This window comes from Sceloporus occidentalis, unplaced genomic scaffold, assembly GCF_023333645.1.
Source record: "Sceloporus occidentalis isolate IW3139 unplaced genomic scaffold, rSceOcc1.0.p SCAF_10, whole genome shotgun sequence".
Classification (NCBI taxonomy): domain Eukaryota; kingdom Metazoa; phylum Chordata; class Lepidosauria; order Squamata; family Phrynosomatidae; genus Sceloporus; species Sceloporus occidentalis.
In genome coordinates this window covers 1,990,420-2,062,508 of record NW_028316990.1, presented here as the reverse complement: position 1 = coordinate 2,062,508, position 72,089 = coordinate 1,990,420, and the positions used below count along the sequence as shown (strand labels likewise).

General features: G+C 40.9%; 1 protein-coding gene across 3 annotated transcripts; it reads right to left on the bottom strand.

The window, feature by feature from the left end:
- Positions 1 to 40,167: 40,167 nt before the first annotated feature.
- On the bottom strand, positions 40,168 to 68,177 carry CYLD (CYLD lysine 63 deubiquitinase). Of its 3 annotated transcripts, XM_089539509.1 has the most exons (18): positions 68,053 to 68,177; positions 66,490 to 66,583; positions 63,055 to 63,721; positions 62,436 to 62,738; positions 61,077 to 61,182; positions 57,321 to 57,416; positions 56,325 to 56,441; positions 53,533 to 53,912; positions 52,233 to 52,398; positions 51,456 to 51,597; positions 49,820 to 49,942; positions 48,648 to 48,739; positions 48,144 to 48,210; positions 46,724 to 46,856; positions 46,478 to 46,586; positions 45,727 to 45,845; positions 45,344 to 45,560; positions 40,168 to 44,931 (listed from the first exon to the last, which is right to left on the bottom strand). In XM_089539509.1, the coding sequence occupies exons 3-18, from the start codon at positions 63,556 to 63,558 to the stop codon at positions 44,747 to 44,749; spliced, it is 2,859 nt and encodes a 952-aa protein (XP_089395635.1). In that variant the 5' UTR covers positions 63,559 to 63,721; positions 66,490 to 66,583; positions 68,053 to 68,177; the 3' UTR covers positions 40,168 to 44,746. The 3 variants fall into 3 exon arrangements, with proteins under 3 accessions (XP_089395635.1, XP_089395634.1, XP_089395636.1); XM_089539508.1 differs by lacking the exon at positions 66,490 to 66,583; XM_089539510.1 differs by lacking the exon at positions 66,490 to 66,583 and having other exon boundaries at positions 62,571 to 62,738.
- Positions 68,178 to 72,089: the final 3,912 nt, after the last annotated feature.

Sequence of the window (72,089 nt, the reverse complement as noted above, 5' to 3'; positions counted from 1 at the left end):
AACTGAGCTTACTCCAAGTTTTTAACTAGAATTGATGAGCTCAGCTCTGAAACATTCTGCAAAAAACAAACTCTTCAAAATGTTTGTTTCATTTTGAGCTGCCACGCATAGCATTGTTGTCTTTTCTAGTGAGTCATGTCTTCTCATAATGTGTCTAAAATACGACAATCTACATTTAGTCATCTTGGCTTCCAGGGAGAGTTCAGGCTTGATCTGTTCTAGGACCTGTTTGTCTTTTTCACCACCCATAGTAACCTTAGCACACTTCTCCAAAACCACATTTCAAATGAACTGGTTTTCTGAAGTATGATGGCTTTGACAATCCTAAGTTTGGTGTTCAGTTTTCAATCTTTGCACTTTAAGATTTGTTATAGTTCTTGCATAGCTGCCTTTCCCAATGCTAGTTTTCTTCTGATTTCTTGACTGCAATCCTCATTCTGATCAATGATTGATCCAAGCTATGGGAAATCTTTAACTATTTCAATTTTCTTATCTTCTGGGATGAATTTCTGTAACTCCTCTGTGCTCATTATTTTTGTTTTGTTAATATTCAACAGTAACCCTTCTCTTACTTTATTTAGTATTTGTTTCAACATTTGATGTTTCTGCTAGTAGTATGGTGTTGCCTACACATCTTAGATTATTGATAGTCCAGAATTTCAGTAACTTAAAACTTCAGCTGAGCATTTAGTAATATAAGACAAAGAAGAGGCAATGTTACCAAGGGACTGTAAAAACAGCAAGAATTCTAGGTGTGAATGATTTTCAGTGTCCCAACCTCTGCAATGATAGAAAATTTGGGGACTGCAGGAAAAATTTCATGGGGGGGGATCTTTATTTGAGGGCAATGCCTTCATTTTGCTTCCCTCCCAGTAGCTACATCCCTGATGCTTGATGGTGGAACTGGTCCCGTCCAAGGGTGATTTTCTTTTCCATACAATCGGGGAGTTTCCAAATCCCATCTTAGGCAAATGGGCATTGATCTCACCATGCATCAAAGCAGCGGCTGTTGAAGCCACGACATTAGAACAGAATTCTATCGATTCCTGGCTTTGAGGTTCTCGATATTGATAGAAATAACATTCTGACTCAGACACGGTTGGCCTCACCAGAGAGAGAGAGAAAGAGCGAGGGAGGAGAAAAAAGGGGGCTGCTAATGCCCTCGTCTTCTGGGTATCAATTACAGCCTTTTTCACCAAATACTTTATTACAGAGACTAGCAAACAAGGAAAGAACATCCAGTGTCATATGCTGTGTCTCAAACCTCTCTGTGGCAGAGATAACAATGGGACCATTCTGTAAGCTGACATATTTTTTGTTTTCTAATGTATTCCATCCTTTTGTGTCTGCTTATTCTTAAATAACAGGCACAGATGTAGCACTCTCCAAAGGTCTTTGACTTGTCATGAGGCTACTGTCCCTACCAGTGAAATAAATTGATTACTAGCGACAATGTTAACTATTATACAAAGAGAGCACAGCTCGGGGGGCCTTTGTTGAATTTTAAAGGGGGGTGAGGAAAGGTGATTATTTGTTCCTTATGACAGCTTGCAAGATTTGCTGGTTGGGAAATAAAAGAGATTTGTTTTTTAAAAAGGAAGATTGAGGATGAATAATGGAAAGGGATGGTGCTGGATCTCACCGACAAATATTCAAACTGGCCATCCATTATGATTTATTCAAGAGACAAACTCCAGAGATATTGAAACCACATGGAATATGATGACTAAAATGAAGACACCAATAATGAAAGCACAAGCCCAGCTGGTAAGTAGAAGATCCATTTGGGGCTGGCACAGAAACAGAGAGGTCACATTATAAACTTGTTCCTGCACCTGACCTCCCCAGATTGCATGGCAAAGAGGGAAGAAAGCATTTCACATTTTGATGGGTTTCCTACCCCCCCCCCCAGCTCCCAAAATGTACACGGAAAATGACAAGAAATAACAGTTTAGAAAGTTTTAGAATGCTACATTTCTACATGTGGGGCTTGCAGTGTAATGCTGTGAGATAACAGTGAAAGTTGGCAGTACTGTCCAGACTTGTTGGGTTGAAAAGAAGTTTCAGAATGGGAGACAAGATGAAGCCATGGGTAAAAGGTGTCTTTTTTGTTTTCTTTCTTATAACCCAAGAGCCCATTCACATTCACAAGCTTGTTTTCTGCTGCTCCAGAGAACAGGACCTGGAATAATGGATGCAAGCTACAAGAAAAGAAATTCCACCTCAACATTAGGAGGAACTTCCTGACAGTAAGGGCTGTTCGACAGTGGAACAAACTCCCTCGGAGTGTAGTGGCGTCTCCTTCCTTGGAGGTCTTTAAGCAGAGGCTGGATGGCCATCTGTCAGGGGTGCTTTGACTGAGATTTCCTGCATGGCAGAAGGGGTTGGACTGGATGTCCTTTGTGGTCTCTTCCAACTCTATGATTCTATGATTACACAATTACAGCACAATTATTCCATGTTAACTGCCACAGTTCCTTCCAGGAAATGGCAGTTTGGAGAGGGTTTACTTAAAATCGTCGGCCAGTGTGATTCAGTGCTTCACCAAACTACAGCGTCCGTGATTCCATAGGATGGAACCATGGCAGTTAAAGTGGAATAATAGCATACAGTTCTGTAGTGAACCTTCCTGATTTTGCACTACTGTAGAGAAAGTCAGAAGGAAACTGACTTTCTGTCCCAATCACTAAGGATTTTAAAGTCTTGAGAAATCCAGCATACTGTAGTGATTTGGTCTCTGGAAGGCCAAGCATCAAATACCTTCTCAGGTTTGGAAACTCAGTGTGTGGCCTTCAGCAAGTCACTGTAAGTCAACACTGATCTGAAGAGCACCTAACAAAGCAAATGTAGCAATAGCAATATCATTTACATTTCTATACTACTTAACAGTGATCTCAGCACTCTCTAAGTGGTTTACAATCTGTAAGCCAGTTGCCCCCAACAATCTGGGTACTCATTTTATCAACCTACAAAAGAATGGAAGGCTGAGTCAACCTTGGACCCCCTGGGATCAAACTCACAACCTTGTGACAGCAGTACCTGCATTTAACCACTGTGTCAACAGGGCTCTGGTAGGAGGGTGTTGTTAATTCATTGTTGTTCTTGTTGCTGTTGTGTGCTGTCAAATTATTTCCACTTATGGTGACCCTAGGACAGGCATATCACAGCATTTTCTCAGCAAGATTTGTTCAGAGGAGGTTTGCCATTACCTTCCTCTGAGGCTGAGAGAATGTGACTTGCCCAAGGTCAGCCAGTGTCTTTCCATGACGAAGTGGAGATTTAAACCCTGGTCTCCAGATTCATAATCCAATGCTCAAACCACTATACCAAAGGATAGGCATCTACACCAGGCCTAGGAGCCAATTTTCTGTTCTTGGGGAAAATCTAGTGGGGACAGCTTTTATGCCATTTTTCTAAAGCCCCCCCATTGGATAAAATGGATTATGGGATATTTTCTTTTAGAATAATGAATAAATATTTAAAATGAGGTGTTCACATATTTATTGCACCAAGAAGACACTGCCTCATGGCTTCAAAATTTCCCCCCACAATTACACCTTCACTCAAAGATCACAAAAACAGCCTTAGGGCTCTTGTGTTGCTCCAAGGTCAGACTGTGCCCACCCCAAGGTCTAGTTTGCCACTTTACCTAGCCTATTGAAGCCTATAAAGTAGCCTGCTGCCCTCAAATGAAGTGAATAGTGCCATTCTGTTACCCTTGTTGAAGTAATCTCCAACTGCCAGCCCAGTTCATTTCTGTGTGCAAAACTCAGAAGATCAGGATTATCAGGATCTTTGCACCAGGCAGCAAAATGAGTATTATAACAGCTGACTAATTCGAGAATCTGTAGCCACTGATCTACAGAAGTAGTTATTATTTCCTTTGTTCCATGAGTGAGCTTGGCTTTGACAACTAGTATGGGCCATACGTTAAATGAGGCATGGTACAGTTGTCTGAGGTTGGTGTTAAAATCCAAAAGTGAAGATGTTGAGCACAGGAAATATGGCAAGCTGTCCAAAAGAGCAGGAGAGAGGATGGGGAGACTTCATAAGTAGAAATGTCACATAGTCACTTTTTCTTCCTTCTCTTATTCTTCGGTCCTTACCTGAAATGAACCAGCTGCAAAATAAATGTCACTTGAAAGTTTGACATCCCTACTGGAAAGTGGACCCAACATTAGGAGGAACTTCCTGACAGTAAGGGCTGTTCGGCAGTGGAATGCACTCCCTCGGAGGGTGATAGAGTCCCCTTCCTTGGAGGTCTTTAAACAGAGGCTGGATGGCCATCTGTCAGGGATGCTTTGATTTGGATTTCCTGCATGGCAGGGGGTTGGACTGGATGGCCCTAGTGGTCTCTTCCAACTCTACGATTCTATGATTCTATGATTCTATCCTATTACTGCTCAGCAACAGATGATTTTTGCCTGTCATTAGACTCATTATTCTTAACATTAGCTTTCTACATTTGTGAGAGAGTAAGGAAGCCAGACAGCTGAAATATATCCTGGGACATGATGTAATTTTGCCAGGAGTTACTGAAAGGTCTGTAGCTCTTTCAAGGGGGGCAATTTCTTCCAACCGTTATTTTAGTCACCCTCCCTACCTACCCAGAAATGCCGCCCTCTGGAACCGAACTGGGATGCGATGGGAACGTGCGGCAGCGGTGGCGTTCCCCCGTGCGGTAAAGTCGCGTTCTGGGCCCCATCCGGTGCCCATTGCGTTCCGTGCGTGCCCTCGCGCGCCCCTGTTAGAACGCGCTGGGGAAAGGTTTAAGCCCCATGCGATAAAGTTCATAGTTTATTTACAGCTACGTTACATATACTGTATTTTATTATGTAGTCAGCTCTACTTTTCTGATGAACTTATCTTCATCAAAATGCCTTGTTGGTTTACAATATCCTTCTAGAAGGATAAAGACTGGGGTGCAGCTTTGACACAGCTTCCGAACTCTTAGGACACATGCATCATGTAAAGAGCATACCTCCAAAGTGACCTGAAGCAGCTTTAATTTGGCCTGTCTGTATGGGGCCAAAGCCAGTCTGGACTTCAGCACCATACTTTGAATGCCATGTTTAGATCCTGGGATTTTGGAATTGCCACTGGATCCTCCACATTCTAAGAGACATCGCCAAGGCAGATGGAGTTGAAGATTCTGATACTTTCTTAATATAAAAACCTGCTTGTTATTGTTGTTGTTCGTCTTCAAGTCATTACCAATTTATGGCAACCCTAAGGTGAACTTATCACTGGGTTTTCAGGGGCTGAAAGTGTGTGATTCACCCATGATCATACAGTGGGTTTCCATAGCAAATTGAACCATGGTCTCCAGAGCTGTAGTCCAACATCCAAACCGCTACACCATGCTGACTCTCAAAGATCTGCTAACAATCATTCTATTAAATCTATTACAATTATATGGTATCCTTGTAGGAACCAGGTCCTATCTGTTCACTTGCTTTATTCAAGTATCTATCTATCTATCTATCTATCTCTATAGTTGAAGCTAAAACTCAGGATTAATTTGACCTGGACTGCAGTGATGACAAGAAGGGCAACCATGAAAATGAAATACCTATAACATCAAGGATTGATACAAACAATAACCTTCCCCATTTCGAGCTAGTAGGGCTAACAGCTTCCAGGAGAAAGTAAATGAAAATTCATGATACTGTATTGTGCCCAAGAGCCAGCTTAACCACTGGCGCTATACAATTATTTATAGCTGGAAACTATCAAAGGCAATTGCTCACCAACCTCCTTGCTCTGTGCAGTAATTGATGTGAAGTGAGGCATTGCATCCCCTGCTGACCCCAGTGTAGCGAAAGTCAGATGGATTACATCTGACTCAATTATGATTGATATGATCAAAATCCATGATGCACGACATGCCATAACAGGCTTTCTAAGTGTATCTATTGATTGATTTAGCAGAGACAGGAAAGGGACTGGGAGCTCATGGTTACTCTCCAGTGTATTGCAATGAAGCAATCTCCAAGACAGAAGAACAACCCTCCACTTCCCAGTGTAAATATTGTGTGTGTGTGTGTGTGTGTGTGTGTGTGTGTGTGCGTGCATGCGCACTTCTGTGTCTATGTGCACATTTCACAAAGCACTGTTTCCTCAATTCCCCTGGTCCCAATTCAGTGCACAAGATGCTCATAAATAAGGTGCCACCATAATACTATTCAGTTGCCAACATGGAAGGAAATATTGGTCCAAGTGCACAGCAGAACACAAATCCGATCCAAAGCAAAATGATGGCACAATAATTACATTACTCATATACTTCATTCCCGCACCAGAAAATGCTATGAGAGGGTTGCATAAGCACGTGCCTGTTGATCCTTACTTAGCTCAGGAAAGTTGTTGTTGTATGTCTTCAAGTCCTTTCTGACTTATGGCAACCCTAAGGCAAGCTTATCACAGGCAAATTTCTTCAGAAGGGTTTTGCCATGGCCATCCACTGAGGGTGAGAGAGTGTGACTTTCCCAAGGTCACCCAGTGGGTTTCCATGGCTGAGCCAGGATTTGAACCCTAGTCTCCAGAGTCATAGCCCCAATGCTCAAACCGCCACACCGTGCTGGCTCCCATATCAGGAAATGCAGGACTACAATGAATGACTTGTTGATGTTCGTTATATATTCCGCTTTTTCTCAAGGAATCAAAGCGGATTACAACAGTAAAATAACAACATACAATTAAAATTACAATTTTTTTAAAAAAAATTCCCAAATCCAGGCCTCCCCCGATCATAAAAACATAACTCCAAACCATAAAATAAAAACAGACAGACAGAGTTTCTGGAGGAGTGATCCCCGGAGGTTTATCATACCAGGGTTAAAACGTTTCCCAGTGCATTCTAACGTGCCCGCACAGGGGTGCGCATGGAACGTGACAGGAACACGATGGGGCCAAGAACCCCATTTTACCGCACACTGGAATGCCGCCTTTGCTGCCCGGCATTCCAACTGCATTCCCATTGAGTTCCAGAAGGCGCCATTTCTGGGAACCCAGCGGCAAAGGCGGCGTTCCAGTGTGTGGTAAAATGGGCTTCTTGGCCCCATTGCATTCCTGTCACATTCCGTGCACGCCCCTGCGTGGGCACGTTAGAATGCACCTAGTCAGAAGTCTCCTTGCCATGATGTAGGAGCAGCCTATCAAGGGAATTCCTGAGTAAAACCAAAAACAAAATGGTGGCTGCTGACATTGACCAAGGGACATGCCGGTAAGAACATAACAAGAGCTATGCTGGATCACTGGGACATCCTGAACTTCTTCACTCTGTCCCCAATATGACCTTCCCCAGCTTTGCCACCTGTAAAGCATACCCTCCAACTGTCCCAATTTGGCAAGCACAGTCTCAATTGATCCCCTTTTCCAACTGCCTAGTTATTCTCTCCCTCTCCGGCTTTTGTCCTCAACTTACTTCATTTGCAGCAAACTGAGTTCAAGATGCAAAAATTAGTTTGTGCTCCATTGACTCAGCCAGTTGGCAGAGGAGAGGATAGAATCATAGAATCATAGAGTCAGAAGAGACCACAAGGGCCATTCAGTCCAACCCCGTTCTGCCATGCAGGAAATCTCAATCAAAGCATCCCCGACAGATGGCCATCCAGCCTCTGTTTAAAAACCTCCAAAGAAGGAGGCTCCACTACATTCCGAGGGAGTTTGTTCCACTGTCAGGAAGTTCCTCCTAATGTTGAGGTGGAATCTTTTCCTCTGTAGCTTGCATCCATTCTTCCATGTCCTGTTCTCTGGAGCAGCAGAAAACAAGCTTGCTCCCTCTTCAATATGACATCCCTTCAAATATTTAAACAGGGCTATCATATCACCTCTTAACCTTCTTTTCTCCAGGCTAAACATCCCCAGATCCCTAAGTCGTTCCTTATAGGACATGGTTTCCAAACCCTTCACCATTTTAGTCAAATGGTGACTCAGGCAAAAGCAAACTGCTGCAGCCTCTCCTAAGCTTATGTGTTCTTCCTCTTCATTCTGATGTGCTATTTTCCCACACTTGTCCTGGTTTTCATCAGTCAAATGTTGGAGGGGATGGTAAAGCTGGCATTTAACTTGCTCAAAGCCTTTGCCAACACTGGATCTGCCCATCTAAGACTGTGTACAAAAGCTGCTTGAAGTTCTTCAGCCTTCAGCCTTCCCTCATGATCTATTTCAAAAACGTATGGCTTTCTGTGATGTGCCCACTCTACAACCGTTGGGGCCGGTGACCGACCCAAGGGTCACAACACTGATGGACGCCGCCTTTGAAATTCATAAATTCAAGGCAAAACCTGTTCTACTGGGCCTGATAGTGCTGTATTAGTTGTGGAAAGTTAATGAGGTCCCTGTGTTTGAGTACAACCAGATTAAAATGAAAAACGAACCACATTACATTCTGTTTCAACAATTATTATCAGTTGGCTGTAATATAAATATGCAAATTCCCTTAGCTTGAACTTTCACATCCTCTGTAGAGACCATTCATCTCTTTAAAGTATTAATTTAAGTTGTAAAAGGATCCATACATCACCGCCATGTCATTTTGAAAACAAATATTAATCAATTTTGGGACTCGGGATCGTGGCAGCATGAGCGTAATGTCCTCTTATGTTGGAGGCAAGGCAGCAGCAGGGGGAAATTTACATATTCATCCTTAGCTTAAGAAATCATATGATAAATACAAGTACAAACACAAGAAACTCAGCAGACTTAAGACCTTATCGTCATTCAGGCTAAGGCAAAACAGACCGCCTTTGCATCCTCAATACAACAATATGCAGATTAGGAATAAACACCTTATCCCTATCTATATAACCTTGAAAGCTGCTGACAACTGATGTGCAGTCATAGGTATGTCTCGCTCACTCAACACATATATGCAAAGAAGTATTTCTATGTTTTTTTTTTCCTCCCAAGGGATGCAGAACACATGTTTAAAGGACATCTTAATATTTATTTGGTATACAAAGATTAAATTTGATATATTTATTTATTTATTTATTTGCTCTGAGGTTGTTATCTTCTTTTGGGACTAAGTAAGCAACAGGATACAGTTCTTGCTGCGATCCTAATAGTACATCTAGCTTGACTACATCTGAACCTACAGAGGTTGGTCCAATATGATTTTTCTATTGAAGGCAAAAGACAAGATGGCATCCCATGCAATGTCATCTAACTTTGACATTGACATTAGGGGAACATCATCCACCTGGAATACTGTATCCAGTTCTGGGCATCACAATTCAAAAAGGATCTTGACAAGCTGGAACATGTCTAGAGGATGGTGACCAAGGAGTTTATCACATGCTGTTTAAAGTGACTTACCCCATTTGAGTTTAATGCTGAAGCCGGATTCTATTGCACATACTTGTGCCAGGCGAGTGCAACCAGGCTGCACCCTGGGTCCCATCCGCACTCACCTGGCATCTTTTCAAAACTTGGAGTTTGCCATTTTTGAAAAGATGCTGCATAACTGCAGGTGGGACCCGGGCTGCAGCCTGGTTGTATTTCCCTGGTCCCCGGCACGTGCAATCCGGCTTCAAAATTAAATGCAAATGGAGTAAGTCACTTTAAGCAGCATGCGATAAACTCCCAAAATGGTGAAAGGTCTGGAAAGCATGTCCTATGAGGAGCATCTTAGGGACCTGGATATGTTTAGCCTGGGGAAGAGAAGGTCAAGAGGTGATATGATAGCCCTGTTTAAATATTTGAAAAAATGTCATACTATACATGGAACAAGTTTGTTTTCTGCAGCACCAGAGAATAGGACCTGGAGTGATGGATACAAACTACAGGAAAAGAGATTCCACTCCAACATTAGGAAGAATGCCCAGATGGTAAGAGCTGTTTGACAGTAGAAAACACTACCTTAGAATGTGGTGGTTTTTAAATAGGGGCTGGATGGCACCAATAATGCAGGTGTAGTAAGCAAGCCAGATATCCTCCAACAGTCCTTGTCTGGCAGGGGCAATCCTCTACTGTCCCACTTTTCCAACTATTTTTAACATGCCCCACTTTCCCCCTTTGTCCTCAGGTTCCTCCAATGGCTGCAAAGTGAATTCAAAGTGCAACAGTAGTTTCCACTCATTTGGCTCATCTGAGGGGAGAGAAGAGAACAGGCAGAATCACGATGCCCTCCCCAGTGGGAAGTACTTCCATTCTCAAAAGAAGCAAATAGTAATGTTAACAATTTTCCTCCAACCACAAGAAAGTCTTTGAAAACTATAGTTTTCAAAGATCATTTTCAGTTTAGGACTTATTCTGCACAAAGTTCATCCATGTGTTCAAGAAACATTACCATTTTTGTAATATTGTCAGATATTCTTCCCATCCCTATTCTACATACCCTTCTTTTCAAATTACCTACAACAACATGCAGATAATCCATTGCTGTTCTGACTCCTCCACTGTTGCATTCTTTTTTGAAAAGCAAAACAAAAGTAAATCATTTTTACCTGATGAGTAACTGATTTGTTTCAAAAACTTACACAGAGAATTTTGTGCTTCTTTGGTTGGCTTAACATTATATGTCCCCAAAGTCCACAATATGGATTTTGGCATTTGCCCTACCATGGTCAACACAGCTATCCCTACGTTTAAGCTTAAAAAGAATTTAAGAGTGGTAAAATGGACCAGCAATGGATTTAACAAATGAAAAATTGTGACTATTGTGTAAAATAATGCCACCAGCATTTAACAATTGCAATAACTATTTCTTTTTTTAAAATCCTCCTGGATGGTTGTTTTTTAAATTTGCCTGATAAAGAAACCAGTGGAGCTTTGAAAGTTTGCATAATTTTTGACTAACCAATAAAGGCATTGATGTTTTGTGGATTTTATATATTGTTGTATTTTGCTGTTCGGACAGCACAGCTACCCTTGAACACATTTCTACATTTTAAAATAATTCATGAAAACCATGTTACAAATTGAAGTAACAAATTCATTTTTCATGAATTATTAGCAAGCGCTTGCAAAGTTCTATAAAGAAATGCAGGAGTAAACTGTGTCTATCCACATAAAAAGTATGATACTAATATTGCTCAAAGGGGGAGGGAATATATCATTTGTCATATGCCTAAAAATATTCTGTTAGAGGCAAAACTGGAACCTACACAACACAGTAAAAATTTGTATCCTTGCAACAACACAACTGGCTTCCTCTCCCCCCCCCCCCCCCCAACAAGGATAGCCACAGACAGACTGCAAGGCAGTTTTATGGAGTCCTAAATCTTCATTCAGTGCCCCTTTGCATTGCCAAACAAAGATTTAAAATGCAATAAAAACTTGGTGGCAAGGCTCATCTCAGCCTTTGCTTTGTATGCTAATCAAAGTGGGAGATGAGAGTGTTCACCTTATGATGAACATAATAACCAGTCAAACTTTCACTTTGTGCATCTAGTTAGTTGGCTTTGCATTCGCTTTTTTTAGTGTCGATAATGAAGCAGATTTAGGACTTCATCCCAGCTTTGCACACAAACGATTTAAAATTGATGGGGTGCTGGGGACAAAGAGAAAGGCAGGTAGTTCCACAGTTTGGATTCCCCTCCTGCTAAAAATAAAATAAGTTCAACTTGTGTTAAGAAAACTCTGCATTATATGAAGAAAAGGCATCAGAATGCATCCAGGTTTTGGCATGTACAACTGGGCAGGTGGAATGAGAGTTTGGATTTGTAGATTTGGGAAATTGTTATATTTTGTTGTGTGGACAACGTGGCTACCTGCCCACTGAACCCCCATAGCAGTCCCCAATAATGTTACAGAGGATCCTGCCAAATAGGAAGAGTTGTTTTTACAGGGTACTTTTTGGCATAGCCAAGCCAGCATGATGTAATGGTTTGAGTGTTGGTCTATGACTCTGGAGACCAGGTTTCGAATCCCGGCGCTGCCATGAAAACCCACTGGGTGACCTTGGGCATGTCACATTCTCTCAGCCTCTGAGGATTACAATGGCAAACCCCCTCTGAAGAAACTTGCCTAGAAACCCCCAGGATAGTGTTGCCTTAGGATCACCATAAGTTAGAAACAATTTGAAGGCACACAACAACAACTACCTTTCTTAAATGGAACCTTTCTATTCATTAAGCCAATCCTGGACTGTTTGGCCATGGCCTAAAAAGACCCATTTGGCCAAGACTTAAAAACACTGCATGTCAATTGTACTCCTTCAATAGCAACCCATCTTCCCTTACCGACAGAGTTTGAGAATGTTATTTTTGGGGATTACAGTTCCCAGACCCCCTCCCCCCACCCCGCCAACAAGTACTGTTATTGACCATATCCAAACATTTCCAAAGAAAAAGCAAAATCATGTCATCAGCTTCCTTTGCTTGCAAGATACTCATGGAAATTTGGAGGTGGTTTCATGCAGTCCCAAATCAGGAGCACTTTGCATTGCTGATCAGAGTCATAAAGATAGTAAAACTTCTGTTTATGGATGGCCGCTCCAGATGGTCTTCCAGTGTTTGGAAGTGGCTTTTTAGGGCTGGAATGTCAGAAACAGGGAGGCTGAATATCTCCCGTACATGTCTGGACTTTTATCTATCCACCTAAGTTTCTATAGTTAAAAGTTATCCACCAGGTGAGGAATTTGTCGTTGTTCTGCCATATGTCTTTTAAGCCAGCAATGAAATTGCCTGTCACCAACACCTTGTTATAAGTGCTATATGCATCTTCTTCTCAAGTTGCTGAAGGAAATTACAAGATCTACTCATGTACCAAAAGCAGATATTCCTATGTATTTTATTTTATATCCTGTCTTTCCCCTGGTGTGGGATGCATGGTGGTGCACAACATTTTAAATCACAATGCAGTTTTAAAAACACAATTAAACTAATTTAAAAACATAAAACGAGTTTTAAAAGCTGCATTAAATGTCTTTTAAAACATGATAAAACAAAAACCACAATATCCCCCTCCCTATTAAAAGCTCTGTATCCAATGTCACCATGGATGGGAACACTTGCCACTTCATATGTTTTGGACCACATCATTGGCCTGAATAGTAAGCCCAAGAAAGGAAAGTGAGATATGAACTGCTCTCTCATGAGAAATGCAAGGGTTTATTAAAGAATTCATGTTTTGTATGTGAGACGATCAAATTTAATAAAATAGTTTTAAAAAAAAGAAATGCAAGGGTTTATTAATCCCTTGCATTCCAAGTTTGGCAGAGACAGTCCCAGTTAATCTTCTGTGGTCCCATTTTTTCCTCAGCCTTCTTCAGTTACTGCCAATTGAATTCAAAGTCCAAAAGTAGTTTGCACTCAGGGACTGTACACACAGCCTCCAGCTGCCCCCTTTACAGCCAGATCGGGGCCGCAGCAACTGCATGCCGTGGCTCTGATCTGGCCTTTCCAGGGCTCAAAAAGGAGCGACAAAAGGCAGCTTTTTTGCACCCTGGAAAGGGCGTGATAGCCATGATGCCACAGCTTTATGGTGTTTCAGCACTGCATCATGCAGACACAGTGCCAGAGAAGCACCATGATGTGCAGCCACACAGCATCACACCGCCCTGGGAGTGGAGCCAGGGCATGTGTCGTGTAGACGCTATGCCCTGACTCCGCCCCTAAACCAGCCCCAACTGCCAGTGTGCACAGGGCCATAGTCAACTCAGGAGGTTGCAGAATCTTATTCTTCCCTGTAGGCTTGGGCAAAAGCAAACTGCTGCAGCCTCTTCTAGCTTGTCTGACCTTCCTCTTTAATAATGGCCACACATCCTGATTTTCATCTGTGAAATGTTGTAGGGTATAGTAATGTCCTTCAAACTATTTTGGATTCCTCCCATGCTCCATAACCCTTTACACTTGGCCAGTTTAGCTGAGGTGTCAAGGAGCTGACCTTCAAAATATTAGGAGGCCCAAAGACTCCCCAATATGGCAGAAGAACCAAAGTTCCTTTTTTAAAAGTCTGTGCTTTTATTGTTTCTTGGCCAGTGCTGAACTGCAACTCTGGAGGCCAGGGTTCGATTCCCCACTCAGCCATGAAACCCACTGGGTGACCTTGGGCAAGTCACATACTCTCAGCCTCCAGGGAAGGCAATGGCAAACCTTCTCTAAACAAATCTTGCCAAGAAAACCACATTATAGGTTCACCTTAGGTTCACAATAAATTGGAAATGACTTGAAGGCATACAACAACAACAACCTTATCTGGTGTCTTCCAGATACTTTGAATTTCATTTCCATGATGCCTCCTCACCGTTCTGTCCTAAACCTTTAGAGGGACCAGGTTCTAGTCCATTGAGTAAAACTCACCTTCATCCATACACAAATGCACCTGTGTTTCTTAATTAACCAATGCTTTTTCAAGTGCTTAGTACCATTTTTGAAATCAAACACATTTCATGAAAGGGATCTTGTAGCACCTTTGAGACTAACTGAAAGAAAAAAGTTGGCAGCATGAACTTTCATAGACTAAAATCTGCTTCCTCGGATGCATATGGTTATTTCATGAAAATTCGCTTACAGTTATTTTGGAAATTGATGTTGGGAAGGTGCCAACAGATAATATTTGGCAGATGCCAACAGTTTTGACCTTTTTTCCACATCAAAATCCATGTACATTTTTCAAAATTGATGCATTTTTATCCACAGTCTTCAAATCAACATTTTTTTCCACTGAGAAAATTGTGCGATTTTTTTCACGTTTTGTTTTTGCTTTCAGAACTGCACAACAAGCTCAACACACACACACACACACACACACACACACACACACACACACGTTTACACAGAGATCCTATTGGAGTTTTTATTTGGCCCCAGAAAGTCCATTCCAGAAAATCAATTTCTCTCCCATCTCCAGCTAAAACAAATCCCCCCCCCCTTTGAATGCAAGGATCCAGTCACCATTACATCTTTATTGTGGGTTTCCCTTCAGACCGTAGCCTTATTTTAATAGAGAATTTTTTTCAAATGTATCATCTGTCTGTAAATTTTCCCCCTTTAAACAGTTCCCAGAAAAGAGGATTCTGTGTAGACCAATATATTTTTTATGTATATGTTAATAAGGCTCACCTTTTCAAAGCTGTCTGCTGACATACCCATTCTGGCTATGATGGCATGCTCTACAGTTGCTGTGTGTGTGTATGTCTGCTTCCAAGACGCCTGTCAATTTATGATGACTCCATACATTTTTCATAGGGTTTTCTTAGGGAAGCAATATTTAGATGTGGTTGTGCCAGTTCCTTCCCATGAAGTATAGGTAGCACCCAGTATTCGTTGGCAGTTTCCCGTCCAAGTACTAACCATGGCTAACCCTGCTTAGCTTCCAAGATCAGATGAGGTCTGGTGCCTGGCATACTTTTTTAAAAAAGAAGAAAGAAAGAATTTAAAAAGTGAAGGGTTTTCATGGTAAAGTGGCTTAAACCATAGCATGTGGAGTCCACTGTATGAAGTCTGCAGCCATTTTCACAGGAGGTAAGATATGCTGGGGGAGTCATAGCTTTCTTTTATTGTAACTGATGATATACAGGAACCTTAAAGACCCATCTTTCCTTTGTGTGCAAGACATACAGGAATATAAGACACTATGTGCAAGTATCTGGCCATGGCTGTGGGCAGCCATGTGAGAAGAAAAAGCAGAAATGAGAATCAGAAGCTAAAAGTCAAAACTGAAGAGCAAGTCTATTAAACAGTTTCTAATCAATATCTACTACTGAGGATGGCTAGAGATCACCCCCGCTATCAGAGACATTGATACAGTGGGCCCTTTGGTATCTGCTGGGGTTTGGTTCCAGGACCTGCCCGCATGGATGCTCAAGTGCCATGATATGCAATGGTGTAGTAAATTGATCTCCTTTATATAAAATGGCAAAATCAAGGTTTGCTTTTGAGAATTTTAAAATATATATATTTTCAAGCTGTGGGGGTTGAATCTATGGATGCAGAATCAGTTGATATGGAGGACTGGCTGTATATTAATTGCTGGGGCATGGGGAATGGAGTATAGTAACTTTCATAGTTTGCTAGTGGAGAGGAGTCTGCATAATCTTGCCTTTTCCAGGTCAGCTGTCAAACTGCAGAATTAATGCAGTTTGATACCGCTTTAACTGCTATGGCTCAATGCAATGGAATCCTGTGATTTGTAGTTTGTCATGACACCAGAGCAGTCTGACAGAGAGGGCTAAATATCTCACAAAACTACAAATCCCAGAATTCTATAGCATTGAACTATAGCAGTTAAAGCGGTGTCAAACTGCATTAATTCTGCAGTGTACATGCAGCCCAGGAGGCTCAAGCAACAGCAAACTACTTCAGCATCTTCCAGATTAATGTGTTCTTCCTTTCTAATAAGTTTTGCTATCTTGACTACAATCTATTGTTTGCTTGGCCACACATGTCCCAGTTTTCCTTTGTCAAATATTGCAGGGTGTATGCTTCTCCATCCATGATCCTGATACCTTTCCTCTGTAACGACTTCTAACTAGCCATTACCCCCCAGCCAGGCTTTGAGATGGCAAAGAATCCCAGAAGATCTGCCACAGATGTGGACAAGAGAAATTATTCCAGGTCAAAAGCAGCAGGTGGAAAAAGTCTGGTGTACCCTTTTGCCATATACCCCTTCTCCCCTGAAAGACTCTCTTCTTGCATGCATTGCATTAGTCAGCCACACTTAAGATGTGCAAAACAACCATTCCTTCCCTCCCTCTGCTTCCATGTCAATGGCTTTCCATGTAACATAACAAATATTAAAAAGGCAAACCAAGTCTATTAGGCAATTACCGCAGGGGCTCATGAAACCAGGCCTCGCCCTTGTAAAGCCAATGAAGTTATGACAGCTGCGGCCCGAGAGGAATCAAGGCGGAATAAAAGAGCGTCTCCCTGGCAGACAAATGATGATAAAGTGAGCCTTTTAGTCGACAGTCAATGGAAATTGACAAGGCCAAACCCCACAACTAATGAACAGCCAGAAACCTTTGCTACTGCCGGCAGAAGTCGCATGGTGGAAAGTTCTGTCGGAATAAACGGAGCGAGATTAAATTTAACTGGTTGCTGTCGTCATATGGTTTTGCTTTCTTGGACCTTCTTTGAAAGAGTGGCCTGTATTTTTTTCATATATATATATTAGTACTTGTCTAGTTTAGAGAAAGTGGTAAAGGGGGCAGAAACTGAGCCTAGGTTAGCAATATCCCAGGTACCACAAATGGCCTGGAAAAAAGAACCCAAGTATCGTTTGAGAGATATGGAGGAGAACTTCTTCTTCTGCAGCCGAAAGTGGGTTTCAGATGGCGGCTAACCACACAACTCTAATAATACAAAATGAGCAATTTTGCCATCATATGCTTCGTTTGTATCCATTCTGAGATTCTTATATAGATGGAATCTCAGCCACAGAGCCACATTTGCCTGACGGACAGAACGCATGCCACATCCGATGGGTGTGGAGGGTGTAACAATTGCACACAACAAAGGGACAGCTGCACATTAATAAATATGTAAAGTTTGATTAAAAATATGGATCGTATTTCTTCCTTCCCCCTCCCCCCCCCCCCCCACAAAAACCCCACTCTCCGCACAACAAACAAGCCAATTGACGACTACCCCCAAGGCAGAAGATGTGATCTGGCACGCATATTTCTTGCTGGATTTGGAAATCCAAAACTCCAACGTTTCCCTGTCCCAGCTGTTTCCTATTGTTCGTGTTTATCAGCTCAAAGGGCGAAAGAGAGGAACAAAGCAGAAAGGGGGGAAAAAATCGCTTGCATTTCAAATGTGCCAGTCAGTCAGTCCATTGTTAAACGAAGAAAGCTTAATTGTCTCTGCTGCCAAACTTCTTTTTGGTGAATGTCCAGTTTTTAAGAAAAGCTATTCAGCTGTGCAATTTGTTTAATACATGCAGGGAAATGGGGTGGGGGAAGAGATGGGACTGAGCATGAAATCACATGTTTTCCAGAAGGGAAGGAAGCAGAGCGACTAAAAGTGTATCCATACATTGCAGATCAGACACACCTCAGCTGTGGCACTGAAATCAAAGTACCTGACTCATAACCAAAGTACATGACTCTGGATAGTATTATTATTAATAATTATGTGGTGCAATCAATGCACATGATGCTTCCAGACCATAAGATGGGTGGGCAACTGCAGCAGGTCAAAGGGCCAATTTTTTACCCTTAAGACCTCCAAGGACTTAATGGGCTACCAAAAATGCCAAAAGCAAACTCGCAAAACCCACACATGGCTGAAGTCCACTTCCAATTTTTGTTTTTATGGCTGTTGTTTCAAATGTTAAACAATGCAAGGGCCCTGCAACCTATTTACAAGGTAAATTACCTCTCCTGACAATTCACTGGTTAAAGGAGGGGGCAAAAAAGGGCAGTCTCTCAGTCTGGAGGGATTGGAGCCACAAAAAGAATGGATGGATATAGACAATCTATACAGAAGGGGGAATTCATTGCTGTCTGTATCAGAAACCCAGCATAACGTAGTGGTTTGAGAGTTGGACTATGACTCCAGAGACCAGGGCTCAAATCCAGACTCATCCATGTAAACTCACGGCATGACCTTGGGCATGGCACATTCTTTCAGCCTCAGAGGATGGCAAAGGCAAATCCCCCCTGAAGAAACTTGCCAAAAATAATCCATGATAGGGTCGCATAAGTTTGAGACGACTTGAAGGCACCCAATGACAATAATGTCAGAAATTTCTGGATCCAACCCCCCCCCCAAAAAAAAAAAAAAAAAAAAACCAACCACCCTGCCCTTAGTTTAAAAGGTTGTAGTTAGTCCAGGAAATTCAGAGGAAATAAATTGGGACAAGAAGTATGCATGTGCCTTCCAGTCATCTTTCAACTTATGTCAACCCCATGAATTTCCTAGGGTTTTCTTAGGCAAGGAATACTCAGAGGTAGTTTTGCCAGTCCCTTCCTCTGCAATAGAGCCTACAACACCTGGGATTCATTGTATTCATTTTGTCCAAGTACTAATGTGGGTTGACCCTGCTTAGCTTCCAAGATCAGATGGAATCTGGTATCTTTAGGATATTTAGGTCAGATAGGAGGTATATCATATGAATATTTTTAAAAATCCCCCAAAATACAGGCACAATTTTGACAAAATCTCAAGGCTTTGGAGCAGTCTGGAAAAGCCCTACATTTCAGCCACCCCCCATAGAATCACAGAATCGCAGAGTTAGAAGAGACCACAAGGGCCATCCAGTCTAACCCCATTCTGCCATGCAGGAAATCTCAATCAAAGCATCCCCGACAGATGGCCATCCTGCCTCTGTTTAAAGACCTCCAAGGAAGGAGACTCCACTACAGTCTGAAGGAGTTTGTTCCACTGTCAAAAAGCCCTTACTGCCAGGAAGTTCTTCCTAATGTTGAGGTGGAATCACTTTTCCTTTAGCTTGCATCGATTGTTCTGGATCCTGTTCTCTGGAGCAGCAGAAAACAAGCTTGCTCCCTCCTCAATATGACATCCCTTCAAATATTTAAATAGGGCTATCATATCTTAACCTTCTCTTCTCCAGGCTAACCATCCCCAGCTCCCAAAGTCATTCCTCATAGGGCATGGTTTCCAGACCCTTCACCGTTTTAGTCGCCCTCCTTTGGACACGGTGGTTTGGAACAAAGAATCAACTACTTTTTTAATTCAATCAATAAGGGGCCACAGCTACTCAAAACAAACAAACCCCCTATGAAAATGCCTTTTTTGACTCAGGGTGGTGGAGGATTGTGGAATACCTTTGCAATGCACCCACAAAACACTCCTGTGGACATGGGGCATTTTTAGACTGAAACAGAAAGAACTGCAAACATCCCATGAAAGGAGAGATGGGGACTCTGAGTATGTAAAACTTTTTTTTTCAAGTTAGCCCAATGCATTTCATATGTGTGTGTGTGTGTGTGTGTGTGGCTTTCTTAAGGGGAAAACAATTTGAAAAGCAACCTGCAGGGATTTATTTTTAAAGTGTTGCAATAATCAGCAAATGCAAAGTTAGACCCTAATTCTCCCTTTATTATCAATCTTATTAATGTGATACATCTAGAGTTATATCGACCACTGTAAAATTCTTACTTTATTTTCTCTTTATGGTGAGGTTGGCTAAACTAAAAGACAGAATCATCTTTGTATAAAGACTCTGCAGTGAGCTTCACTGATGTTTTGGTTTTCGGTGTGCGTCTGTTAGACAAAACAGTGCATATTTATTTTGCTACTGAAGTTGCATTTTCTGCTAAAACAGTCACTATTCCTCCACAAACACACACTCACACACTTACACTTGCTTTCTCTCAAATACATTTTCAAAGGCTCATTTTCTCAGTGTGGATCTTTAGGGCAAATCTTTGTTTCCTAAGCCATAAAGAACAATTGGCAGGTCTTGGCAGAGCTGGTGATATTATTGAACCTGTAATTGTCTTCTGTGTCTTTGTTTGTGAGTTGGGGAGTTAATACAATATGATTGACGTAAGGCCCAGCTGCATTAATGTCACATGCAAAATACAGGGGGAGGAGGAGCGGTTGTAGCTTTTGTAAGGTTTGGAAACTTTGGGTTCAGACTAGTTAAGGAGGCGGTTAAAATAGAGCCTTCAAAAATGGCTCTGTATGCCAAGAGAGGTCCTGACAGAAAAACATAATTATAGAAGACTTTCTTGTTCAGTGTTTCCCCCTCCAAAGCTCTTGGGACTTATTGAGATAAAATTGGGACTCAAAGTGGCTTTAAAAGAACAATGCAATTAAAAGACATACAAACAGTGAGCATTAAAATGGGAGCAAACTGTTACAATATTAAAACAAATCACCCAATTGAGATAAGGGTGCATCTGCTACACAGCCCTGAGTGCATGGAAGGATATTCCAGCTGAGTGTTAAAAGATATGGCATTATGATCCAGGCTTTCCTTTCAACTCTGCCTCTGCCACAGACTCACTAGATGGTTTAATCTGCGTCAGCTAGTGGACCTCTTCCTGCAGCAACAAAGAATCTACTTGATTGTACAATCAGCTCTTCAGATTCACAGCTTTGACTTTTGTGGATCTGATTATTCACAAATTTGATTAATATGGTCTGTCTAAGAAATACTAAGTCCTCCAGAGCAACTCCGCCAGAAGTCATGCTGGGGGACCTAGAGATACCTAAAGAAACTATTTCTCTAGGCATTTGTAGTGCAATTCTGTGATCAGTGTCTGGCAGATGTTGAGCACAGAGTTGTGCTGGAGGACCTAGAGATTCCCAGCAAAGTGTTCTCTTTGTTAAAAAAAAAATAGTGTTTTATTATTTGTGTTTTTTCCACTTTCGCAGGGGTCCTGTGTCCCTAACCACAGCGAATATGGGAGGCCCACTGTATACCAATGTCTACAAAAACCACTCTGGTCTAAAAAGATTGCATGTACAGCACTGTGTAAATTTACAGCGCTTCATAAATAAAGGTTAATAATAATAATATGGGAGCTCTCCAAGTGCTGAACCTCTTTTGGCGTAGCACCAAGTTGGCTCCTGCACCACCTGGATCAACTGTGGGAAGAGTGGCCATAAAAACAATAGTCAATTTGGTACTCCCGTAAGTAACAAATCTACTGATCATCCTGGGACAAGCCACAATCTGTCAGCACCAGTCCCCTTCTGCAATACAAATCACCCTACTTCCTCCCCCAAGATTGGGACTCAAGTCATAGAATAAAAATGGTACTGTAATAGCCAATTAAAACATAAAACCCTTTACATGGAAAACTATCAGGTCCAAAATGTCCACTGGAATAGGAAGGTCTTCACTTGTCAATGAAAGGACAGCAAGGAGGGAACCAGTCATACCAGCCTAGGAATGGTATCCCAGAATCCAGGAGCAACCACAGAGAAAACTATCTCCCATTTTTCCCTCAATCATACCTATGAATGAAATGAAACTGATATAAGGGTCCAAGATCTTAGAACTTGGACTGGCTCATATAGAAAGATACGATCCTTCAGATAGGCTTGATTCAAGCAGCATAGGAGATAAAACATGGAGGGTGACCAAAATGGAGAAAGGTCAGGAAACCATGTCCATGAGGAGTGACTTAGGGAGCTCGATATGTTTAGTCTGGAGAAGAGAAAGTTAAGAGCTGGCATGAGAGCTCTGTTTAAATATTTGAAGGGATGTCAAATTGAGGATGGAGCAAGCTTGTTTTCTGTTGCTCCAGAGACTAGGACCCGGAGCAATGGATGCAAGCTGCAGGAAAAGAGATTCCACCTCAACATTAGGAGGAACTTCCTGGCAGTAAGGGCTGTCTGACAGAGGAACACACTCCCTTGGAGTGTAGTGGAATCTCCCTCCTTGGAGGTCTTCAAAGAGATTCCACCTCAACATTATGAAGAATGTCCTGACAGCTCTTACTGCCAGGAATATTATTGACAGTGGAATATACTGCCATGGGGAGTGGTGGAGTCCCCTTCTTTGGAAGTTTTTAAGCAGAGGATGGATGGCCATCAGTCAGAAGTGCTTTTATTGTGTATTCCTGAATGGCAGAGCATTGGACTGGATGGCCCTTAGGGTCTCTTCTAGCTCTGTGACATATACATGGTGGACTTCATGATCTGCCATCCCAATTAAAATCAAGTTCTTTAAGCATAAAATTACAGTGTCACAATCCATCATCCAAACCTAGAGAGATGTACTTCACCCTCCTCTTTCCACCAAAGTGTCATAAACGATTGATTGGAGATCAGGATAATTAACAGCAAGCTGTCTGTTTTTAAAGAGATTCAGATGCTCATCTTCTAGGAAGCATCAGAAACCAAAGGGAACTTTTGTGATGTCATTCATATCCTGGCACAATATATCAAATCCTTTTACTCCTTTTAAAAATGATTATTGCTCTTTCCATGCTGACTTCCAAAATTAATACTTCCCATAATTTCTAACAGAATTGTCTGTTCAGCAATTAAGGGGCGGGGGGAGAGAAAGAGGCATTGTATCAAATGAGATAAAGCAAAACACCTGTGGATTATAAGTAAAATGAATGGGTTTCATTTGTAATCACAAAGTTATTTTGCCTCCATGCACCTTTGGGTCAAGAAAAAAAGAGATTATCCTCAAAAGCATAAACTGGGCAAGGACGCAGAGTAGTATGGGCTACACACATAACAAAAAGACTATGCTATTTTCTTTTCTTGGGATGTATCTGCACTGAAGAAATAATGCAGTTTGACCCCCACTTTAACTTTAGCCATGGTTCAGTCATACAGAATCCTGGGATCTGCAGTTTTGTGAGGCACCAGCACTCTGTGGCAGAGAAGCCTAAAGTTCTTTTAAAACAACATATTCCAGGATTCCATAAGATGAAGCTACAGCTCTTGAAGTAGTGATAAACTACATTAATTCTACAATGTAAATGTGCCCTGGGTTACAAAAATGTCTTCAGACACTTGTGGCAAAAGCCCAATGAAAGAATATCCAGCCTTAGTCCAACACTCAAACCAACACACCTTGCCAGCTCTTCTTTGCTACCCTGGTCAAACTTTGAAAAAGCACAGTTGCTCATGTAGTGCACAACAAGATTCTGGCCTGCAAGTTTAGAACCCTAAGGTGCAGGGTTTTTAATCAACTTGGTTCTTTTGATTTACAAAAACGTGAAGTGTTAGAACAGAAAGAACCTCTTATAATAACTTTAAAAACCCACCTTTCCTCCTGAAAATGTGGTCAGGATAATTCAGAAGGACAAGGAATGGGGACATAGTCTACAGAGAAGCAGAAAAACAAAGAGACTAAGGCAGACCTATGACAGTAATACGAGATGACTTCCGAAAAGAATTGCTTTATTCAATCTCCTGTTATTGACATTATAAGCACAGCCATATGCTGTAGTCAGACAATACAGCATGCAGCACACAGGTGATCACAGGCAAAAGCTGTACAACACTTTGGTGTACTTCAGTCAATCCAGGGCCATCCCAAAATATTTTGTTGCCTGAGACAGAGGATGAAATACTATCTCCCTGTCCCCCTTTGCATATACTGTACAAATTAAAGTTATCTGATCAATATAACTTGATCAGATGTGAAACTGACTCTTTCACATGGGAAGTTCAGTCACTCCATCCTTGGCTCTTTTATATAGTCACAGAATCATAGAGTTGGAAGAGACCACAAGGACCATCCAATCCAACCCCATTCTGCCCAGGATATTAGGATATCCTGGGTGGTTTTTTTTAAGCATGCAATGTGAATTTCATGTCTTTTAAGTTGATGTTGTACAGGTAGTGTTTTAATTAGACTGATGGTTTAATGCTGTTCTAGAAGCTTTGCTTTAACCTATATTGTAAACCCCTACGAGTCCAGTTTGGGAAAATTCCAACTTGAATCCCATTTTGGGATAAAGGCAGGATATAAATCCCATAAATAAATGGTGGGATACAAATCAAATCAATCAGTTAATCAATATGGGTCCCACAGAAAGGTCTTGGCGAAATTCACAGAAGACTTTGTTCTCTTTGGGAAGGAAAGGAAAAAACTAACTGTAACTCACCTCCCCAAAACAAGTGTATTTTTATTTTCAGCAAACACCTCTCCTCTTTAAGATCACAGATACAATATTACAGCAACCATATCGTCCAATGGCCTGCATGTCACCCTGCCCCACGTCTTCTTGCCCCCTTTTCCCACATACCTCTTTAACCTCTGTAGAGTGGTGCTTTTGTAAATTATAGTGACTCCACACCATAATATTAAAGTGTTCGATTCCCAAACATATTCTTATTTATTTTAGGCCTCTGGGTGTTTCTTTTTTTCCCCCTTCTCCCCCCACAGCCTCCCCCCAGGTAATGAAATGTCAGAACCCTACTTTTTCTGGTTTTGTAGTATGTTGATCAAAGTGACCTTTGCTTTGCGAGCAGACACAAATCAATATCACGCGCCCGAGACGTTTGACAGATAAAGGTGCAACATATAATAAATGACAATCAGTGACGAGGAGAGCCAGAAAATACCTGCCAACTTCAGTTCATACCGGCAATTTTCAGACAATGCCGCATGTTATGTTCAAAGCGAAATTCATTTGTCCATCTAATAACAGAGATGGGGAGATATTAAAGGACTCAGTTTTGTTTAAAGAAATGTTTCATCTCACGGTAATAATTCAGAGAGGCCAGTCAGGGTCTGAGTCACTGGCGTGCAGGTAAAGTTATTACGTTTTGAAAAGCAGTTGAGAGGAGCAATTTTCCCTTAGAGTGGAGGGGAAACAAACTTTTATTCATTAAACAAAATTTAACGGACAGGCCCTGGCTTAGTTGTGGGTGTGATATTTTCTCTCTCACCACGCCCCCCCCCCACACACACACACAAGCCAGAATTTGGAAAGTTACTTTTTGAACATAACCTATTCTATTTGTTGTTGTGTACCTTCAAGTCATTTCCAACTTATGGCAACCCTAAGGCAAACCTATCATAGGGTTTCCTTGGCAAGATTTGCTCAGAGGTTGTTTGCCATCACCTTTCCTGAGGCTGAGAGAATGTGGCTTGCCCAGTGGGTTTCATGGCCAAGATTGAAGGCACACAACACATACATGCACGCAGCCACATCTGTGGCTGTCCCTTATCCAATGACGCTGTGTCTGTCCAGTAGCTGATCTCTAATCCATCCATTGCTCAAATGTTCTTTCTCCTTGGTGGGCAAAAATAGTCAGTACCTCCCAACCACACTGCATTCCCACAGTTGTTTCAAGTGTGATAAACTGGGGTTTGTAGTTTGATAAGGCACCCTTCTCTTTGGCAAAGAAGACTAAAAACATTGTAACACTACAAACCCTAGGATTATTTAGGATGAAACAGCTCTTAAAGTGATGTCGAGTTGCATCGTTTCTACAGTTTCAATGAGGTGGTATGCCTTGACGCATCAAGATACCCCACTGAGTAAACTGTCAACCACATTGTGAGATTATTTGGTTTGCAATATTATGCAAAGAACCTGGTTTGGAGCATTCCTGTCCCCCCCCCCCCCCGAACCCCTTGTTTTTTGTGCAAAATATTTTTGTGCAGAAAATTATGTATTTGCAGAAAATGCACAAATAAATGATTTTGCATAAATGCATTTTTCATCAAAAAGATTTTCTAATATGAAAAAAAAATCATTGGGGGAAAAATCCCCAGACTAGCAATCTGCCCCACCCACCAGTCAGAAAAGTCACAAAAGCAATTATTACTTCATGGAAGAATTAAATAAAAGAAGATTCACACTTCACGGGGATCAGGAATCTTTGGCTCTTAAGACATTTGGCCTGCAGTCTCCATCAGCCCCATCCAACATGGCCAGTGATCAGGATTTATACAAGGTGTAGGTCAAAAGAGCTTTACCCTATGATACAGCCAAGACTGTGAAGCCCTCCTGCTTTTATTCTGGCATACCACAGAAGGGGAAAAAATCAGATTCATTGACCTTATGACATCCACACCATGGGATGACCACTTATAGATGACATGGTTCAGTGCCTCTTGTAAACACAAGGCCATTTATTGGTTCGGCGTTTGCTCTCCAAGAAAGAGGTTAATTCATTGGGTCAGTGCACCTTCTGAGTTGTGATCCTTGGATCCATCCCAGTGTGGCAATTATTCAGAGGGAAAGGAGGGAGCTTAATGAAACTTACAAGCCTTGACTTGCTCTTCTAGTTGTTGTTGTTGTGTGCTTCCAAGTCATTTTTGACTTATGGCAACCCTAAGGGTTTAAAATGTCCTAGGGTTCTCTTGGCAAGATTCTTCAGAGGAGGTCTGCCACTGCCATCCTCTGAGACTGAGATACTTTGACTTGACTTGAGTCCAACACTCAAACCACTACACCACACTGGCTCTAGTTTCAGCCTTATCATGGATCATCTGATAGCTACATAAAACCAGCAGCTGAGTGGGCTGTCAGAAAGAGCAAGGTACCAATCACTCTCTGCCCATCTCTATTTATTGAAAATGGAGCTTTGGAACATCATCTCTTCCATGTCCTGGCTGGAAAAGTTCTGGATACAAATAGGCAACCTTAAGGCATACATTTTTGGGATCTCCAGACTCCTATGCATGCTATTTTGCCACTGTTTTGACAAAACTACAACTCACATCCAAGTGTTTTATTTCACTTTTTGAGGCTTTGGAGTGTTGTTTTAGAGTATAGTGGCACAGTGGAAAGGAAGATAATCATTTTACCTGGAAACCTCTTTTTATGATTATTTTAAAAAGTTTCTTTGGGACATTGCAGGTTCAAGGGCTGCATCAAAGAAGCCACAAACACACAAGTAACCGGATTCTCAGCCCTAGTTAAAAACAATGTCCGAACACAACACTTGTCTTCCCCTCTCCCCCATGGTTCAGAGGCTGCTCAGAATTCCATGCATCTTTATTCAATCATATTAACACCAAATCTAGTTTTGTTCTCAAAGTAGTAATCAAAGAAGAGAGGATGCTTTGTTCATTGTTGACTATCACCATTTTTTGGTATGTCTTATTGATATCTATAATAGTAGCATAGAAAACAGTTAGTATTTCTCTGGAACTGGTCATCACAAGGTAATGATGCCATAGCAACCTTTCTACCATTCCCAATACCTTCAAAGTTGGAAGAACAACTCACTTTCTGGAATGAAGAACAAGACGGCATGCACTCCAACTGTCTCAGTTTTGAAGGTACAGTCCTGATTAATCCACTGTCTGACTTTTCAATTGCTTTGAACAGGTCCTGGTTTCTCAGTTCTCCCCCAGTTTCCCCCTTTGTCCTTAGCTTTTTTCAATTGCTGCACACTGAGTTCCAAATGCACAAAGAGTTTTCACTCAGTTAACTCAGCAGTGAGGAGAGGAGAAATGGGGGAAGAATCTTGTCCTTCCCAGTAGAGTCAGGCAAAAGCAAACTGCTGTTCTTCCTCATTAATCACTTTTTAAATCTTGCCCACACTCTGATTTACTTGGCGACATGTGTCTCTGTTTTAATATGTGAAAGATTGGATAGTATGAGATGGTACCCCCTTCCTCATTTCACATACAGGTGGCATCCAGACTGGCAGCTGCATCTAACATTGGCCTCCTTGACCACCTCTATGTATATCAAGTTCCTTTAGGGAGCAGGCAGAGCAGGCCACATAGCACATATACTGTAGATCTCTCTTCCAACCCCTTACCTATTGCTCCCAACAAACTGAATCCTATTGATAGTCCCAACTAGAGTAGGCTCATTGAATCCATTGTTGGTTGTGTCAACTTTTATGTAAATGCCATTGATCTGATGGACCTACTTCACTTTGGGCTACCAGTTGAATATAGGCTAGTATTTGCCATTTTATTCCACCTAATGGAAGGGCTAGCCTTGCATGTTTCACAGACCCATGGAAGTCCACAATATATGAATTGCTAGTTTGTTTTTTGTTTGGGGGGGGGGGGGTATTCCTGGAAAACAAATTATGAAGTTTGGGAAATTTCATTTTTTTTAAAAAATGTTTTTAATTTCTCTTAAGTAAAGTTTGGGTGAGGGGTGGGTCACAACATATCATCCATTTGCTCCAAGGCCTGTCAACCTTCCCAACTGGCAAATGGTTAACGGTAAGCAACAGATTTATAACCTGACATAATTAATTGCCGAGATAGTGACATTTCCCATATTATAGACAATTGTGAATTATGAGCCCAGCTGTTAGCCTTCTCATTCGCTGAAATCGGTTGATAAATATGTTTATTCGAGGTCAGCCCAGCCTCATCCATTAGAAATATTGTTTTTTCTAAACATTACATTGATTTAATTTAACTCTAATCAATTTAAAATGGTTCTGACAATTAACAAAAGCTTCAAATATGACCTTAAAGTAATAGGATTCATTAGCTATGTTTAGGATTAAACTTATCCTAATAGGGCCATTTTTCTTCCAGAGACTGACTGGTGGTCAGTCAAAATGAAATCAATTATTATAAATTATACAGTTTAAGTTGATTATGTAGTGCCTGCTAATTTGTATAAATAAGGACGTCAAACAATGGAAGCCATTTATTAATAACTCCCTCTCTCTATCCTGGGGCCCCGTATCATACTTTTGCAATACAGCTGCAGGGTCATCTGTTAACTATGAAGTGTTATATTCACTGCTGCCAGACATCTATGGTAATTAAAGCCATAATTAATTGTAACAGTTATAGTTAAAGTCAAAATGCTGACAGCATTTCTTGCCCTATTATTCATGGTACTCAACGGAATCAAAGAGAATCTAATCAACAATTCATATGCTATCCAGGAGATCAGAGTCCTGTAGCAGACCCAAAGACAGCTGGTCCCCGAAGGTCTTGGAGACACAATAAGAAACATAAACCTCTCAAATTGCACCATGTCAACGCAAAGTCATCTCTATTGTGCTGCAATACAAATACAAGCAGAAGTCATATTTAAGAATTCGGCATTGTGGCAGCTGATAGTAAGAGCCATGGCTCTTACATGCCAACATGACTCTTACATGCCAACGGAGGCAAAAACTGGTACGTTTCGTGATGGGCAATCAGCAGAGAAGCACCTTATTAGTAGCGGAGATGAAGAAACAACTGAAGGGAAATCATAAGATCAGGGCTTGGAGGATTACTTTGGGGACTACAACTCCCAAAATCCCCCCGCCAGCTGTGACCATGCTGGCGGGGGAATTTGGAGAGCTGTCATCCCAAAAGCAACTTTCCTGACCTCTGATCTTGTCCAGTTGTGCAAAAGCCTTTCTGTGTACGGTACTTAAAATTATTAAAACCTAAAGCTACAGATCAACTTGATTATGTTATAAGCAAAATACCAGTAGTTATGGTGAATGGGTGAGATGAATGACCTAGGGATGTAAATCCTTGATTATTTTATCTGCACATGTAAGGATGAATAATTATGGTTGTTCTCTAACCACTGAGTTGGGGGGGGGGGGGGGGGCAGACCAAATAGTTTTGTGCAGTATACCCATATGCATATGGAAACCAGTATAGAATGGTGTAGCGGTTTGTGTGCTGGACTACAAATCTGGAGACCAGGGTTTTCTTTTCTTTTTCTAATTTCTTTTCTATATTTATTTACTTTTACTGAATGCATTGCTATGATCATGAAATTGTGCTAACAATGCATGCAGACCAAAAGGTATGCTGGGAAGGGGTTAGGGCAGGGAGGCAATGCAATGAATGCCACTGTGAAGAAGGCAGAATCTAGGACAGAGTCAGCATCATCACACTTTTGAAGAGTTGTGTGATAATAATTGTCATCAACCCAGTATGTTTGCATTTGATAGACTAATGGGACTGTGGCACTTTACAAGCCTGGTGTGTTAAAGTTCTTAGAAATCTGAAATGCAACAGCATGAGTGAACCTGATTTTTGTTTAATATTTGATGGAAACCCTATGAAGAGGTGCTTTAGATGTAGCTAACTCTTAGTCCTCATTTACTGAGTTGGGAAATTTTTAGTACCCCAGAGACATGTTTGGTTGTGGAATTGACTCAGAAGTAGACCTACATGGGAGGAAATTTGTGACATTTGTCATCTTGAAGAGCTGTAAACATTGTCCTTGTGTTTCAGATAAGAAACAGTTGGGACAAAATCTGTACCAACAATTCTAAAACTTTGTAGGATGCAACCCACTGGGCAACTCTCACTCCCTCAGCCTCCGAGGATGGCAATGACAAGCCCCTTCTGAAGAAACTTGTCAAGAACCCCTGTGGTAGCATTGCCTCAGGGTCACCATAAGCCGGAAACAACGTGACAGCAAACAACACACATCTTGTCCTAGCCAACATAATGGGGCCACAAAATTGCCCCATGTCAGTTTGTTAGTGAGTCATGATGCCAAGAAACAGAAGTTGCATATTCTGAATGGGTAGACTGGCTCAGTTGAAGAAGAAATGGCACATGAATTCTCTGTGGATATAGGAAGTACAAAATGTGTAAATGGAACTGTTCTGCTAACCCTGACTCAATACATTCCCATGAGGGTTAGAAAATACCCCCTCAGAAGAGGCCTATGCAGTATTGTGGTTTGAATGTTGGGCTAGGATTCCATGAGACTTGGGCTTTAAGCCCTACTTGATCATGGAAACACACTAGATGGCTTTTGGCAAGTCACACTCTCTCAGACTCAGATGAAACTCCTCTGAATAACTCTTGCCAAGAAAGCCCTATGAGAGGGTCACCATAAATCAAAATTCAATTGAAGACAGACAATAGCAGCAGCAGCAGCAGCAGCAGCAGCAACAACAACAACAACAACAGAAAATACCCCAGAGTCTCAGTATATTTTGTCCACTTGGATTAGTATTAAAGACACCATAAACAATGCCACACCTGCAGCTGGAGAAACCAGGCAATCCAGTACTGTCACTGATTTGTACCTTCAGCATCATCACTCCACAATGATCGAAACAATGTGATTATTAGGCCATGAAATTTCTCATCATGCACCCATACACCCTTCTTGTTAGAGCTGTAAAAAATAATAACCAACTTTCAGAAGTAGATTCCCTCCTCTTCTCTTCTCTGCTCTCCTCCCAACCCCTGCCACGCTGGTTATTGAACTGAAGTTAATGGCTGGCTGAAAAGTATGTCAACACAACAGCTGGAGAGCAACACTTCCTTGTAGCTTTATGTGGCAACATATGCCAGCCACTCAGAACATGTGATAATTCAAACTGGAGCTGATTCTACAATAGCAGATGGGCTGGAGCATTGTTATTCTCACTCCAGCTCCCAGCCCTTGAGGGATCACTAAATAAAATCAAAGCAGATGGACCATTACAAGCTCATTCGTGTTTGACTACAAGCACCTCCACCTCCAAGTTGTGATATACAGCACCTTGGTATAAAATGACACGGACGGGTAACATGACCTAATGAAAACAGCATCCGACTTGGCAAGTGAGGAATGAGGCTGAAGAAGTATGCACGGATCTATTTATCACAGAGTTTCGCCTACCTTGTAATGAGAAGAGTGGCTTGCTTCTCCCTTCCGCTAGGCAAATGTGTGCATTTCTATGCACATGATGCATTCTGGCAGGAAATGCCATCACAGCTTGACATGTATGTGCAGCAGGATGAAATGGTAGAGTCCTGAAATGGTAGACTAGATTGTGTGTGTGTGTTATGTGCCTTAAAGTCATTTCCAATTTATGGTGACCCTAAGGTGAACTTATCATGGGATCATCTTGGCAAGATTTGTTCAGAGGAGGTTTGCCATTGCCTCCCCTGAGGCTGAGAGCATGTGACTTGACCAGGGTTACCCAACGGGTTTCATGGGTGAGCTGGGAATCGAATCCTGGTCCCCAGAATCATAGTCCAACACTCAAACCATTATGCTATACTGGGACAAAACAGATTGTATCACTTCCAAATGGTGCATAGAAGTTTTCTCTCATGTCTGGAAGAATTTTATATACACACACACACACACACACACACACACACATATACAAACACTTTGTGAAAGAAAATGATGAGCATTTTAATGAGAAATAAATCAGCTGAATTCTGGTTATATTCTGTGATTGCTTTCGGCTCATAGGGAATTGGGTTCTGGTTCCACTGCACCCACATTTCAATCTCTTGCAGGAAAACCTTAAACAATCAAGATAGTTGCCACCAACAGTAGTACAGACTACTGTGCAGAATGAAGTGCTTGATAGTTTACTCCTCTGCTGGCATAATATAGCCAGGAAGAGTAATACATGAGTATCTATAGAACCTGTAAGATTTCATTAGAATAATTTCACTGTGCAAAAGTGAAAAGAGCGGTGGGTCCACACTCCCCTCTCCTGCAGCAATAGCAAAAATGTTGGGGCATGCTTAAAACAGGTGTGTTTTCCCCCCTCAAAGAAGAGGCATCTTTTGTCCCAAAGTCCCAAAATGAGAAAATTGTAGAAAGCCCCTCATAATCTCTTCCAAGAGAAAACAACTGTACATGGTTGTTTTCTCTTGAATTAGACTGTGAAGGGCTTTCCACATTTTTGAATGCACTTGAACTTACAAGAAAAACTTTTGAAATTTTGCCTTCTTGTCTATCAATCTTGCATTCTTGTCTTGTCTTTTGCATTCTTGTCATATTCTTGAAATATACAAAGATTTGCATCCCTGCTTTGGCCACTTTGAGAAGACATGGCTGGGCTAAACAGGCCTTTGGGATGATACAGCATGACTCTTCTCGGATTCTTAACAAGGATCAGTCTTTTAATCTATTATGCATTCCTGCTTATTTAGATATTAAGGGAGCAAAGAAATTGCAGAAAAGCTGATGATGTGATTGTGATAAGAGGCCCGCAGAAGCATATTATGAGTAAGATCTATATGATCATGGAAATCATTTATGTGTCTAACAGATGCTTGGTTTCACTATCACTGCGAAATCATCATCTGGCTTGAAAGAAAGAGAGGGAGGGAAAAGTCTGTTCACCTTTGGGCAATTTACTCTGCATTTATTAATAGCTGTTCCTGCCCATCTCATTATACATTGAAATGCTACATTATGTGCCACTTATATACTGATTTATAGTAATTCAGGGCTGGGAATAGGATTACCTTTGCAAATTGCTTCCATCGGCTTGAGATCAAAACAGCATGGAGGATCCTTTGCAACAGATATGGAATCCAAACAGCTAGCACACATTGCCTTTAAACAGCTGGCCCCAAGGTGCCACTGGACATAATGGGGAAAAGCCACATTGAAAGACTCCAGAAGTTCCCACTTTCAGTCCTCAGCATTGAAAAGGTGAGTCTAGGAAGGACCTTTCTTTGCCTCCTTTCTTCCACTCGTGAAAGCTAGTGGTGTTCTGCCATCTTGTTTTTGGTCTGCCTGGGAGTAGATTGTTCCTGGGTATCAGTCTTGTCCTGTTTTTTAAAAAGCACCTTCTCAGACAGGTATTGTCACCTGAGAAATCCCTGCTCTAAATCCAACAGTTTGGATTCTCTGTCTTGTGTGTCTGAGATTGTATCAGAAGGCTATGGATTTGGTAGTGTGTTCTGGAAGTCAGAGGCATGTAACTATCACTAGGGATTAGTGGGTTTTCGATACAGTATGCCGCTTAATTTTGTTATGTGGAAAATGCCCAATGAGGTGGTTTTATTGCCTTTCACCCATCCTGCAAGGGGCATGGGGGAAACAGTGATAACATCCTAGAAAATAATGTAGATCAGCCACACCAAGTAGCTGCTTTGCTATACATCCAGATAAGTTAAGGTTACCCATCTGTTAGCTCATTTACAGGCAATCTACATTTATGCAGTTCCTGCCTTCCTTATTTATTAACATTTAATTACCATGCAGTAAGAACTTTGGGTGGTTTCTGCATGGTTTGAGGGCAAAAAAAAGTTGCCTGAAAATCACATTAATCATAAAAATGGGTTTTGATGCCCCCTGACCCCCCCCCCCCCGACCAGTCCCACAAAGCCTCCATTTTTTTAAAAAAATTGATTTAATGTTATTTTCAGGCAATTTTCAGGGGCCATAAGCAGCCTGCAGGCCACACTTTAGCCACTCCGGATCTAGACACACACACACACACACACCATGTGGTAACCACACCTGGGAGCAACCAAGATCAGATCATATGTCCACTTCTGACAGAACTGCACATTCTGACTAGAATCTGTTATCTGTCGGGTATGCTTTGAATAAGAGTTCTGTGTGACCAAGACATGGACTAGGTTGGCTCTTGGTCTGTTGCAGCATGACTCTTCCAATGTTCCTATGAACTCAGGTCCTTCAGCTCACAAAGAGTGCTCTCAAGCACTGAGCTATGCTTCCATGGTGCCTGCACTGAAGCTCAGTGTTCCTCCAAGTTTCTGGCAGAGTTCATAATGGTGGTTGCTGGGGACTCACTTACCTAGAGGCTGGCCATGGCATCTTCTGAATGGAAAGGATATGCTCCCAGATCCATTACTGTCATCAGGGGGTCAAGGGGCCCCAGTGACATTCTTGTTTCTGGTATATGCCTCCAAGTCAAGTCTTACATGCCAACCTTATTCAAAGGTTTTCTGGAAATATTTATTTTGAGGTGGTTCACCATTGATGTCCCCTAAGGCTGTGGGAGTGTGACTTGCCCAAGTTACTTGGTGGACTCCCACGGCTGAACAGGGATTCAGATTCTGGTCTCCTGGAGTCTTATTCCAGCATCCATTCTACTATATCATAGTACTATACTACTATACTACTGTGACTAGATCTTAAATACCAGGCTAGGTTAATATGTTGCCCTGCCTATTTTCTTGACATGTATAGTTTGGCACCCAAGATTCAGTGACTGGTAACCTTACATTGCATTACATTAATGTCTCCATGCAGCTTCCATAGATTGTACTATCTAGGTTATGACTTGATTATTACACATGCATTACATTGCAAGTTATTATATGTAATAACTAGGTTATTACTGTTGAGGATTCAAGTTTCCTAAGGCTTCAGCCGTTGTTAAGGAAACGAAAAATATCAAAAATATCAAAACCAAGCCTGTTAAGGTCTAGCTTTAAATCAGCAGAGTAGCAGAAATGTGTCCTTGCGTAACTATGCTTCTTTAAGAACTGAGACTGGCTCAAAGACAACACAAGTAGCTTGCAGTTTAAAACAAAGGTTTACTAATGGCTTGACTCTACATCCTAACCTAGCTAATGAATAGTTCAGGTATAAGAAGAAATTTTTATCTCACTGAAACGTCCTAAAAGAAGTGACCTGAATCACATGGTTTGCTTACCAATTTACAAAGGTATTTATTGTCCCTGTGATTCAGAAGGACCAAATGGGATGTTTTAATGAGAAGAGACAGCACGGTTTGCATGCAGGAAAATCTTATCTATCTGATGCAGGGAACAGAGAGTGCTGAAATTTTCCAACAGTTACATGTTATATACATGTACACCAGGCAAAAGATTAGCAAGAGTTGCCAGCACATGGTACCAAGCGACATTTCAGTATTGACATTAACATGTAATATCCTGTACAGTTTGGGACCAGGTTACTTCCCCTTGTACTAATATGCCAATGAACTATGATCTTCTGTAGAAATCCATTGTCTGGGTCATGGCCCATTGCACACTTGGCTTTCTGTAGAATGATATTCCATCTGTTAATGGCTTTAATGCTAGCATGTTTTCAGCCACATTGTGCCCATCCCTGTTTTAGCTGTACATTGAAAGCTTATTGTTGAACACTGAATACTGAGATAGACAGACAGGCAGACAGATATCTATCTGGTCATTCCTGTGTGTGAATATGAATATAAAACACATAGGCAGGGGATCAAAATATTTGCTGTCTATGACTCTTTCAAATACCACTGCTTCAGAAAATTGCCTTGAGTTTAGAATCTTTTGTTTGAAGAGATCTAAGAAAAGCCATCATTCTGCTTTTGAACAGTTTGTGCAAAATAGGCCAGTTAGAAAAAGAAGGCAAACCCCCCCCCCCCCTTCATCCTTTTGATGTTGCACACTGTATTGAATAGTTGGGCTTTAAGCCAATTGTGGATTTGAATAATTCCTTCAATAGGAAAAGAATACCAACCCTGCCTTCACTTAATGTGGCCTCCAGCAACAAATCAAAATGGGAACGGCAAGGAAACAAGGCAGGGTCAAACAAGCTTGGCAGGGCCAGCCCAACCATACACCCAACTAGAGTTGCACACCTCAAGAACCTTATAAAGAAGGCAAGAGAATCCTCTCCAAGGTTAGCATGGAGCAACTGTGCCCTCTGCTTCCTTTCTGTATTGATGGAACCCATCTGTGTACTCTGTGTGGTGCTGGTGGACTAACTGCACTTCAGCCTAGTGAAGATCATTTGGTGGCAGTGTAGAGGAGCACCTTGTCCATTGTGGCCTCCACCATGTAGCATGAGCTTCTCCACTGGAATCAGATTGGCTCCCAATACAAGGTGCTTCCACTTCCAGCTATACTCATTTGTTTTGCCAAGTCCTGTCTCTTAATCCTAAGAATTTTTGGAGTTTTGCAGCCTCCTGCAAAAAAATTGCAGACAACACATGTAGACTAGAAAATGTAAAACAAAGTTCAGAAAGTTTAGTAAGTCATGAATGAATAAAGCAACACTGAATATTCCTGCGTTCTTTCCATCCCTGGGGCCTTGCCTGGCGCTGGTTACCCCACTGCAGCCACGTTCCTCCTCTGCAGCCACATCTGGGACTGCAATGTCCTGCAATGGCAGGATGGAAGCAGTGCTTTGCTTGGGTTCCTTAGCCACAGAGAGAGGAATATTGATTGACTACAGAGATACTCACTGTTTTTCCACTTTGATGGTGGTCCTCTGTCCCTAACCCATGCGAACTAATAATTCTTAACTAGTTGGTTCTAAACCCTAGTAAAAGCACCAACCTATGGCTTTAGTAACTATCAGTGGTGTAAAAGATTAAAACAAATTAAACAGGACTTTGTTATGACAATAGAACCAATGGGCCACCAATTCAGCTTCCCACAATACAGATAAGCCTGCTTCACTTAAAAAAAAATGGTCCAGATCAGACAGGCAAAGTATAGGTCTTGGATTACATATGGCCTGCAAGGCTGTTTTTGCCCCTCAGGGTCAATTGGCTCTCCATATCCATGGATTCCTTATCCTCGGATTCAACCATCCACAGCTTGAAAATATTTGTATTTAATGGGACTTGAGCATCCACATATTCTGGTATCCATGGGGGTTCCTAGAAGCAAACCCCAGTGGATACCAAGGGCCCATTGTATTACTAGCCACAACTCTCTCCACAGCTTCAAAATGCCTCTTGAAACCAACACAAAGCAGAAGTGGACATATGGCTACTTCTGTTTACGATTTCTTGCCTTGTGTGTCCTATCAGAGATAAAAATGTGGGGCCCCAGCCCAGCAAAAGCTACTGACAGTATTTACATCTCTCTAATGAGTTTAGAATTTCGAACTGCAATTGGATTCAAATTACAAGAAAAATATATTCCACCTAAACATTAGGAAAATGTGTTTACTATAGGAACTGTTCAACGGTGGAACAGACTGCCTCAAAGACTGTTAGTGCTTCCTTCTTTGAAAGTCTTTAAACAGAGGCATCTTTCACTAGTGCTGTAATTGTGTATCGCTGCATGGGAGAGGATCCGACTACTAGGCGGCCCTTGTGGTTCTTTCTAAGATTGCGGATAATACAAACAGAAAGACACCATATGTAGAGGAAACAGGGAGAGAGAAGCCCTTATGACATTGTGAATGGTTCTGGATCTTTCAAGTGAACACATCCAAACATCTCTCCATTCCTTCATGTACTGGTTAACCTTGGATGCATTATTCTTCCTGAACAAGCGCAACCCATGAGCCATTGCTGGTCCTCAGACACCTCGCAGGAAAGAAATAACAGAGATGTTTATCACACTATACTCTTAAAGTGCTACGATTCCACTTTGACTGCTCTAGCTGCCTCCTGTTGCATTCTGGGATTGGCAGTTTTAAGGAGGGGTATTTAGAGAACTTCTCTGCCTGAGAATTCTAAATACCCCTCCTTAAAACTGCAAATCCCACAATGCAACAGGAGGCAGCTAGAGCAGTCAAAGTGGAATAGTAGCACTTTAAGAGTATAGTGTGATAAACATCAGACATTATCAGACAAGGGAAGTTGGAAATATAATCCAATGGCAATCCAAACACAATCATGGGGTTTCACGTTATTGCGTGAGAGGTGATCACATGCAATTTCAGGCAGTGGCAAGCTCTTTTCAGGCAATGGGAAGTCAGTTTGAATGTAATTCAAATTCATGTAAATTTGCTGAACTAGCGAATTCACGTGAATGCGTTCTGTCTCCACTTTCTTTTCATTCGAAATTAAAAGAAATTCCTCCTGTGTGATAAACTCCAACGGCAGCCAATGGCCACAAATATATACCAGTCCCTGGCACATTGGGAGAGAAGTAAGCAATCTGCACTTCACATTGCTTAAGAAGCACCTATCTGTATTACTACACGGAGTTGTTACATAGATAAGGTGTGGTAAGGTCTTACGTATATGTTGTTATATATGTTGTTAGCTGCCTTGGGCTCCCCTTTGGGAGAAAGTCGGGATAACAATAAAATAAAATTGTATGCAGTCAGCCCTCCATATCCATGGACTTATTAACCATGGATTCAAGTATCTGTCGCTTGATAATATTTTTAAAATATAGAAATTCGAAAAAACAAACCTCGACTTTGCCATTTTATATAAGGGACACCATTTCACTCTGCCACTGTATTTAATGGGACTTGAGCATCCACGGATTTTGTTGACCCTGGAACCAAACCCCAGCAGATGCCAAAGGCCCAGTGTACTACCTCTATGAAGTACCACGTTATCACAAAAAGCATGTTCAAATGGAAAGTTAAACTTTTAAAACATTGTTTTAAAAATATGAGGAATAACTTTGCTAGATAATGTAACTTCTTTAAAGTAATGTGAACACACTAACACAATCTAGCTGCTTCTCAAATGTTTTCACAGAGCATTTGAAAGGGGAATAAGCTAGCAGTTGTGACTTTCTGCCACAAGATGGCACCTGAGGCACACATTTCAACCAGAACTAGCCGATACATGGTTTGCCTTTTGACCTTCCAAAGTAAGAAATGGAGAAATAAATGGAATAATGGTTTTAACTTTTTTACCCTAAAGCTTGATAATGGAGGTCTACAACTGAACATGTTTATATACAATGTACATTGATCAGGATATATAAATTCCATACCTCAAGATATATACATGCCACACCTGATGTGGGAGTGAACTTCTGTCAAGAATACAAGCACCAATGTTACACCAAAAAGATCACAAACTATGTGTAGCTAGCATAGGGCCAAGAATATTTTTAAGTAGGCCTTGGCAGATGCTGGGAGACCTGGGCTTGTCTCCTGTTCCTTCAAGAATTGTTTTTTATTTATTAATCTTGTGGGTCCAAAACAAACTTTTGACCAAATACATTATAAGGGCAACATGCTTGAATGAAAGGACTAAAATAGAATTTAGGCCGAAGTTGTTCAAAACAGGACTCCTAATACACAAATGTTGTGCAATGCCGTGAATTTCAAAATACAACCTGCTCAAGACTTTTTGCAACAATAGTCATGTCTACTAAGTCTCAAAGTGATGGTGTACAGTTTCGTAACATCTCTTCCTAGATATGTATGCCATATTCCTGGTATAATGCTTCCAAAAAGGTAAAGAACAAAGTGACAATTCTTGACATGTTAATTGCTGCTTCCCCTTGAAATCTTCCATGCCTTTCACGTTCCTCAAAGAAATAAGATAGCCATAAAAATAACAGGTTTAATAAATATTAATACAGAAATAGTATATGATACAGTTTCTTCCTCTTTGGGAAATTAAGGCTTTATATTACAGCAAGCCAAACATTTCCCTAAACTTGCAGTAGAGAGACAATCTATTAAGGAGACAACTACACTCAACCACAGGATGTTTATTCTTTTTTTAACAAAAACATCAGGAATTGTGCAAGCCAATGCAAAACACACTTTGTTACAATGGCAGAATAAATAAAATGCAAACCTCAAAAGAGGCAGCCTAAGTAAAAGGTAAAAATCCAAATTCAGCCTTCACATTCATTCAACCACAGTTTTTTTTGCCTGGTATATATCACACTAGTGTTTCCATGTCCTCTTATTGTACCAAATTCTTCATGAAAAATGGAACATAAGCCAAAACAAAATGATTTTGTATCTGTTGAAACTCCCTTCCCTATATGCAGTGACTGTTCAACATTCACTTTGTACAGTAACACAACTTTACAAGCACTGTATCAGAATGGGAAAAGGGCAATGAGTGAAACAAAAGAGGAGAGAGACTGAGAAAAGGAGGCAAGAGATGCTGTAAAGTTGATACCAGTTTCTTTCCTCCTTTTATCTCACAAAAGGGAGAGACCATTACATGCATAATTACTGGGTTGTTTTAAATGCAATGTTAAGTGACAGTTTGAGGAAATGACCAGCAGAGATCAAAAGCCACTGCATAACAAGTGTTTGCCCACCATTTCAGAGTTGACATTTTCTAATGGAAGATATTTAGTCCTCCTTCCTCAAAATAAATATTGCCTTATTTCTCACAGTGGCTAAGATTTATAAAACAGTCCTTGATTAGTATCAAGTAATAGACTACTTCTGTCATTTTGCAGATCAGAATTCTTCCTCAAATATTTGAAACAAAGAACTGACCAAAGAACTCAGCCAACAGAAAACCTCATTGGGTTTATGAATCTACTTTGCCACTTGTTCAATATAGTTCAATAGTTCAATTTGATCTTTGCCTTGCCATAATTCAAGTTTTGTGCTTGTACTAAATATTTAGGAGTGACAGGAAATAAATTATGTCATATTCAAATAAAGAAGAAATTGAGTCTAAGAACCATTCCCCAATGTCTCTGGTGCTGGCTTGTAATTCAGCACTTAAATTGTAATTGTTTTGACAAGTAAGAAATATCTCCTAGTGATCTACCTTTAACTGCCTGTCCAAGTTATATTTTCATTTTCCCCTTTAGGCCACAAATGAATAAGATATGTAGAACTGATAACACATGTGTAGATTTCAAGGCAGCTTCACAGAGAAGAATAGCCACTGCCCCAAAACAAAATTCTGTACCTTACCAAGCAATGCAAGTGAGTGGCAAAATCAGATGGCTTGGAACAATCACATGGATCCTCCTACATTTTTGGCCTCTCCCATATGATTCTGTGGAAGGGGTTACATACTTTCTCAGTGTGCAGCCTGAGGCCAACAAGCCACAAGACCCACAGAGGCATAAGGGGGAATGCATGCAATTTTACAAACCAAATGAAACCAGAGAGGTATTCCCAGAATCTAAAAGCTGCAGAGTATGAGCTTGTTAGTGGAGAACTACAAGTGATTCCCAAACTTTGCTTCTCCAGATGTTTCAGACTTCAGTTCCCAGAATTCCTGACAGTTGGCCAAACTGGCTTGGGCTTTTGGAAGGTGATTCCAAAACACCTGGAAGACCAAAGTTTGGAAAAAACTGAACTAGACAAATGGTAACTACCTTCTTTGCTCCTCCAGTAAATACCCTTGACAAGTAATTTGAAGAGTTACTCCAGATGTACAGAGCTGCCCATGTTTTCCTGCAGTATTCACATCATTTCTTTCTTAATCTTCTGCCATCTAACCAAGACATTCTCATTTCCCCTCCTTTCACTATGAAAAGGGTAGTTCTGCAAGATGTTTTAGTGTCTCAGTGATATGTTATAAAAAACCTGAGATACAAACATAACACACGCATACCCACTAGGAAAGCAAACTTAATGTTTTTAAAAAACCAATAGTTCATTATCAACATCAACCCAAACGGGAGAAATGGTGCACTGTTTCTCATATAAAAATAATATATTTAGAAATACCTCAACTCAAGGGCCCTTTTTTGTACATCTTTCTGTAAGTCCTGTAGCTGGGGGTCCCTCATTTATCTGTCCTCATTCAAAGACTGTTATCAGTCTGCATCCTTCCACCTCTAGCACTGTGACACCAGGGGACATACAACCTCTTCTTTATTCTTTCCTGGGATCCTGAAAGACAATATCCACCTTATATCCCTACATCCTGTTCATGTCTCTTTCCCTTCAAGTTTTTTTTGGGAGAATTCAACCTAGCCACCCTAGTTAGAACTCACTTTTAAAAAATCATGTCAGTGTCCTACTATCACTCTCTCCATCAGTCTCTTTAGAACAAGCTGATCCCCAGACTACTCACATAACCTACCCAACATCCACTCCAAACAAAACAAAACAAAGAATTACCCCATTAACCTGCAGTCCATTTCTCCTTACAAAATTGACCTTTTGGTTCAGATCGGATGTGCCTTTAGCTGCCCTTATTTTAGGAATATACGTAAGGCAACTATAATAGATATTTCCCCACAGGGAAAAAAATACTATTAGTTCATAAAAATATTCAATGTTTCAAAGGATACTTCAAATAACCAAGTAATTTTTCATATGTACTGAGCAGCAAGTCAAATGATTTGACCATACACCGGGACAAGTTAATCTTTAGAGATGATACATTTTAAGGAATCATCCACAAAATATATGAATACAATAAAATCCTAAGTACAGTATCAGCTTCTATATTATGGGCTTTAATTTGATTTCAATAATATTCCCTGAGACAAAAAGTGAAAAATACAATGATAATGTTTCCACTGCCTGTTTTGAACCTGGGAATATTATACATGGGTGTCTGTAGGACACATTTATGCCAACAACTTGAGTTGTGTAGAATGCTGCCCCCTCAATTCAATTTTGCACCAGGTTGTCAAAGGTTGAGCCAGACCTGAAAGCCCTACAAGAGCAAGAAAGATATGAGGACTATGCCAGCCTTCCTCAACCTGATGCATTCCAAAGTAACTAGTTGGCTGAAGGATTCTGGGAGTTATAGTCCCAATATATCTGGATGACAGCAGCTGGGGGAGCAGCAAACCAATACAAATACATCGCACCACCATGTCTAATCATCTTCTCAGTGGTAGGGAAAACTATGGCAGTAAAATTCTTTTAAATTGGATATATCCTAAAGACACACATACATTACAAGGCTTGATTCTTTGTGTGTCCCAGAACTGTGTACACACATGCACACACATATACCTATGTAACAGCATACAAAAGAGAATTTAATACTCCTTGTTATTATTCCAGTGTGAATGAACCTTGCCACCTCCTTTTCTTCTCATACACAGAATGGCCTTTTGATTCACATAAATAATAAAGCTACATTCAAATCAGAACTTCTGAGTAACTGGGGAACTTCTTGGGACAAACAACCTAACATGATGATGAAAGAAGGCATGCAGAAATTCTGCTGAGGAGTCTCCAAACATGGGAGAAAATCAAATAATTAAAATAATCAAAAAGGCCCTCCCATTAAAACTCAAAAACATAAGATTACTATTTTTGTAATCACATATAGTTTTTGGAATTACTTAACAAGGGAACATCCATGCTGTATTAAAATGAGTTATTCAGACAACCTGCTCATCCAGCTCAAGGGACAGGCTTTGAGCAAGTTTCATGGATGGTGCATTACAATGACCAACTTCTGTGTATAGGAATCATTCCAAACAGACATCCTACAAGAGAAAAAATGTTGTATCAGCTAATGCCTTGTTGTTTGCTAAAGGAAACCATCAGCAATGAAGAGAACACTGCACATTCTTGGTCCATGGGAGCACAGCAGAGTGATCAAACAGCTTATGTGTTTACATGCTCACTCAATACACTGGAGCCATTTTGTTCCTTTCCTGTTATAATTTATACTAGGGCCAAAAAGAAGCAAACAAAAGTCTCAATAGCAAGAATCAGGTCATAATCCAGTATCCTAACTGTACAACCTGTACAGCGCTGCAAAAAAAAAACATATGCACAAACATAGAGACGCTCTCTAATACAATCCCTCCATCCTAGGCTTTGTGGTTCCTTGAATGAAGCCTCTGCAGAACATTTGACATGGCAATTTTGACACACACAAAATTTTGTTCCATGTGCACAACTCATCTGAAATGTAGCCTAAACATTTTAATAGTATCCTTTACACCTTTTATTTAAAACACACACACACACACACACACACACTCCCTAGAGTGCAAAATGCTTATTAAGTATTTTAGCAACAAAACACCGCATTTTAGGGATGTTGTTTTTTTCCTTCTTTAAAAAGTTTTCTTCTTTCATTGCAGACATTTGCTTGTCACACCTCTGAAGCATCCATTGCCGGCAACAGATGCATATGCAAGTGAGCCGACAGCCCACCTGAACTTTCTTGGGTTTCAATCAAGTCACTGGGAAACTTCTTCCTTCCCAAACCACTGTTTTTCATTTGTAAAGGCTCATGGTTGGGCTCTGATACATGCACATATAAGCATCGCAAAGCAGTCTTCGTGCACAGCCTTGAATTCTTCTCGAGTCCAATGAATGCAGCTCATCAACAGACATTTTCAGGTACTCGCCAACTTCTGGGCATGGAGTCACTTGAGGGATGTTAAAGCCATTCTGGCCTCCTTTTAGGAAAGAGAAGAAAAGAAGACAGGGAAAAAATGAACCCAGGAGGAAGAATTAGTCACTTGCTGCTATGTTTCTTTCAATGCACAAAGGACTTTGTTACACAGTTTAATCCCTATTAGCTTCTTGGACAGGCTCAATTTTACATCTGAGTCTTTATCTAGGTAACAGCCAGCTCCCAATGTTTGTTTTCTGCTCTTGTATGATCAAGGGTAAAAACACTGGGACTACATGTTGCTAAAAGCTACAGGCTGCTAACAGCAGTGTACTTTGCTGCTCTTGCTACCAAAATATAATACAAAGACATTAAATAAAGCAAGTAATATGTAATCCTATTTAAGTGTTATTCTAGCAGTTAAGATGTCTCAACACATGAGGAAAAATCGAGAAAAAGTCAATGAAAAGACATACCATCCCGGTCAGCCATGCTGTCAAAGAAGAGCCAGGCAGAGTCCCCTTTACCATATTTAACAAATGCCACATAGTGGCTTGTCTCTATACAAAGAACAGCAAACAATTCCATCTTCTGACAAGGTATGCAGCCATGTCTCCAGTCCCAGTCTGGTAGATCTTTTGGAAGAGACACCGGATTAAATTTATGACTCTGTCTTCGGGGATGAAGATGAACCTACAAATGATGAGAAGTGTTAGAATAAACTTTTGATAAGATCAGAGAACTCCTTCTGTCTTCTAAAGGCACCTTTCATCTTATAAGAGAGCATGTGACACAAGATCCCCAACATTGAGCAAGAAGTAGACTAGACATCATTCCAGCAACACTTAGAGGAACTTACTTGGGTATTGCAAGTTTTGCAAAACTGCTTGATTTTGCCTGCAGAAATTTCTGTATCTTCATAGCACTCTCGACATTCATACATTGCAAGTCCTCCACATATGCGGCACTGTCTAGGAGCTGTATTTTGTAAGAGAAAAAATGTCCATTTATCAAGATTGTGCACAAACAGTCAAAGTAGCATCCCTTCACAACACAACATAAATCTAACTCTTATTAAGCTAATCAAAACACAGTAAGACAGCAAAAATCTTAAAAGCAAGCGATGCTTTCATGTGAAAAGAACAAAATGTGGTGTGATATAGTTTATGAGATATTATTCCACCAGGACTGGGAGAAATCCTGATTCTTCTGTTACAAATGAGAAAGCCATTCATCTGTAATACATTTTTTAAGCAAATGAATCAGTTAAATACTGATCTACACCCCTTCCTCTAAAATTGTAAATGGAGTATCCCACCCAGCTTAAAATAGACCATCCCAAGAGAATACATGTCTTTACCACCTTTACAGTTGAATGAGAGGACTCATTTCTGGCATACCTGGTCCCTAGCTTTTTTTTGGAGGGGAAGGGGGGGTCGGAAACCAGTGTTCAACAGTCAAAGTAGTATCCCTTCACAACACAACATAGCTACTGAAAATCTAATGGATAAAATGAGTTCTGTTTTCTATAATACTTGGCTGACAGGGAGAGCATCAGCAGCTCTAGAAACAATCCGGCCACATCATCATGAAGAATATTTTATACTCACTGTCTTCTAACAGATCTGTGATATTTAATTCCAAGGAAGGAAAGATTTTGTTGAACATTTTGAAGTCTTTTCCAAATCGAGGCATCTGAATGATGAGACATGAGGGTGCCTAGCAAAAGCCAACAAGAAAATTTGTTTGTGTTTCAGTCAAATCGCAGATCCATCTGTAGTTTCATCAGCATCCAGCTTAATACGCTGTTGAGTCACAACTGATAAAAGCTGTGAAAACAAGAATATGCACCAAACCTCGGCAAATTTCAAGTTGCTGTTGATGAAAGACCATTCCAATAACTGCTGTATTGTAGGCACTCCAACTTTCTCATTCTTGTCCATAAAAATCTGATAGAAGTAGCAGTCTTGAACCTTTTGACCTGCTGATCTAAGAAGACAGTGTACATTGGGGGGGAAAAACATAGTCAACCATAATTAGGACTAACACTCATTAAAAGAAAATGCTTTACTATTATTGCATCCATATAGTAACAGTTCTATATTTCTAAAGCTCCAAATATATGTGGGGTGGTAACCAAGAAGCTTGTGAAGCAATCAAATAAATCTCAGACAAGGGTTTAAAGCAGAGATGGGCACCTGTGGCCCTCCATTTATTTTATTTTATTTCGTTTTGACCATCTCTGATATTCCCATACAACTGGCAATGCAGGTCAAACATCTGGAGAGCACAGAGACCATCCCTGGTACAAAGTGTGGCCATCAAAATAAGTTGATTAAAGCTAGTCAAGCTAGCCATGACTAGCCACGAAGTTCTAATAAGGAAGATTACCAGATTTCAAGTAATTTCCAGACAGCCTCTTTATACATATTCATACTAGGCAAAAAAGAAGACAGTAATGTTGATTCTCATACTTCTAAACAGAACATTTATGGTTGTTATCCAGATTTTACAAAAGATACTACATAATCAGAGTCTATACCTATTGTTCCATCATTATTAACATGTTTTCTGGGGAGCAGAGGAACGGAACATTTTCACAGAGGAGATGAAAAAGAAAGAGAAGCATAACCCAGTGAAGGACATCCAAAACAACATAAATAATAATAAAAATAAAAATTTTATTTGTATACCGCCCTTCTAAAAATCAGGGCGGTGAACAACAACTACATAACAACATAACAATACAGCAGCAAACTATACAGAATTCATTAAAAACAGTTCAATAAAAATAATAAAATTTTCATGCCGACAAAACAATGCTGATGAAGGGGGGGGGGGGGGGGAAGAATTCTGGTCAGGGGTAAGCTTGTTCGAATAAATGGGTTTTTAGCCCCTTCCTAAATTGGGCTAGGGAGGCAGCTGAGCGGAGCTCAAAGGGCAGCACGTTCCAGAGGTTGGGGGCCGAGATGGAAAAGGCTCTCCTAGAGGTGGAATTATATTTTGCCTCTGGAACTCTTAACAATAGCTGCCCTGATGATCTGAGTGCGCGGGGCGGATTGTACGGAGAGAGGCGGTCCTCCAGATACCCTGGGCCCAAGCCATTGGGCCCAGCTGGCCCAAGCCAGCTACAATTTGGTCTCATGTGGAGAAAAGTGAAATTAACCAAGTTCCATCCATGCCATTTAACAAGGTACATCCCATTAATGTCATAAGCCACAAAGTGGAAAATTACATTACAAAATTTATATTATGGAAGCAGAGGAAAAGACTTACCTTATTTTTAATAGTGGTTCTACTCTCAAAATATGATGAAACAAAATATTCAAAAATTCTTCTGGATCTGTGAAAGAATACATGTTAAACAGGGTATCCAAGCAGAGCCAAATAAACTAGTTTATGTCTTCCCTATGTACCATGAACAGTCAGGTGACCTACACTCTTATGGGGGAATTATATGCTATCCCAAGGCATTGTTATGAGCTCAGAAGGGCTGAAATGGCACCAATGTTTTGTCCACGTCTATCTGTTTATATTCAATAATAAGTTCAGGAAAAAAGTGAATTCAGTTAGCAGGACAGTGTCCCAAATCTTTGAAATCCGTTTAGAAATTCTGGTATTTCAATTCCCTCCCCAAGCAAAACAACTAGCAATTGTGGCCACTACTCAATTCAAGATCTATGTCATCCCCTCTGAATATCATCCTTTCAGAACTTCTATTTGTAATACACATCTCCCTTCCCTTTGTTCTCATTGTCAACAGTAAAGAGTTCAAGTTACCTTTCTCTTCAGAGGTGAATCCTGATGCTGCTTCAACTTTCTCCAATATTTTCCTCAGCTTCATTATTTTTGTTGCACACACATATCCATATCTAGAACATAAAAATGAGCAGACTGAGAGAAAGGGAGACACTGTGTGCGTCTGTGCATGTACGTACGCACACACATACACACACACACACACACACTTTTTAGGAATACTGATTTCAAACTCATGCAAATACAGCAAGCAAAAGAAGTACAACACCTATATTCATCCCCTGTGATCTTCACAGGAAATGTATGTGGACAAAATTTTTTTAAATGCATGGTTAACACCAGAATAGGCTCTCATATTTGAGATGTAAAGTTTCAGAGAAGTATCGTAGTTCTCAATTCAGGGTGAGACACATTTAATACAAACTTCTGAAGCCACTAATCTATTAAATAGAATCAAACAGAATCACTAATATAATATAATCACTAACGTATTAATAGTCTCAAAAACATGTTTCCAAATCCTCTACTGGGAAACGAAATCAGGAGCCTCTTTTGCATTCACCCCAGAAGAAGCTGTCCTGAGCCTTGCCTTAGGAATAGCACATCTTGTTGATACTAGCCAAAAAGGAGCAACTAGAGTCAAATAAAAAAAAGCAGTATGCAGCAAACAACTGAGCTGAGAAATGTGGTAGCCCATCAGGGCAGACCGCCCAAATGTAGCACAGCAGTAACTCTTAGCAATAGCATAGCTCTACATTTCTATCCACTTCATAGTGAACTCAGCACTCTAAGTGTTTTACAATCTGTATGCCAATTGCCTCCAACAAGCTAGGTACTCATTTTATTGAACTACAAAAGGATGGAAGGCTGAGTCAACCTTGGAGCCCTGGGATCGAACTCACAATGTTGTGGCTACAGTACCAACAGTTAACTACTGTGCCACCAGGGCTCCTGACTCTTCATCTGATCTCAAGGAACTGTTTGCTTTGCAGAGGATATTGGCTCATGTTCTACAGTGCAAGCTATAATTCTTAACCCTCATCATGTCCTTGTGTGAACTAACACACATCCAAAACTGCTAACATAGATACAGCTACAATGAGCTGCACAGTACACAGTGAAAACTGGCAGAAAAAAATGGAAGGTAATCTGAAAACAAGCAGATTCATTGATGTGCCTATGCCTATACTTACATTCTGAGAGGATTAACTATTTCTGTCCGCAGGAGCGCTTGAGTTTCACTATAATATTCTACATCATTTTTCTCTTTTGGTCGAAGCAAGACTGTGTCCAAAACAGAGCTGAATGCAAATAGGCTGAAAAGGGAAAGACATTAATTTCATTCTGGAAACACAGTAAAATGAAGCAGGGAGGGAATAGTTTAAGGCTGGGATTATCATCAAGTCCACAGAACTCCTGTACCCTCACTATAATCCATTGCTTCTGAGAAAGCAGAGGCTAGGACGCATTCCTTACTGTCAGCCACAAAATGTGAATTTTGCTAAAGATTAGTCCCAGTGTTGCCAAGAGCAACATGTATATTACACACTGCAGTTACTGCTGCTGGGGAATGATGATTGCAGCATTCTCCCAAGCAGCTCTGGCAAGAACCAAAAGGGTTCCATTCTCAATGTACCCTGTGACTGGGAGAGTGCTACAGTATACTTTCCCCAGTGTCCTGATCTGCAGTGTCATAGGCGCGTTACAGACCGCCCCTTTGGGGCAGCCTGTAGGCGCTCCTTTCCCCACCGGATTGGGGCCTCAGCTGCCAGAGCGGCAGCCTCTGGGGCCCCAATCCGCCGCTTTCCAGGCCTCTTCCCCGCTGCCTGGAAAGGGGTGTCCTTGGGGCATCATGCCCCAAGGACACCCGACGGCGGCGGGGACAAGCAGAAAGGGGCCGCTCGGCCCCTTTCTGCCTTGTGTCGCTGGCGTAGCCGTCTAAAGGTTGCGCCAGTGACGCAAATCCCGGAAGGAGCTCCATTTTGGAGCTCCTTCTGGCATTGCAGAAAGGGCGCCCTATGAGCCCTGGCACGGCGCCAGTACGTCACAACCGCGCCGCCTCGTTTGGAGACAGCACAGTGGTGATGTAGCAATGGCGGCCCCCATGTGGAACGGGCACCGCCATTTTGTACGGACTCAGTCCGTATTAGGGTTAGGGGCGTCCGGAAGTGACGCCCCTTTCTAACTCTAGTACGGATCCAGTCCGTACTATAGGCCCGTCTGTAACGGGCCTTAGAAACCCTTTGACTGGAACACTGCCTGCCTTGAGGGGTAGGATGGAGAGGCACTGGCAGAAGTAGCTATGACAACAGAGCTCCATCATTGTCACTATGTCTGATTATGCAGATCTTAGCCAAAGTTTTGAGCATGTATGAGGCCAAATCAGAGCTGGTAGAGTGGAACTCACCTGATCCCTTCAGACCTTCCCTTATCACTCTTTCTTGTCACCAGCTCTTTCTTCTCATCTACTCATCCAGCCCCAGTGAGGTAGGGAAGTATCTCCTAGTCCCCTAATCGAAGCAGCTAAAGTCTTTTAGAATCCACATGGACATCACACAGCTGCTCCCCTCAATCATTAACTCACATTTACAATTCTGACCAATTTTAACGGGATCCATTAATTTCATGGCAAGGGCACACTACACTGGAACCTATTATTGCTATTGTGAACTCAAGACCTAAGCACTATACAGAGATTAAAATAAAAAATATGAACCTGTGAGACCAATGTCATTATTTTGTGCTTCCTATTAATTATTCTTTCTCCTTTTGTACATTTATGTCATTTCCCCTCAATTTGAAGTTCAAAATGCAGCTTTAAATCCTTACCAGAATAAGGTGGAATCTAAGTAGCATGAGTTGTAATGACCCTGAATTCCTTTCTTCTTTCCAATCATTGTCTCCAAGCCTTCTTTTTCCATTTTTGGAGGTGTGTTTTCTTCAACCACTTCACTTAGGTAACCTCCAAAAGCTTAGCAATAATAATGAAGAAGAAAATATGATGCATAAGTGTCTGAACTCTACTATTGCTCCAAGTGTTGTAAGGATATGAAGGATAAATTAAAAAGCAAAGCTGCTCAGATTTTATATATCAACACACACAAACTCAGAGAGAGAGAGAGCAAGAGATTGCTATTTAGGCTTCCACCTGGAGTTATTTTAGAGATAAAATGCTGTAAACAAATAGTAACAATTTAAAAAAACTGGATGGTACCATAATACAGGCTCTTCCAAATTTTGGTAAAATGAAACATACTATTTATAGTATCATTTCATAGGATGAACTTTGTGAAAAACAGAAGCAAAACACTCCATTTCCATTACAGTCTTGCTTGAAATCCATAAGCAAATTGTTTTGTTAAAACATCTGACCTGTAGGTCCATGAATTTCTTATTAACAATTTTAACCAGGTGAGTTTTTTAATACTTAAACCTATTACCGTTGCCATTAGATTTATGCTTTAAAATAGTGTATTATAGATCTTATCTCTTCCTGACAAATAAAATGAATAGGAAATCCATTCCATTGATTTATTATCCACCGAACATTTATTAAACATATACAGAAATAACTTTTATGATGTGTCTAAAAGACAGAAACAGTACCTAAAGAGTTGCAGCGTTCAATCTGGTTAGAGACAGGCTGCAATGAAGCAAATCTGGAATCTGGTCTGCAGCTCTTCAGCTTAACAAAAAGAGCCTTCTTGGGTGCGCAGGTAAAGTATCGAGTTCCTTTAAATGTTCCATCAGTACATCCTGCACATTCTTCTTCCTGGAAAAGTTAAACAGGAGGACATGTCTCCCTAAATGAATAACTAATAAATACAAGACTACTGTCTTGGTAGTTATTATTACACTATTTGGTTGACATATGCAACAGTGCATCTGCCATGAAGGAAAGGGCTAAAAGCAATCTTGTGAGAGTTATCCAGTCATACAGACATTATGAGGGTTTCATACTGAGCTCAGCCATGACAAAAGGAGGCTGCACAGCACCAAGGCCTAGCAGGGCTGCATGGCATACCCATCCCTATTTAGGGATGGAAGGAATATTTAAACATGTTTGAAGAGAAAGACAAATGGGAAACGCTGACAAGCACAATCCTAAAAACAAATGAACCTTCACAATTCAACACTCTTTTAATAAGAGGTGTGTGTGTGGGGGGGGGGTGCCCCACAGTCCTGTTATATTAAACATACATCACAAGTATACTCAGAAGCATCCTTATTAATGGCTTTTAGACCACATTCCAGGGAAACTTGGGTTCCCTCAAATCAGAAACCTCTCAGCCTATCTTATAGATGGAGTAATACGCACTTTCAAAATTAGCTGTAATTGGAGTGAACAACTTCCTGAGGATGAAAGGAACATAGTGTATAATGTATAATACATTTGATTTATCCTTTTACTTTTATTTTATTTTTGCTAAAATTATATAAAAATCTAACTCTGAGTTTAACAAATGGTTAAGAAGAAAGGGGAGTTTATCTACATCACCCGCTGAATAATGTCAGTATATGGAGATGGGATTTTTTAATATGTATTTTTCAATTTTTGATTTTTTTTTTCTTTTGTTTCTCTAATTATAATGGAAATAAATTAGACGATAATAGGACTGAGAGACGATTTAATTTGGTATGTGACATTTATTCAAAGTCAGTTTTTGCTACGGATTACAACTGGTAACTATTACACTAGGAAGTTGTGTTTTACAATGTTTGTAAGGAGATTGGTAGTATGTTAATGGGTATGTATGTATGTATGTATATGTATCTATGTTATTGTGAATGTATGTAGATGTGAGTTTATGTGCTAGTTTGTTCTAGTTTGTTCTTTTTGCGGTTGTTGCTGTAAGTTTTAATGTAACACTAATAAACTTTATTTTAAACAAATAGCTACAATTACCAGTTCAAGTCCTGCTAAGACTTCGTTCACTCCCGGTGGCTGCCCAATCCAACGGATTACACCATAGAAAGGCGGGTTCTCCTTCACTTCTGCCAAGGAACCTGCTTCAAGCCCATGCATATTGATAGGTGCTACCACTGATGGTGGGCTCTCCTGGGTTGGCCCAACAGTACCCTCGCCAATAACTGATTGAACAGATAAAGAAAGTGGGCTGTGTCCTATAGCATTGTTGCTGCTGGACATTTTTGTCAGACTGAAAGGCAGGGAATGAAATCTGTTTTCAGCTGATAAAGTATTTGCTGGGGGAGGCTGCAGAGGTGGTGAAGAATGCCCAAACCCCGAAGAAGAGTCATTAAGTGATTTTGCAGAGTCTTCAGCAACTGGAGAAATAAAATAAACAAAACAGAGTAAATAATGAAATGAGAGGAATTCAAGTAACTTTCATTAGTGCTTGAGCTAAAGCTGTATGCTTTCTGCAAAAAAAGTATTAAAATATGCATGGAATTTCTCTCTTGGACTGATTCTATTATGAAAGAATGACCTACTTAAAAAGCATATTGGCACTTGCTCAGACAGAACAAAGCAAGAACAGTTTATAAAGGACAGGCATTTTCTTTCTGATCAAAGAACTGAGGCTGCAATTGTATGCACACTTTAATTTTGAGTAAGCCCCACTGGACACAGTGAAAGCTATTTTCAAGTAAACATGCATAAGGTTGTGCTGAAAATCAATTGCCCTATAAATTTCTGTATTTGTATTCTGATTAAAGTGAGTCAACTATGAGGAAGGACAAAGATCACAAAATCTCCATCGAAGTTAGACTTAAGATAACAGATAAGTTTACAAATTGTGTTCCAAAAGTTGGTGTTCCTCAATGAGAAGATCATGATGACAGACATGATTCCCTAAAGTATCTACCCAGTGCTATCAATCTTCTTCTACAATCCATTAGAGGGGAATCCATAAAGTATTGGGGGTATTTTGGAGCCCAAGCAGCACCATATAGGCTTGGCCACTCCTTTCCATAAACTATCCCTGTGCCCTACAACATTCTCCAGAATCCTCTGTACCAAATGCATTTCAAATGGTAGAGGGGATGCTTAGCAGACAAGATGGTGTGAAAAGGAGTTCAAGGTGACACAAAGTCTGAACACCACCACAGTGAGCACACTATAGTCTACTTTATACTACAGAATTATAGTACTACAGTCTACTCTAAATGCTATGGTGCCCTCCCAAAACCGCAAATCCCAGATTTCCATTGGTTGCTGCCACAGGAGTTAAAATAGAATACAGCCCTATAATTGTGTAGTGTGCAAGGCCCCAGTAGGTCTTTTTAAACTCCTATTCAACATTTAACTCCTGTTCAAATGTTTGAAGTATTTTTATGAGTAGTTTACAAAACAGAGACTCATCAGACAACTCACCAGTTATTATCCAAGACGGAGGGGAAAGAGGTACCAGCTTAAACTGATTCTACACTAATGTATGAGTTGAAACGTTTTACGACTTGGACAAATAATAAGAATGCACAGAGTATCTTCCTCTTTAACCCCTTCAACAATTCATAAAGGTCCCTATAAAGAAGGGGCAACTCAAAATCTAACATGTCTCTTAGCAGTATGTTCAGCACAATATGTTCTGAAGGAGAGTACAGAGGTTGTGGGCAAGAGAGATATACAATAAAGGAATTACAGTAGATTTCATTTTTAAAGTTACAAATATATTTGTTCTTAGGACTGGAAGTACTGAATATCACAGCTCTAAAATACAGAAATTTGTGTCACGACTTAGGTGCAAGGAAGAAAGTTTGTACCCTCCAACAGTAGTTTGCTAGAATTCAACTATTTACAAAAACAAGGCCCTGTCACTGAAAGGCTTCAGAGGACAAAGTCACCAAGTTATTACCTGACGATTCATAAATAAATCATGAGTCAAAGCTGAGTAGATGAAGTCACAAGCTTGTGTATTTGTAAGTTACTATTTATAAGCATCTTGCATCCTGCGCCTGCAATCTAGCTGCTCTAATAGAGAGAGTGAGCTCAAACTTTCACAGAATGTTACCTCAGGACTCCTCTATTATGACTGACTCAGTGACTGTGCAAGATGTACTAAGTGAAATGCCTTGAGTTATATATTCAATACCGGCCCGCATCCAAGGAACCAGAAAACTAGTTCTTTGAGACCAAGAGGGCTACAGATGTCTCCACCCTGCCCCCCCCCCCCCCCAATTTTCACAGTAGCTCAGAATATGGCACTGGGTTCAGCTGTTCAAAACAGATAGTAGAATAATTCCACTGTGGGGAATAATTAAGCAGCTAGCATCACATAAATAACCCTAGGCAGGATAAAACATCCCTCATCTGAGGCAGCACCTTAAACAACAGTAAGCATGAAAACCATCATTCTTCTACAAGGCCATGCTAGTAAGTCAGATTTCTTTTTAACTGCAAGGCAATTAATGGCCTGTTACAGACAGCCAAAATAAAGCTGCTTCAAGTCACAGTAGAGGTATGGTGTTTCAATGATGCATGCGTCCTAAGAGTCCAGAAGCCACACCAAAGCCATGTTCCAGTCCTTAGGGCTGGAGCATGGCTTTGGTGCGACTTCTGGACTCTTAGGACGCATGCATCATTGAAACACCAAACCTCCACTGTGACTCAAAGCAGCTTTATTTTGGCTGTCTGTAACAGGCCAATATGTTCAAATGATTTGATTGCAGAATCTTTTCATTGCCACAAACAGATGTTCAGCCTATACTGAAATGTAGTGAAGTCTAGTCTTTTATTACCTTCATCAATATACCATGTGTTTTTTGGTTTTGTCTGTGGTTGAGAATCAACTGAAGATCCATTTAAGGTGTAGAAAAATTCTGATCTGTTTCTATTTCCAGGGTCAGAGAGTGCACCTAAGACACAAGCCATAGCACAAAACAATATATATATATATGATTAAGATATATAGAAAAGATATATAGTAGACACACACACATGCCCAGTTACATTAACAGAAAGCTTTATAATCCTTTAAGGCAACCCTTCCCTAACCTGGTGCTCTCCAGATCTGTTGGAGCAGAACTTCTATCACTCCCAGCCAACGTAACTGGAAGGCATCAACTGCTTCAGAACAAGTCTTTCAGCTAAGCTTACAAAGTAATAGCGGAGCCTACAAAAGACCTTACAGACCTGGTCCAATCACTGCAATCTGGTACAATCTACACAGACCTTTAACCCTTACTCAGACAGTACTTTGCATAAAACAAAAGTGCATCAATCAACTACAGCTTTGAAACTTTCTCCCCTCATCAGGATTCAGTTCCCTGCCACAAGCTCAAGATTACTACAAAAATATGTATTTAGAATTATTAGCTGAAGGAATTTCCTTGGAAGAGATAGCCAGCAATTCCTCCACCATGTTTATGTATTACAGCAAGGACAACACTCTTGTAACATCACGAAGTCCAAGAAATATATTACCGTAACAGCAGATGGTAGATTAGACACCATATACTTGCCAAATCACAACACTTTGTGAGTTTGATGAATGAAATCCCAGACCATTATAAATATCAGGCTTGTAGCACCTTAAAAGACCTCTAGCTGTTTTAGATTAGAAAGCAGTTTTTAAACTGCAGTTCTGAACAACTCTATTAATTTCTAGAGTATTTGCACAATAATTATTTAACGGTTAAACATATTAGTTTACATTTGCATCCTGTCTTTCTAGCAAATTATGTTTGAAGGTAACTAACATCTGATGTTCCACTAAAATAGCTGAGTAAAAATACCTGTAGACTTTGGCTTACTGTGATTGAACCCTTTATCACAGCCGCTTCGCGAGGTAAAGGCAAGTTTAGGTGGTCTCCTTTCCTGAGACACAGCCTCTAAAGTAAAACAGAATTGTTATTTACAATACAGAAATATACATAATACAAAGATTTTGTGTATTCATTTTGAAGTATCAATTTAGTCAAAACAGAGGCAACTGTCAGACAGATACTAGCATAGTACACATGAATCATAGAATCGTAGAGTTGGAAGAGACCACAAGGGCCATCCAGTCCAACCCCCTGCCATGCAGGAACTCTCAATTAAAGCATTCCTGACAGATGGCCATCCAGCCTCTATTTAAAGACTTCCAAGGAAGGAGACTCCACTACACTCCAAGGAAGGACTGTGTTCCACTATCGAACAGCCCTTACTGTCAGGAAGTTCCTCCTAATGTTGAGGTGGAATCTCTTTTTCTGGAGCTTGCATCCACTGTTCTCTGGAGCAGCAGAAAACAAGCTTGTTCCCTCCTCAATATGACATCCCTTCAAATATTTAAACAGGGCTATCATTATCACCTCTTAACCTTCTCTTCTCCAGGCTAAACATCCCCAGCTCCTAAAGTCATTCCTCATAGGGCATGGTTTCCAGACCCTTCATCATTTTAGATGCCTTCCTTTGGACACGCTCCAGTTTCTCAATGTCCTTTTTGAATTGTGGTGCCCAGAACTAGAAACAATATTCCAAGTGGGGTCTGACCAAAGCAGAATAGAGTGGTACTGTTACTTCCCTTGATCTAGACACTATACTTTTATTGCTGCAGCCTAAAACTGCATTGTTCATTTTTAGCTGCCGCATCACACTGTTGACTTATGTTCAACTTGTGGTCTACTTGGACTCCCAGATCCCTTTCCCAAGTAGTTTCATTCAGCCAGGTGTCCCCCATCCTATATCTGTGCATTTCATTTTTCTGCCCTGAGTGCAGTACCTTACATTTCTCCATGTTGCATTTCATTTTGTTAGCTTTGGCCCATCTTTCTAGTCTATTCAGGTCATTTTGAATTCCGATCCTGTCCTCTGGAGTATTAGCTATTCCTCCTAATTTGGTATAGTCTGTAAATTTGATAAGTATGCCCTCAATTCTGTCATCCAAGTCATTGATAAAGATGTTGAATAGCACTGGGCCCAGGACATAGCCTTGTGGGACCCCACTGGTCACTTCTCTCCAGGGTGAAAAGGAGCCATTGTTGAGCACCCTTTGTGTTCGGCCAGTCAATCAATTGCTCAATTGCAAAAACAATGTCATAATTTAAAACCATACTAAGAGAAACAAACTCTTTTGGAAGATGTAAAAAGCCCTTAAATAATAAAAATTGCATCAGTTAGCATACTACCTTGCCCTTAGTGGATCAATCATATAGAGCATGCTTCGGGCCTCACATTCCTTTCAGGTTTCACAGCATACCATTTTACTTGAATTTTAATTGGATTTATTCTTACAGTGAAGTTGCATAAAAAATCTGGTGTGGAAAAGAAACTTTACTCTGCATTTCCCCTTCCCTAGAATCAATGACAGCATATGTTTCAAAGGACAGTCTTTAAAAAAAACAAAAACACAAGTATTGCCTCTAAATTTATGTCAGTCGTTTCCTGCATGGTTTGTAGAGTAGCATATACTTATCAAGCTTTTCAGCCTCGGCTTTTCAAGTTGCCTAGCAAATGGAAACATCTCACACAAAAAGAGATTCCCCTTTTTAGTCTCCAACACAAATATTTTCTGATGGATCCTGGACAAAAAAGTAGATTTAAGTGTTGGAGAGGAAAACTAAGCATGCAAAGCGCTTATTTCAATAAAAAAAACACTGTATCTTTTCCTGCTTTTTACTAAACAGGACTTCTCACTAAAATAGCATATTATCACGTACACAGAAAATTGCTATTTTTCTCTGCATGACATCTGAAGATTTTTAACCAAGCAAGATATCCGTTAAAGAGTTCAAATGAAAATGTGTCTTTATGTTTCACAATCAGAATATTGCTGTTCAATTACACTTTAATCAAGCTGCCCCTTGGAAATCACACTATTAACACACTTCAGTTACTTTCGCTGGAGTACATTAGCTTATCTTCAGCCAGCCAGCCAGCCAAGAAAGACTGATCTTTCAAGGAAACTATATTAGCATGTTTTTAAAGGCAGCAGCAGAGCATTGCCTCAAGCTCTTACAAGATGGCAATTATGCTTAAAACACCTAACACTCCATAGCATCAGTCTTATGATTAGGGCCTCTTTTCATCACAGAATATATTTTGAAGTCTACAGCTTTTCTTTAATTTCTGTTTTTAAGTTAACATTTTCTCTTATGTTCTCCAAAGACAACATACGTCACAGCTCCTGCCACATTTCTGTCCCTCACACAATAGAAGGTAAGACTATCAATGGTTACCCATCATCACAGTGATGGCAGGCCTCCCAAAAGCACTCAGTTCGGGAGAACAAGTGGGAAGGTACAATGGCTCCCCTTTCCTGTTTGTGGACTTCCCCATCAGACTGACAACAGGGAAGATAATGCAGAACCAGACCAGCCCGATCCAGCAAGGCTGCTCTTGCATATGTCAGTGACTCACTCAAGTAAATCTCATCTTAGGAAGAAGGGTATTAGTGGCATTTCCAACCCTTCTCCACCACTTCTCCCTATACTTTGTAGAGTTTGAAGAAAACACCCTACACCTAGGAGCCAAACCTCCTCTTTCCCTGGATCTACATAATATATCTGAAAAGAAATGAAACCATTACGTTTCGAGACCAGTGACAGCAATCCAGTATTTCCTGTGTTCCACCACAGTCTAATGGAGGCTGTGCCAGCTGATCTTAACTACATTAGGTGACTGACCATTGTCCTGCTACCCAAGGAGAACAACTGCCTCTGTACAAGGCTACTGACAGCTCCCATAATCTAATCACACATGCAGTATATAGGTGTCTGTGTTGTTAGCTCGTGAATAGGAAAAATTGCACTCCAGCACCAATGAAGAAAGAACAGCTTGCCTGTGGTTCTGAACACTATTTACAAATGCCAATTCCTTTGCCACAACATATGCAGGCATCATTTGAACATATTCCTTTTGAAGAAAGTGTAAGAAAACAATTCAGTGCACAATGCCCTCCTTATTAACCAAGTATTAAATAGTCAGAAGCAATATGTGTTGATTCTCATTATGTGCTTTTATAATATTCTTAGCCAGGCATGTAATTAAGCAGTAAACTGGCCATTAAATGGAAATCAGAAATGCCTCTCCCTTTTCTGCACCCTATGCTCTTCCTCTTTCTTATCCCACACACTGCCATAATACAGCAAAACAATTCCTCACTGCAGAAAACCCAGTGCCTCATTATGGTGCCTTTAATCTCCATTTTTTAACACAAACAAAAAGGTCCAACAAGACCAGCATTTCTGTAAAACAGCACCATGCTGTCAATGGCAGGTTATGGTGAGTTGGGAAAGAAAGAAATTGTACACATGAAACCATGAAGCCTAAGGACTTTGAATAACATTTCCAGGAACCCAAAGGAGATGCAAGTCAATAGAATGAGATAGAAGGCAATGCAATCCCACACAATAGATTAGTGAGCCTTCTAACCAGCAAATACATTTGCCAACTGAAATATAATAATATATGCCTTATCAACAATAAAATTAGCATTAGATGCCTAACTATTAGGGTTTAATATGTACACATGTGTGTATGCATGTATACATAATATACAAAAGGCATACCTGGGATAACATCATTGATATGCAAGAGAAGTGTGCTTTCAACACTTGCAAAACTACACAGCTGTTGTCCGTTGTATCTTCCATCCCAATTTCCAATTGGATTATCCTAAAAACCATTTTAAAACACTGTTATGTGTTGCCCAAAAGGTGTGCATGAAGACTTCAAGAAAGCATCTGCAAGGTTCAATCAAGGTCTTGGCTACATGCAAAACAGACAGATTACACAAGCTTTCACAAGAAATGCCAAGACTCCCTCTGCAATGGCATTTCAGGTATGACACTTGTGACATTATTCTGCCTTCCACATTTCAAGAAATGAAATGTGTTCTGCAATATTGTTTGTTTTCAGATGAGCCACAGACATTTGTACACTGGAGACTGCAACATTTAAAAAACTGCCCAAGTGATGGGAGGAAAGCCAAGCAAAGTTTGTCAGCAACACAGAAGTTCCACAACTAAAGCTATTCACAACAGATATATGAATGGCTTTCATGCTTTGTTGGATTCTTTACCACTCTGTTATTAAGAGGCAGCTTCCAATACTGAAAAGACATGCCTGTTTCTTTACTGAATAGCAAAAGTAAAAATACATCCATATATATTCAAAATGCAAAATAGGTTGGTTTTTTTTGCCATGTTGAATGCCTACTAATACCCCAAAACAACAATACTACTTCATTTGCTTTTTATTTTAAGTCTCAATAAGCCCCATCTGATTTCAAAACACAAGCAAAGGGAAAATGAAGAACAGCATATGCTACTAATGTATTTAAAGTAAATGTATCCTTCGAGCCAGAATATCAATTAACTTTTAAAAAAAGCCCAACCTTATACTCTCCTAGCAGGCAAAAAAATGTCAAGATGATCATTCCAAAGAACTGAAAAGGATCAGCAGAACCAACCTTGAGTCATAATAAAGCTGGCTGGTCAGCAGAACAAATCAATAAGAAATATTGTGCCCGGTCAGTTTCAAGTAAGTTTTAAAGGGGTCCTATAAATAAGGCCACAAAAATTACTAGCGGGGTAAAATGTAATCAACCAATAAAGACTAATAAAAAATTTACAAGTATTTATGCTCAAATGGCCCAAGCAAAGAAGAATTAAATCTTCTGTAAAGCTGCATTGTCCGATTTCTTGAAAGAGATTCTCTCTCTCACTTGAGATAATCTGGCAAGTGGTTCTTTCCAAACCCAACTTAATTCAGTTTTTATCTAATGCTAAACAAAGCTGCTGGGTGGCAATTGTATATGGCAAAAAGAGTCACAAGTTGGTTGCAGATATCCATCCCACCAATATTGCATGTACCTCTAAATTTAAACACACATGCAAAAAGTTATAAGAATCAGGTGAATTTCTTACCATGTCCACTCCAACAACGTATCCTAAACTCTCGTTTCCTGGTAAGACATCACAGAATATAACTGTCCCATACTCTATATTCTTCCCTATCTTCACAGAAACCCTGGAGTTGAGCTCCAAAGGAGGAAGGTCTACCTGCATTGAGTCAACTGGAGCTGCATAGTCATTTTCCAGTTCATTGTCATCATCTTCCATCAGCTCTAGTTTGTCCAGTGCAACAAACACTCCACAGTCCTCGTCACATCTGAACAGCTGTTTGCCTTGGTACTGTCCATCTGTAAATCCCTGACCACGACCTTCTTCCTAGATACGCAGAAGAAATGTATCATTGGTTAAGTACTGTTATAAGAGTAAATGGAATGCTGAACTTACAGGAGAGAACAAGTTGAAAACACTGCCCAGGGATGAAGTTTACTTGGTGAGCTTTGGCAAGGTCTCTAAACCCAATCCATCCCACAGGTGGTTTATAAGCACAAATGGAGCCATATGTACCATCTTAAGACACGTATAAGGAAAAGTGAGATATAATTTAAACAAATGAAAGGTCTTTTTCATCCGTTCAGAATATTTATGCAATCATACACAAAATCTGTTTTTTGCACAAATAAAGAAAACTTACCAAAAGCTCCACTCCAAAGAATATGCCTGACAGTGATCTCTCTTGTATCAAGGGTCCTCTAAAGCGAACAACTCCAGGATATTTTTCATCTCCTGACCTCAGCTGTACTTTCACAGCTGAGCCAACTTCAATGTGGAGGCCCTTACTCAGTCTAGCCTTGCTTTTAAATATACTGTATCTTTCCTCACAATTAGTAACTGCCAAAAGCAGTTCCGCTCGTTTCTCATCAATTTCAACAACTTCTTTCTCGTCCACAAGCAGAACCGCATGGGGCTGCTCCAAAATCTTGATTCCTATTTGTAACTTTTTGCTTTTGGATGAAGGGTTGCTTCTGGTATGTCCTCCTGAAGACCGGTCTTGTACAAACTGACCAATGCTACCCTTGGGTACTTTCAATAACTTTTGAGTCTGTTTGTCTATAATGCTGCATTCTTGGAGAAGCAAGTAAAATATACGGTCTTCCCAATAGGGAGAGCTGGCTTTTTCTTGACTCCACGAACTCATTGTGGTTCAAACTTGCACGAACACAAAGAGGAATATTCAGAATAGCCAAGTTTTCATAATAACTGCAAAGGAATTATCGGATTCCACTACAAGGCCTCAGCTCCAAGAATGAGTTAATGAGTCTTCATCCATGTCCTCCTGAGCTAAATCCAGAGCAGATGACCTGGAGCACAAAAATAAAAGATGGTATCACTGGAGGCTGAATGACCCCATAATAAAAGCAAAGCACAAGAAAAGAAACCTCTTTTGAAAGCAAACATCATCACTGTTTTTTATAGACCTATTACAGCAACCAGCTGGCAAGAAAGAGAATGCTCTGAGGTAGCCTGAAAGGCCATGCTAAAGATTTTGGCTGCACAATAAAACTGCTATATTGTGTACTCCTCATAACTACGACTGTGTTTTTAAAAAATGACTATTATACCAAAACAGTGTCATCTTTATTTACACTTTGAACAGCTATTTTTGATCTGTTACTGTAGAACAGAACAGCTCTCCTTCCTTATAAAAAAGAAACAAAACCTGGTCTTCTTGTGCAAGTTACTCAGCCCATCTCCAAACAGTGTGGTTCAATGTATATGGAAGGTCAAAGATACAAGAAGGCAGAAGGAATGGCAAAGATGAGATGGACTGCGTTTTTCTTAAATTGCTAGTCTTCTACCTTTCATCAGTAACTCACTAAGACTTGTAATGAGGTCTTAGTGAAAGGCAAATTCACTGGTGGTTTAAAAGGTATCAGGCGGTGGAGTAGCTACAAGGTCCTCATTTGGCAGATGGCTCTAACCATAGGTAGATAAAGGGCCAGATATCCGTGAGGCATTTTCAGCCTCCCTGCTTCTGGCACTCCACCACTTACTTCTAAATACTGGGAGACTTTCCAAAGCGGCCTTCCTTGAGCACTTTTTATTGCCTGTTAAATCTTTCTTCTGCAGTGCAAAAGGCCACTGAATGAAGATTTAGGACTCCATAAAACTGTCTATGCAGCTATCTGCTGCAAAAGGGAAGACACTTGTGTGGTTCTGCGTTTTCTTGGAAACATTTGGGCATGGCAAATGGCTTTGCCCAGCAGAGGATTCTGGAAGCAGTAGTAAAACAATTTCCCCATAGTTGGGCAGGCTTTGTGGAGTAAGAACTGTCAAATAATGAATTCAAAGATAACAGATCTACCAAGAGGTTTTATACATGTTCAGAGGTTTACGTCGTAAAATGTATCATGTGCCTGAGGCAAACACATGCTTAGAAACAGGCATCACACAGGTACACACATCAGAATGCCAACACTGACAGGATGACTTGTCAAATATAAACCATCTGTCACATGGTGGGTAGTATTGGCCTTAGTGCTAGACATGAAGGACAAAGAAGAGTGATTGGTTCTTCTTCTTATGCCCTGAACATGGTGTTCTGGAGGCATCTTTGGAAACTCAGTGTTACAAGATTTTTCTGTCTGATCCAGAAAGTCAATTTTTATAACTTGCTTCTTCCAAAACTGGAGGTCTTCAAGCGACTATTTTGTACAAAAACAACTACTAAATCAGCTGATATATGAAAGAGGTGATTCAATTGCCCTTCCTCCTAGATCAACCTGTACAACTTGGCAGCAGGAAGGGGCCAATTAAATACATTAATTTCTTTGGGCTGCAAATAGGCTTTAATTAAATATTCATCCTCCTCCTTCTCTGCCTGGCACTTTCCGCTGAGCAGCAGAGGAGCATTGAAAGTGTTCACCCATCCTCAGGAGAAAGCCAAGCAGTAGAGGGGCCTTGCTTGGCAAGCATTTGCCCATCCTCCTCCTCTACTACCTGGCCTTCTCTTCAGGAGATGGCCGGGCAGCAGAGGAGCCTTGAAGTTGTTCCACATACTTGCAGGCCACCCAAAATCCTTGGCGGGCCACATGCGTCCCCTGGGCTGTATGTTGCTCATGCCTGTCCTAGATAAGGAGCAGCCATAGTGATTCCTGGACACAATTTTCGAAACCCACAACCTACCAATAATGATAATTTTGAATGGAAAACCGGGCCTCCAGGAGCAACAGTTTGCACCTAGAACAGGATGCAAGGTCCCTTCAATCTCCATAAAAGTCACTCCCCAAAACCTGTTTCATTTTATCCCCCCACCAACCTTCCAGGCCTGATGAAGCCCACAGTTGGTCAAGAGGTAAAACCTTGCCCCTCTCCTAACTGTTAGAAGCTGCCCATCTCTGTCCTAGAGGCACACAACAGGATTCAATAATAACATGTGAACTCAGACAAGTCTTAAAAAGCAAGGGTAGATAAATCCATCAACATGTACTTCTCATGGTCGATAAGGATACAATGGAAGTACAACACCGAAAAATGGATTATAGGCACAAAACAAGAGGAAAGACCATCACTTCTAAGTTCTGCTTATCAGCTTCCAAGAAACAAAGCAGCTCTTCAGTTCTTGAGGCAAAAGGAAGAGAAAGATCTGAAAGCAAATAGTACCCATGTTATGTATATACCTTTACACCCTTCTTTTGTCTCACTCAAAACAAAGAAAGCCATCTTTTATCATGTTAGATCATTGGTCCATCTAGCTCACTTTTACCTATAAACTACCAGTGGCTCTAGCCATGGACTGGACATAGAGATACCAAGGACTGGACTGCCTTCTGCACAGAAAGCATGGGTTCTGTCACTCAACTATGGATCCCCCCCTTTTTTTGGTCTTTTCTTGCTTTGAGGAGATGTGGTCAGTCTTAACAAAAGGAGGGAGGGCTGACCTAGTATGTTGGGCTGCTCTTCTCTCTTTCTCTTCCTTCTTAATGGGAGAGGATATTGACATAGTTTGGAAAAGTTAACAACTATAGTAGACGCCTCCAAACAATACTCCACATTCGCAGGGGTTAGGGGTGAAGGAGCCTTGTGGATGTGGAAATACCACAAATAGAAAAAACACTATTCTTTTTACCTGAGAGAAGACCTCTCTAGGAATCTCCAGGTCCTCTATGGTCAAAATCTGCCAAGAGTTGATCACAGAGTTGCGCCGGAGGACCTAGCGATTCCTAGAGAGAACATATGGATCGAAACCGCAAATAACCAAATATGCAAAAGTCAGAGCCACAAATGCGGAGGGCCGACTGTATTCTAGAATACTATCTCATTTGTGAAATTGTGATCCTTCCCCCCCCCCAGAAAAAAAAGCTGTGTTTTCAAAACACTCATTAATTTACTATATCTTTATATCTTTATTAATTTTGTTATCATTAAAATCACTATACTAAGCCACTGATGTTATTATCTTAATTGTTGCATTTTAATCATCTGGTGGGAGGGTCAGGGATTGACGTATTCCATTGTGTTTTGATGTCATTTCTGCCGTGCTTTACTGCCTTTGCCATTTTATTCATGCTGTAATACCTGCCTTGATCCGTCGGAGAGGCGGGAAATATAAATAAACCTTATTATTTTTATTATTATTATTATTCAGATTATGGTATTTCGAATATATCCTTACATCAACACAGACTTCCTACCTTCAATAGTTTGCGCTCATTAGATCCTAGTGACTCTCCAACTGAGTTGTATCCATAACCCTTTACCTAGAGTATCTGCAACTCTTCCATCCGTCATACTCCTCCTCCTCCTCCTCCTCTTTATTGTACTTCTAAGACATCGAAGCGCTTTTAATATTAGCTCAAGTGTTCCTATTAGGTTCTTAATATTCCCGTTAATTAATTAAATCAACCAATAAGCCACCGCAGACCCTGCTGAAGTCACTGGAAACGAAAGGGCCGTTATAATGCCAAGTGTTTTAATTAGATCGTAATTAATATTATCACCTACGTAGAACGGTATTTAAAAGCTTCTTGTAGACATGATATCCCACATTCAACCTGTAATAAAATTGCATTTGTTACTCGTTCTTTACTACTTTGTCTAAGTCCGATTCGCATCGAACCGTTTAAAAGGAAAACATACAATGATGATGGATGTCTTCACTCTTCTTGCTGTTTTCCTTTCATATTGTCATCGTAATTCCACAAAGGAATGGCACTATAATATTATAAGGCTGTAATAACACTGATAGCCATTAGGGCTAATAAATAATAATAATAGCAACAACCTCATTAATAATTTATCACTCTCTATTCATTGATTCTTCTTCCTTCCCCAATGCTTCCATATTACTCTTCCTCTAAAGGTAAATGCATATTACATTCAATCCTTGGATTTGATCTGAAGGAAGTACAAAACTGGGGGGGTTGGGAGCAAAAAGCAAAAGGTGACACACTGCAGGAATAATCCGCTTTGAGATCGCTTTAACTGCCCAGGGAATTGTGGGAGTTGTAGTTCATTGTGGCGCTATGGCAGAGGAGGCTGAATGTCTCGCGGAACTACATTTCCCATCATTCCCTAGCATTGAGCCAAAGGCAGTCAAAGCGGTCTCAAGATGGGTTATTATCTCTGCAGCGCGAACGCAGCCTTATAGAGGGAGGAAAAGGGCTCCGCAGCGGCTGCAACCGCCACTCACCGGGACCAGCGCCGCCTCAGGGGTCGCCATCCCCTCCTTCGGCCGCCGAAGCCCCGCTCCGACGACGACGACGACGCTTCATCTCCTCCGAGGCAGCCTCTCTGAGAGGCACGCATCCTACCTTGCTCAGCACGCCAATCTCCCTCCGCACCGCCCCTTGATCACCCACGTACCCAATAGCGCGACGCCGTGATACTCATTCTTCTTTCCCATTGGTTGCTCCCCAATAGCCCCGCCCCTTCCCCCACCCTTTCGAAGCTGAAGGGAATTTCCACACACACAACCAAGCTTGGTTGCAGCAGCTCTCCGCAGAAGAAGAAGAAGAAGGGGGGGGAAAAGCAACCAAGGCGTCCCATTGGCTGACGATGCTGGCTTCTGATTGGTCAGCGGTTAACGAAAAAGGCGGGCCTTTCTCCCGAAACTGGAAGGTGATTCGTTGAGTGAGCTTTATTTCCCCCCATTAGTTCTTATGGAAAGGGCGGGGAATAAAGTGGATTCTGGATTATGATTGGTCGATGTGTCCCAGGCCCCTGTTAGCGATTGGTGGAAGGGCTATGACAGTTGTGTTGATAAACATTAGTTCTGCCTGGAATAGGGAACTGTCTGGGCTGATTGTGGGAATAGCTGGCAATAGAATCTGATTTGATTTAATAACTGTTCATGGTCAGATCTTCCATAGACATTAAATGCATTAAAAAGAGTAGTCTTCACTGTATAGCTTGCTTGTTAAAAAAGATATTAATTTATATTCTAATTTATATATATATATGTGTGTGTGTATTAAAATAGCCATATATATATATATATATATATATATATATATATATATATATATATTAAAAATAGCCTTCAATATACATATATATATATATATATATATATTTCTATATATATAAAAATAGTCATATATATATATATATATAAAAAATAGTCATATATATATATATATATATATTAAAACAGTCATATATATATATATATATATAGCCTTCAATATACATACATATATATATATATACATGCGTATATTAAAATGTTCAATATATATATATATTAAAAATAGCCTTCAACATATATATATATATATATAGTCATATATATATTTAAAATAACCTTCAATATATATATGTGTGTGTATTTGTCCTGGACTGCAGCCAGCACACACAAACACTGCTGATAAGGATGGTAATTAGCAAAGCAAGCAGCTGAAACAGTCCACAAACCTTGCCAGGAGTGAGAGAGAACAAGCCAAAAGCCAACGTCAGATCACCATAGTTAGTCCAGTCCAGGGTCAGGGCAGCCAGGAAGTAACGAGAGTCCAGTCCGTTCCAAAGTCAAGGCAACAAGGAGTCAGGATACACAAAGCCAGTGTCAGTAGCAATCACACTAAAAGATCATGCAATAAACTCTGGCATTGAGTTGCCATCTCTCTGCTTCCTAAACAGCCGGGGATGCCCTCCCTGTACCAGGTGAGGCTGGTTAGCTAATTTCCTCGCAGCAGTTCTCTGGGATCTGCGTCTGCCAGCACTTCCAGCCCTGCGCTGCCTGAAGGAGGGAACCTCCAAGCCTGGTTCCTCCCCAGAGTCACCACTAGGCTGTTGCACCACAAGGGGAATCCCACCAGCTCTAGGACCTGGCTGAGCCTCCTCTGGGGCTGGGAGATCAGGGCTGGCTTCTGGCAGAGCAGGATTAACACCTGGTGTAGCCTCAGTTACCTCTTGCACTGGAGGAACGCCATCCTCCTCCTCCGAGACCTGCTCTTGGCTGGCCATGACAATATTAAAAATAGTCACATATATATATATATATATATATATATAGTGAAGACTTTTTTACTGAATTTAAACATCTATGCAAGTTCTGACCATGAATAGTTTAATTTAATTTAATGCATTAAAAAGAATGGTCTTCACTGTATAGTTTATTAAAGTAGATTTTAATTTATGTTCTAATATATATATATATAGTGGAACAGCAAGCTTTGCTTTGCTGTGCTTACAATTAGGAAATGAACTTCCCCTGATATTTATTTATGGATGTGAATTCGAACCCTGATCTGTTGCTCAAATCATTATCCCACGCTGGCTCTTGCTACATTACATTGCTTTATTATTCATCACTTTTTCCCCTTACCTGTTTTCTCTTTGCAGTTTGTTGAAGGGAAAAGCCTTAGCACTGATAAGAGAATAGCATAAAACTTTGAGAGAATTCTCCTTTTTAAATGGGGGGTCTCTTAAAATGCCCTTTAAAAGCATGGTGCAGACAACCTTGAAGGGGTGGCCAGATCACCGCATGCCACAGCCACAATCTGGCCTTTGCAGGTTGCGCAAAAAGTGGGTCCTTTTTGTGCCCTGCAAAGGGCACAGTATCCATGGCAGCACACTTTGGCCCTGTGTCATGTGGACGCAGTGTCGGATGAGCGCCATGGCACTATGCGCTGTATGGTGCGGCATGCGGTGTCACGCCACCCTGGGGTCGGAGCCGGGGCGTGCATCTTGTGCACGCTGCGCCCCGACTTTGCCCTCAGCCCGGCCTTTAAGGCCAGTGTGCACAGAGCCTAATGCTAAAACACTACCCATTACAATTTACACCAGATGTGGAGAAATTGTACCCCATGGCTAGAGGTAACAATGGTCCAAAACACACTGCAGAAATAATCCAGTTTGAGACTGCTTTACCTGCCCTGGCTCAGTGCTAGGGAATCCTGGGAATTGTAGTTTATTGTGGCACCAGAGCTCTGTGTGAGAAGGTTAAATATCTCACAAAGCTACAGTTCCCACAGGATTCCCTAGCATTGAGCCATGGCAGTTAAAGTGGTCTCAAACTGGATGATTTCTGCAGTGTGTTTTGGACCATGGTGAGCCCAAATACCAAATACCAAAATCCATGGATGCTCAAGTCGCATTAAATACAATGGAGTAGTGAGACCTGAGTTAGGGCAGTTAAAGTGGTCTCAGACTGGATTATTTCATAGAATCATAGAGTTGGAAGAGACCTCAAGGTCCAGTCCAGCCCCCTGCCATGCAGGAAATCACAGTCAAAGCATCCCCGACAGATGGCCATCCATCAATGTGTTTTGGACCATTGTTACTTCCAATATGGTACATTAATAGGTTTGTTCCACTTCTCTTGCTTGCCTCTCTCAACCAATGTGGTGCTAGTATGTAAATTATTTGGAAGGATGGGGGAGAAGGATTGGCTGACGGGTGTCACAATGGCAACGCCCAATGACTGGGCTTATCTGATCATTGGTCACAGAGCCTTGATGAGCATGGAGCATGGAGCATGGAGTCATAGAGCCTTGATGCTGGCAAGAATCTCCATCCGAACCAGAAGGGAGGTTGGGGGTTTCCTGACTTCAGAAGAGTTTGTATGAAAAATTGTGGCTTGTTGACTTGACCGCAAAATGCTGGAACCAAGGACTCGGATGTCATTCCCACGAGATGCTGGATACAGCCTGAAAAGCTCAGAAAAAAGGTCAGCATCTAAGTGCTGGAGATGGTTTCAGGATATGTTCTTCTGCTGCGTTTGCTGTTTTAGGACAAGGAGGTATCTTCTTCTCTCTGTTCCTCTTTAAGCCCTGTTGCCATCTTGCCCACACTATGAAATTACATGGCCACACGTGACTCAGTTTGCATCTGTGAAATGTTGGAGGCTATACAGTTTTCATAGATCCAGCATGGCATAGTGTTTGAACGTTGGACTGTGGCCGGAAACGGGTGGCCCTAAAGGGGTGGCATCACGTTGCCCCTTTGTGTGCTGGATCGGGGTTGTGGCAACCACATGCTGTGGCCCCAATGCTCTCAAAACTGCCATCCAGGTACAACCTGGCTCCAATACTGGTCCTTGAACTTGCTTCGGCAGCCATTTTTCAAAGTCAGAAAGCTCCCGACTTTGAAAAATGGCCATTGAAGCGAGTTCAGGGACTAGTATTGGAGCCAGAATGTACCCAGATGGCAGGTTTGGGGCCAAAAGCCACACAATAATGCCAGGGGGAAGCCTGAATTTGGCTTGAATTGAGGAGCGGTGAGTTGCTT

Excerpts from the sequence above, each read along its gene's own strand:
- CYLD (XM_089539509.1), bottom strand. The coding sequence starts at position 63,558 with ATGAGTTCGTGGAGTCAAGAAAAAGCCAGCTCTCCCTATTGGGAAGAC. Across the intron at positions 62,739-63,054 it reads TCTTTGGAGTGGAGCTTTTG|GAAGAAGGTCGTGGTCAGGG; the intron begins GTAAGTTTTCTT and ends CTGCGTATCTAG. Across the intron at positions 49,943-51,455 it reads TTAGATTCCACCTTATTCTG|CCTATTTGCATTCAGCTCTG; the intron begins GTAAGGATTTAA and ends TTCCCTTTTCAG.